This window comes from Gordionus sp. m RMFG-2023, chromosome 2 (genome assembly GCF_954871325.1).
Source record: "Gordionus sp. m RMFG-2023 chromosome 2, tfGorSpeb1-WG-v2, whole genome shotgun sequence".
In the NCBI taxonomy this organism is placed as follows: Eukaryota; Metazoa; Nematomorpha; class Gordioida; order Chordodea; family Parachordodidae; genus Gordionus; species Gordionus sp. m RMFG-2023.
Window position 1 is genome coordinate 53063986 of NC_088776.1, and position 72089 is coordinate 53136074.

The 72089-nt window shown below is 26.6% G+C and overlaps 1 protein-coding gene across 1 annotated transcript; it reads left to right on the forward strand.

The window, feature by feature from the left end:
- The first annotated feature begins 2846 nt into the window (after positions 1-2846).
- On the forward strand, positions 2847-20355 carry LOC135923991 (molybdate-anion transporter-like). The gene is made up of 13 exons (XM_065459034.1): positions 2847-2994; positions 3036-3180; positions 6033-6093; positions 11154-11261; positions 11574-11692; positions 12427-12563; positions 13193-13446; positions 13946-14016; positions 16213-16267; positions 18817-18919; positions 19030-19097; positions 19442-19521; positions 20113-20355. Exons 1-13 carry the CDS (start codon positions 2847-2849, stop codon positions 20213-20215), a joined length of 1452 nt encoding a protein of 483 aa, XP_065315106.1. The 3' UTR covers positions 20216-20355.
- Positions 20356-72089: the final 51734 nt, after the last annotated feature.

Genomic DNA, 72089 nt, shown 5'->3' on the forward strand with positions numbered 1-72089 from the left:
GCGTTATTAGTATTCGTACGAATAATAAAATCATTATTCGTTTCGATTCGTCGAATATTCGATTCGATTCGAAAATTTTGCTAAAGCTTATAAAAAAAATATATAATTTTTTGCAAAAAAAATTATAAACAGATATAATGTTTCAAGATGACACTTATAAGGAAACTAATTTTCATTAGCATATAACAATTTACAGAAAATAAACGAAATAAAACCTATTGATTTCATATAACGTTATCCAAACAAATTGGCCAAAAACGTCCGATTTTTAGAATTAGAAATGCTTATAAAAAATATTTAAATTATTTCTTCAATCTAATATTAAAATTTTATTAAAATTTTTTAAAAATGTACAATAATCTCATTTTATAAACATCAAAATATAATACACAAAAATATAATTATAGTATATACGAATTTGATAAACACTTTGGCTCGGCATGCTATTATTAATATGACCTAACCTAAACCTCGCCAATTCGCTGATAGATGTCCAAACTTTTGTGCCATCTATATAATTGACTGGATTTGCCGTTTTTAAAATATTTTTAAAAGAAATAGAAAGATTTAAAAATGCGTTGAGTTAGAGTATATAAAGTAAAAAAAATTAATTATCAAATAAGAGGTAAATTATTCATAAATTTTGAAGTATATCTCTTAGAAGAAAAAATTCTTTGGTAAACTATTTTAAAAAATAACTAATGACAAATATATCATATCATTCTGATTTTATTGGTGGTTTTTATGACATTTCCTAGACATCTTGGGAAAGTGTTAATTTTGTTTTACTTTTATTTTTAAAATCGCAACTTGCTTTTATATCGTTGTAAATAGTAAAAGCATGACTTTTACTTAATATTAAAGTGTTGTTAATTGGTTGGTTGTATAAAACCAGACCCGGGGTTTGGGACTAAAAAATCTATAAACCAGCTCTGAGCACAGACCCGTGGTTCAGACCCTCATTAAGATAAATTATCCTTAATAATAATTATTAAACTTTATTAATTAATAAAAGATAAAAAGTATAAATTGATATTATAAATTATACTATATTTTGACTTTAGAATAGGCACATCCCCCCCTCCTTAAATAATACGAATATCCAAAAGTATTCTAATTATCTCAATCAAATTTAGGAACTAATGTTATCAAATATATATGTCCAATAGATACATTTCTAAAATTATTTAAAAAATCAATATTAAAAAATAGCGATGAAATTAAAAGAAAGTTAGCACCTCAATCTGAACTAGTAGTAAGGGGAATTGGCATAGCGATACTAATTTATTAAGCCAGGGTATGCTGACACACTTTCTAAGAAAGTTTCCGAAACCCATAGACCGGTCTGTTTTTTTGATTCCTTTTTTTCAATAACGGAAATTATTTTTAAAACTCACAAAAGATTTATATTTTGATTTAAAAATATAAAAAAAATGAAATAAAAATTTATTACTGGATATATAAAATGCAAATGTGTTATCTTAAACATAGTAATTACTTATTAATTAGCGAGAGGAAAATATATTATAATAATGTATTATAGTGATCTGCATAGGGCCTAATTTTTCAAGCCCAACCCAAAATTTTTAAAAAATGTTTTCCGGCTCGAACCCGATTAAAAAAATTTTACCAGCACAGCTAGCAAAAATTAATTTTTTATAATTAATCATATATTTATATTTATTTTAAAAAATTTCCAAGGCACTACCCGACCTTGCCGGAATTTTTAAAAATTTTTTTTAGACCCGACAAAGCCCAAACCCAATTTTTTTAAAATATGGGTTTAGCACATCTTTACTATTATATAATATGCAACACTACCTAAACTCTCATTGGAAACAGTTATAATTTTATTTTTTTTAAAAAATTTCGGAAGAAAAGGAAGCTTTTCAATAAATTTTTAAATATTTTTTAAAAATTATTTCACTAACTCTTATATCAATCAAAATAAATATTCTTGTAGGCACTCTTTTTTTTAATATTTTGCAATCTAATAATAAAGCCATCAAAAATTTTAGAAACATGCTGTGTCAATATTTTTTTTTTAAAAAATTTATTTTTTTCTTTCATCAAGGCAGGAGGAGAGGTATAAAACATAAAAGAAATATTATATTAATAAAATTGAAAAACATCTGGAAAAGGGGTAAAAAAATAAATATCATGAAGATCTTTGAAGATCGTTACACAAAATTTTTAAAAAATAAAAGATCTACAAATTTTACGATCTTCAAAGATCTAGATCTTTTAAGATCGTTGCTCAAATTTTTTTATAAATAAAAGATCTTCAAATTTTACGATCTTCAAAGATCTTGCTCAAATTTTTGAGCTAGATCTCGCTCAAAAATCTTCAAAGAAGATCTTTTGTACAACTATGACAAGAAGTACAGTCTTCGCTCACTAATTAAACTGATCCTGAAAGTAAGGTAAATTACTTCCAATAAGTTGGATGAAAACTCTATCCTAGAGACGCCCTCTGATACAAGGTAGAAGCACTTAATTGTGAGTTTCCAAAGTGAACGATATGATGCGATTAATTTTAAAGGGCAGGAAAAGAAACAATAGTGCTTTATTTTCATAAACTAGCAATATGTTTTACTACAGGGATAGAAAGTTAGGAAAAAATAAAAACCGAATAAATATAGGTAAATGAATAATTAATTTATAAAATAAATTACTTGCTGAGATTATTTTTTATATTTCCCTAGAGATTCCAACTTTTTTTATAGCTTTGAATTTGATTAACCATTTCATCTTCTATCAAATTTTGGTGTCATTCGTACATCTCACACTCTGACAGGTTTTGGACTGATTTTATTTATAAGATCTTAGCTTATTTAATAAAACATATGGACATATTTATAGCATGCTTATGTATATTATGTACCTTGTGTTTTATATTATATATAACCACAAAAACTATCCTTCCTCCATCAAATGATATAACCTTTAAGAATCTTCAAAGGGCTTATTTGATTGTTTACATACTAGGAATAGGTAATCTTCAGTTAATACAATTCTAATTATATACTTTATAGCTGGAGATTGGTTGCAAGGTCCTTATGTATATGTATTATATCAAAGCTATGGAATGACCTCTCATCAAATTGAGATATTATTTGTTGCAGGTTTTGGTTCAAGTATGTTATTTGGGACTCTTGTTGGGGCTTTGGCTGACAAATAGTAAGTATTTTTTTCAAAAGAATTACTATAAAAATTAAAAAAATAAGAATATCTATTTTAATTTCTACAAGTATATCTTATATGTAATTTAGGAATGATTTATAGATTTTAAATTATAATTACAATCATGCATGATTGTTTATTGGTTCAAAGGCTGAGCTGGAGTTTAGCCCTTCAGGCAACCCACCTATTGTTCTATATTTTTTAACCATGTTTTAGATTTAAAAATAATTGTTCCTATAATGTTGTTAGAAGGGGATGGAATAGATATACAGGGACCCAAACTCCCTGAACATTTTGGATAGTGTTCTAAAAAATTTTAAATTAATTTCTTTACAAGTCTAAATCCCCCTCTTTCCTTTTTTAATGCAAATTTTTATTGAAATTTTTCTTTTTTGAATTTGGGCATGACTAAAATACATATCCCCATAAACTGTGCATCTCTACATATCACTTATTATAGAAGCACAAATTTATAAATAATATAAAATCATGTTTAATTTATCAAGTTGATTTTAAAAAAAATGTTTTTTAATATAAAAAACAACTAGTAAACTTTTTTTAGTTGACTAAAATATACATCTGAAATCATGCACTATTTTTTTAAAATGAAATAGGAATCATGTTTAGCTCTTTAAAAGGATTTAGAAAATGTTAATATAAATTTTTTTTAAATAAAATGATAACAGTAGGATTTTGAAAAATTGTTTCTTTTTTTGGATCAAACTATGCATCCCTTATCAAAGGCTCTGATTTAATAAAAAAATAAATATACAATCAAGTTTAGCTTTTTGAGTGGACAATGCGTAGTTTGATCAAAAAAATGTTTTTTTCTAGATTTAAATTTAAAAAAAAATATATTACCATTTTCTGAATCTCCTCACAAAGCTAAACATGATTATATATTTATTTTATATATTATAGCCTTTTTAATAGGGGATATATATTATGCGTAGTTTGGTCAAAAAAAAGATTTCTATAATTTAAATTTAAAAAGAATTATTATCACCATTTTTTGAATCCCCTCGAAGAGCTAAACATGATTCTGCATTCATTTTTTAAAAATAGCATAAAATTATTGAGGATGTGTAGGGAATTTTCTTGATTTTTAAAAATAAAATAACATTTTCTATATCATCTCAATAAGCTAATAATGATTTAATATTGATTTTATTATATTTGAGCTTATATTATAAAGTATGCTTAGTTATAGTCAAAAAAAATTTAGATACTTAATAATTTTTTTTAGAAAAATAATATTACCATTTCTGAATGCTCTCAGAGAGCTAAACATGATTGTATATTTATATTTTTAAATTAGAGCCTTTTAATAATGGATGCTTGGTTTGGTCAAAAAAATGAAGTATTTTAATTCAAAATCTAACTAAGCTATCAATTCTGAATCCTTTTATAGAATAAAAATTGATTTATCATTCATAAAAATAGGACAGAAATATTGAAGATATGTTGGGTTGTATATTTTAGTCATATGTAAAAAAGGAATTTTTTTAATATCCATTAATTTACCTGCTTTTTCTTAAATTAAAAAAAAACAAAACATTTTTTAAATCAACTTGATAAGCAAAATTAAACACTATTCTATGTTATTATTATTAAATTTTCGCTTTGCATAGTTTTCGTGGGTTGATATTTAAAAATTTTCAAAGTGACCTGAATTTGACAAAACTACTAGCAACACAACTGAATTCACCCACCCAAATATTTTTGTTTAGCCTGCCTGACTGCACAATAGTTTTGTCGTTTTGAGCCGATTTTTAAAAACGGCTAACTCAATATCTTAGCCAGAAAAATATTGCCTAAGCCTTGAGATTTCGTTAATATGTGTATAGACCTTTGTTCCTTCTATGAGCAAAATTTTCAGGTTTGTGTAATATTTTTCTGGGTGTAGTATTGAGTTAACCGTTTTTAAAAGTCGGCTCAAAACGAGCCGTTTAACAACACTACTACACAACCATTTTCAAAAATTATTTGGTTTGTCGGTTTGACTATCTTAAATGACTAATAAAAAAATTTTAGCTCCCAAATTTCTTCCCTTAACTAAGGCCTACTTGCTACGGGCATGCATAAACTTATAAAATACTATTTTGTCATAAAAAGTTATCTTTTTTTTATCATTCCCCATATTAAAATTATAAAATTCACTACACATCTACCTCTATCTAATGCACACACATGTGAAACGACTGAATTTAGCTGGGTCTACCAAAGCTTAGCAACTATTAGCTAGTAAAATAACTAATGGCTATAGTTAAATAATGTATTTTATTTAATATAAGCTACAGTTTAATCAAAAGCGTCATAATAAGCCATTCCCCTTTATATACTCACACACCCAATATTAATAAATTTTTAACCCGCCAGACAACAATTATTCGTAGCATGGGTGTGGTTTGTCTAAAACTAATATAATAATTAGGTAAAATTTATCATAGAGATTAATTGCAATTTTGATTGGAATACTGGCATGATTTTTTGAATATTTTTGTTAATGCCTTAAATTTTGTCCGTCCAATCAGATCCGATTTTTTTTCTTTACTGATTCGAGTTAAAAACTTTGGTACAAATATATTTTTTTTCCTTAACAAAATATGATCACCGGGCTAGACAACGAGTACAATTTTTTTTAAACGAAGCTATGCTAATCTCTGATGTGAATTGGCATTGGATCGACAGTATTCACCTGATTCTTAAAATGCTGAGAGTTGGCACTGAATCCAATTCCAAGAATATTGCATATCTATAATTTATTAATTGCTGAATAAATTATATTAGTTAAATTCTTTATAATAAGCCTACATTCTATTCTATTTTTTTTATTATATATTTTATAGTGGACGGCGCTTTAATTGCATACTTTATGGAATTCTCTATGGGATTTCTTGCCTCACAAAAGTATAATTAGTTCAACCATCAATATAATTAATATTATTTTATTGAAATATTTCTTATTCATCAGCTAATCCCCCCCCCTTTTCTTCCTACTCCCACCTATCAATAATGCAATCTGCATTATAGATCATTAACATTTGTAAAATAAAATAAAATATAAGTTTCATATAGTATATATTTTGAGATTAAAAAAGTAGGTTTTCATCTATTTTTTGATAAAAAATAATAATATTTTAAAGGATCTATATTTATTTATATATCATAGTAACTTAGGAATTGGTTAATTTGATCCGCCAAGATGACAAATAAATTTTTTAAAATATACTACTAGTTTAAAAAAAAGAGGTAAGTAGGGTAAGGAATAGTGATTTTTAATAATGTTGGCTCGTATATAGGATAGAGAAATTGGAAATTTTCATCGCGGTAACTTTCCCATGGGAATTTATGGGGATCAACGTAAATTTGTGAAAATTAATGATATTCTAATAAGAATAGACATAAAATTTTTATTAAAAATATACCAATTATAAGAACAAAAATTAATGAAGGTTAAAAAAAATGCAAATAAAAGAAGGGTATACATTATATTAGAAAAATGAATAATTAGGCTTAGGAAACGAAAACTATAAAATGCGAGCTACTAGGTTATTATGAATAAATGAATAAATGTATCCAAGTTTTTTAAGAAAAATTAGGATTTGATATTTTTTAATATCTTAGTGTAATGAAATCATACCTAGTATAATTAATCTATTTCGGGGAAAGTTGTACAGTCAGATTAAATATATTTGTTATTTATTAGGAAACAAAAACTATAAAATATGAGCTACGATAATATTTTGAATGAATTGCATCCAAGCTATTTGTGATTATTTTAAAAAAAATAGATTTAATATTTTTTAATGATTTTCAAAAATATTAAAAAATTGAGAATATTCCATTTCCCCTTTAACAAATTTGCCTAGAATATTTATAGGAATTCCCGGGAATATACCTGGGCTTAACAAACCTACTCGTATATTAATAGAACTATATAGAATATAACAATTTGAAAAAACTTTAAAAATAAAAATTATTAATATTTACAAATATTTTTATAAATAAAAAATATATAATTTAAAGGCAATTTTGTTTTATTTTCGACATTCTTTCGAAAATGACCATTTCTTTCTTCCTTCCCCCTTCCCCTTGCAAAAATAATACATTATCCCAACAATATTTTTCATTCCCCTTATCCTAAACCTTTTATAAAATTCTTCCCCTTTAACAATAAAACAAATAAAATCCTTGCATTTTTGTTATACAAGAACATTAAATTTTTATTTTTATATTACGACATTTTATAATTCCCATAAATTCATAACAAACTTTCATATTTACAATTGAATGAACCATAAATAATTATATAGCAATTCATTAAATGATTAAAAACAAATTCTACCCTCGAGGAATAATTAATTCAACATTGTTTTTTATTTTCATTTATTATTATTATTATCGTTTGTTTGATCCATTTATTTTATAGTTTTAAGTATGAATTAATGGAATTCATCATTTCCAAAACACATTATTTCAATCGTTTATGAATGACTATGTCGTTGATATAACAATTTTTTAATGATCGTTTGACGCACTTTGAATGAACTTTAGTAAAAAATTTGTTTTTATAAAAAGTTTCATATTGCTTTTTTTTGAAGAACCGTCATCATTTATTGTCCTTGAATTCATTCATTCATTGTCAATGTTATAAAATATTTCTCCAGGGCCGAACTTCTGGACCAGACACTAATACAATAAATTAAGAAGGGGAAAAACTGTTTTTCAGGAGGACAAAAAACGAACGAAAAAAACAAACGTTTTTTATATTACAGAAAATAGAATATACCAACATTTTATTGCAAAAAATCTTTAAAAAAAATTATTAGGGAACCTAATAATCCATTGGTAGAAATAACTATTGGAGTGAAATTAAAATCACATAGGTAGTGGTACTTCTTAATTTTCCACCTTTAGGCTGTTATAATCGGGTCAATGTTTGGGTTAGAAGAGAATTGGTAGATTTAGGTGAAATCTAAAATAAGATGTTCTCTAATTAAGGGTTTGGCAAGGCTGTTGTGTCTCTTGCCATCAGACAGCCATAAGTAGACCGGTTTCAGATTTAGATAGTTATCCAAACCCAATTTATTCGAGATTATAAAATTAATTGCTCTTTGACTACCGAAATTGTTTTTGGTTAATAAAAATAAGCATTTAAATACTTTCGCTGTAACCTCAATTATAATGTAATTAAAAATTGTAACTTGTCATTTAAAAACTTCTCTGTCATTTTAATAAAAATGGATATTTTATATGTTTTAGTAAATTAATAAATAGCGTTATATTAAGCATAAGCTGATAATTCTCATTTAAAAATTTATTTTTGATCTAAGAACATTTAAAAAAATTGGGCTTATCAGGTAATGACGAGTTAAATATCTAATTTAAAACGACGATAAAAAAATCAACACATAAATTAATGGCTATTTTATTAATAAATGAATATAATTTAAAATTTCTCTATATAAAGTATATAAAGATTATTTGTGTTATAAGAATAGATTATAATAATATCGCGTTATACATTAACTAAAAAATACACATATGTTTTACTCTAACAGATCTAATTCCCAATAATCAAGGGATATGCAATGATTCAAGGTGGTGGATGATATTCCATTTCTTTTTTTTGTTAGATGCATTCCCTTGCTAAAAATCCGTTCACTGGTAACACTTGTCGTTTGTTGCGCTAAAAAATCTTTCGCTATTAACGATAAGTGGGGATATACATTGTTATTTTTCGAACACCAATCCGATAAACTTGTTGGATTAGCTACATCTTTTAAATATTGTGATATTTCGCCTATCAATGGATCTTTTAATTGTTACGCAGCCCTAAATAATAGGCATATATAACTGTAATCATATATTTACTTTTGTAGACTATTATTTATGCTTACAGAATATGGTAATGTCTCAATGTCTAATATACCATTTTCAAATGCTGTTGACTTTGATAATGAGATGTCAAATTTTATATATAAAGTTTTAAATTGATCAAAACAATCCGATATATTTATGAGTTAGGTAAAAATATTTGTTTGGTTTTAGAGTCCAATAAACTAGACATAATAAGACACTATTGTCATATGTTTAATATATAATACACATTTGTTTTACATAACCTCCGCTGTATTTTACAATACGATATCGTCAGTAATAATAATATGATATGAATTACAGTGGAACCATAAAAGTTATTTTATAAAAAGGTTTTAAAAAATCTTCTACATCTTTTAAAAAATTTGCTTCTTCCTTATTTATAAATATTAGGCTATATTGATAGCTGCCTTTTTTCCCCTAATTTATTGACTGCTTCATAAAAAAATATATTTTACATAAAGATTAAGCTTAAGTTACTTTGTTAAAGGAGGATATCATTAGAAATTTTGAATTCCATCGTGTTTCAACATCTAAGAGAATGTGTGTCCCGCCTGATATATCCAACTCTTGCATGTATTTTGGCAACATATGCCGCTTTTTAACAAATTTAAATTTATCAATTAGAATAATCATTTTCTCGCCCACTATTTTATTATATTAGCCAGGCATTTGGCAATATAAAGATGTATTATATATATGATACTGCTGATATCATGTATTTTGGGATTATCGTGTTTAATAGACATAATTCTAACTTAAATCTGGAAAGAATTAAGATAGGCTAGAATATTTTCATACGTAATTTTTACCTCATGAAAATCAGCTTTTATATAAACTTCTTATAAAATATATAATGAAAAGTATAACGTTCCTTTCCATGAAATGGGTAGCATTATTTCAAGGATATTCTTTTATTTTCAAAGACGAAAAATTATGGTGCAATCAAACAGAGTATATATCATAGTTTAAAAAAAAATTTATTAAAAAACTTTCAAAAATGCTAAAAGCAAGATTTCTTTAACTACTGATATATAGTCAGTTATGAATTCTTTATCATATTGTTCAATAACCATTCATAATACAGATCAGAATTGGAAAATGATAAGCTCCCTCCGATCTAATAGAGATACCGCATCTATAAGCTGTTATTAGATTTACTTTGGGCTGATTTTTGCCACCCTCTCCTCATTATTTGATTTACATTTTTCTTAATTTCTCTACCGATTTTTACTCTTTTATTAAGGTGCATGATATTTCAAATTTAATTTTGGTCTAATAAATTCGTTATATTGTCTTAAAACATAAATTACATGGAATGTGATTTATTGCTGTTTACTCCAGACAGGGAATTCATGGAATTAATTTTGATTTTATTATTTGTTCGTTTTTTTCATTTTTCTTTATGGTTTCTTCCGCGTTATTCCATTTTTTTAAAATCTATGCCAATATTAGAAATCAACGTTTCTTGCAAAATGGCTAGCATACGAAGATTTTAAATCATCAATTTTTTTTATTAGTTTTAAAGAAATTTATATAATCATATGATTAAATTATATAAAAGTAATATATAAATTATGATTCGGCCTAAAACGATTTATTCGTATTCGAAAGATAGGAATTGAATAGATGCAGAAAAAAATATTCTTCGAATAATAGTCTCTTCATTACTCGATGGAATTATTCGTGAATATTTTAAATTGTTCTTAATTATTGAACACGTTCTTGTTAAATGTGAAGTTTGACAACGTTGTTTTAATTTTTTTTTAAAAATATTATGCTTAAATTATTAATTTTTTATTTTCCTAGCTAACTGTATTTCATTTATATTACTCCAATCATTTAACTTATCTACAAATATTTTTTTTTTTAAAAAACTCACAAAAAATATCTCACAAATTAGTTTTGTTTAAAACCTCTATTTTTAAAAATATAAAACAGTTAAAATCGAGAATTTTTAAGCGATACATTTTATTAGTTTTATTACCCTTCCCATCCCACTCGTAAAATAGCTAAATTGTAAATTATTCACAAATCCTTAAAAGGAACGATGTAATATTAATATCGTCTTTATTTTATTTTTATAGCATTTTCCCAATTTCTGGATCTTGATGATTGGAAGATTATTCGGAGGCATTGCTACGTCCATTTTATACAGCGCTTTGGAATCATGGCTCATATGTGAATCTAATAGCGTAAATTAGATATGTATGTACCTTCATCCTCCAGTGGTTGTTAAAGTTTAATTTCTCTCCCCCCCCTCCCCCATCAATTGAGATTTAAAGAAATCAATTTAGTTCCTGGTCCTTTCAAAAATTTAACGATCTAAATGAACTATAACCTTTTAGCAACCCTGTTTATTTATTTATTCATATTTCTTTTCTTCCTTAAATATTTCTATATTTATGGAAGATCTATAAACAATGGAAGAAGACTTTTATTATTCTTTCGTTTGACTTTATACTAACTAAACCTAATGCCGTATTATTCATGTTTAATCTGATAAGCGGGGCTTAGATTCGCAATCTTTGAGCGCCATTTTTTCACGGGCATACTTGGGAAATTCGATTGTCGCCATCGTTTCCGGTTTGATCGCTCAAATAGCCGTCAACTTTTTTGGATACGTGTAAGTCGTCATTAATAAAGGGGATGGGTGGAGGAGTAAAATCAAATTTTGCCATTAAAGTGATTATTGTATACAATTTTAGTTTTTTATTAGTCTTTTCTAATATTATGAACGATAGTTTAATTTAGTGTTTTAAAAAGGAAAGTATTATGTCATAGTATGCCCAAATTGAGGTTTCAAACGTTGCGTTGCAAATGCAGATAATGCATTTCAAATATTATCTTGCAAATTGGTCAAATTACCATTTGACATTAGAAATCTTTAAAAAACCTAATTTGCTTTTTCCAATACTTTTCATTCATTCATTTTGCATGTTGGTCGATGACTCGTTCCATAAGAACCTATTTTTCACAAGAGCGCCAACAAAACCTTGTTATCCTGATAAGAATAAGGGCAATAAAAATCCATCCCTTGTTGTTTAATTATATGTTAATTAAATTTAATACCATATAAAATGTAAAAAAAAAATAACCTATCTTTTAAAATGGATAATTTAGAATGATGTAATAAAAAAGCAGACGATAATATAATTTATAAAAACTAATATTTTTTTTATTACTTAAAATTTTGAATCGAGGATAATAATAAAAAGGCAACCTCCGTTACTTTTTTTATATACTAAAAGGGTACGGCAAAACGCTGGGCACTCTTATTAGTACATTTAATATACTCTACATGGATATGAATCTCGCGCATTAAATTATTTAAATTTCTTTTAAAATAAATATAATTAGCGCCCCATTCGATATATCATTTTTGGTGCTAATGGCGATGATAGTAGTTATAATCTTCTCTTGGAGCGAAAATTATGGAAATCCTAAAAGCGATATTTTTACTACCTTTAAAACAGGGTTCACATATATCAAAGAAGGTTTTAAAATCATGATACGCTTAATTTATAATTTTCTTAAAACGTATTGACGTACATTAATTAAAAAAATTTAATATTATAATTATCGATTACCAGAGGTCGATACCTAGATTAAAATGGCGATTCTGGTTCCTGTTCCTAAAAATTAAAAAAAAAGAGATTTTATTTCCAGTTCTTAGATTTGACCCCGTTCCTAGATTAGATTCTGTTCTATAATATTTATTTATTAATCTTTGGTACATGATCGAGGCTAGAGTCTTGCAAGCAAATTGGATTTTCTTCGGCCCGAGCCCTAAAATATTTTTTAGGTCTGAGCCCTAATTTTTATCTTAGGCTCGAACCGCGCCCGGCCTTAAAATTTTAATTATAAAAATATAAATTCGCATTTTTTATATATAAAATGACGTTAAAATCACTTACAAACTCCTCAATTTTGATAAATGTTTCAGAAGGTTCACACAAGATTTTCGATCAAATTTTGACAAAAAATTCATCTTACAAATAATTTATGGATCTTCAAAGATTTTTGCTCAAATTTTGGGCGAAAAATAATCATTAAATGCTCAATGTAAAATATTTTCTTGTTAGACCCTAATTTATTATACAATATATTTGTCACGATACACAAGATCACAAGATATTTTGCCTGGGTATAACCCAGTCTCTTTTCGAAGGTTGCATGTATACCTTCGTGTTGGAATGGACCCCTTCCTTATCCCTCATCCGGAAATACGATAATCGTTTGAATCTGGATGACTATTTGGCGAGCAAAAATTATTCGAATAGCGATTACGTAACCATCAGATCAAACTTCATGGGTGAGGAATACGTTTTAGTAACGGATAATGATATTCCTCACGGATACATATTTGCTGGTTTTATGGTAAGTATCTTATTCATTTGATTGCCATAGTACACTAATTATTATATATCAGTTTTTTTTTTAAATTACATTTTTTGGTTCGCTTTTTCTCTACCTTCCAATTTATTTTGTAATTCTTATCATTTCAAATATATTAAAACCTCGGCTGATTATTGGCCAACTCGAGGGATTTATTTTTGATCACACGACCTGTCAGATTTGATAAGTTATTAATAAAAAATGATTAAATTTTATTAAAAAAACCAAAATTTAATATATCTTAACACTAATCCATATCTCTCAAACCTCTAATTAACCCTAACCCATATCTCCCTCACCGTTAATCCTACATACTTGTTTAATTTTAAATATATTTCATCCAATTAAAATGTTTCCTCGAAGTTGCATATTCCTTGAAAATTTGTAGGTTCGTTTATTACTCCCCTTCTACTATTCATTATAAATATAATTGTTTTTTTGTTGTTGAAATTCTTATAAAATTTGCATTTAATAAAAACAGATCGCTATAATGATAGGCTCTCTCCTATTCAAAGTACTGTCAACACGCTCAACCCCAGAATCATTTATGAGGTTTATAAAACATTTGAGGAAATATTGACTATTCTTAGAATAAGGTCGGGATAAAAGGAATTTGACATTTATTTGAGATGATGAGTTATTATTATTTTTTTTTATAAGCAGAAAGATGTTAAAAAACATTAACACAACGAATATAGTTGGCCAAATATTTTTTAGTTTTAATTTTTACAAAATAAAAAAAAATAAATATGTTTGAACGATTTATTTTATATTATTAGGACGATATATAATTTTATAATTTATATAAAATTCTAAATATTACTAATAATTGAATAAAAATTATATGAAATATAAACATTTATAACATTTAAAAATTAATTTTTTTTTGTGATTCACAAAGTTCACTTTTTTATAAAGAATAAAAAAGGTTTTTTAAATAGTATTTAAAAACTTATTAAGGAATCATTATTATTTAATCTTTTTTAAATGAATTCTTTAGTTTTTCAAAAATTAGTTGTTATATAATTTTTGTAATTTTATTTTTAGACCAGATTGTAGTGTTGAATTCAAATATGCAACTAAATTATGAAGACCTGAACTTTCAAAAGTCTTCATTGGCAGACAGTCCATTATTAACTACTTTATTATTAATTGGTTCATATGTTCACTTTAAAATTTTTCTAATGATATTGAGGAAAGTGATTTGTGCCCGTGGAGGACATATTGAAATTAAGAGTATGGATTGTGTTTTTGATATATTTTTATCATTATAAGTATAAATTTTATGTTTTATCTGATGTCTGCTTAAAGTACCTAATTATTTTTTTTATTAAGAATAAGGTTTAATTATTTTGACAAATTATTCGTGCAGATTAAGAAAAAATAGAACTAAAAAATAATGGCCTAAAGATTTTATTAATAAAGATACTGCATATTTGATTTATTTACTGCAAAAAAATCATTAACAATTATTTTGTTACTTGTTGCTGAGGTACTGCAGTGGATACATACCTATATATTTTTTTTTATTGCGGACTATAAGTAAAATGTTTCTTTGACAAACATATGGTTTTCATATTGCAAAATAAAAATGAAATATTCACAAAAAAAACAAAATATACAAAAAAATTATATTGCATAGTAAAGCAAGCTTATATATGATCGAAATAAAAAGATCGATGCACCAATCGGTCTAAGACCGATAGAATCGTTGACCTTCATTAGCGGGATTGTATGACAAAAAAGACATAGGAAATATGTATTAGTAATTAATTATAGTCAGCAGATTTTATCATAAGAATTTTTTATATCACCACAAAATATGGTTCGCATTTGGAAAATTTATCTTTCAGTTAGACAATGGTCCATTTCTTTCATCGAAATAAAGACCAACCAAAAAAATTACTATTTAGATAATAAAGATATCGAAAATCGAATTTAGAAAATTGATTTGTCGAAGAATCAGGCATCGTTTATGGTAACCTCGAAATACCACCATATCATTCAAACGATGCATAATATACATAATTAATAATGTTAAATTATACAACTATTATATCGCTTATCGATGAACTAAGCATCTGTTGAGCGATATTGCTTTCGCGTTCAATGTAAACGAGGCATCACCCTATAAACAAAGCGATGATGATAAATAAAATAATTGGAAGTAAATTTCTAAAAAGAAAGATGTCAGACCTCAATTCAATCCATACTCTACTCGTCAGAATTCATACAGCTATAAGATATTATAAATAACTTAATTTTATATATTATGGTGAACTTTGTGAATATAGGCAAAATTGGGCCCTTAAAAATCAGTTATAACCTGTAATTTTTATGGAACATGTTTTTATGTCTTATAATTTTTATGCTCAATGATATAAATATTTTTTTTTGGAAAAACCTTCGAACCATATTTTATTTTGGAAATCTTTGTCTTGAAAAAAATAAAAAAATAAATTTTTGGCGAAGTTTATGAATTTGGGTAAATGTATAATATCAAAAATTAAGTTTTAGAACCATTTTTAGTTGTTTCGTTTAATAATATATATCAGAGACCTACAGAGATACCTATAGTGCCCGGCCCGGATTTATAGAGAAAAAATTTTTCAACCCGGCCCAGGTATTTAAAAAAAAATTTTTTATAGACCCGGTTCAGGTTTTTAAAAAAATAAATTTTTAACGGGACGGGGGCAGGTCTCTTATACATATAATATTTTAGTTAATTTTATCATTTTATATTAATAGATACGTTCTGATGATCTCCTCTTCGACATTCCTAATTCCTATACTTTTCCCTGGAGTAATAAAAATGAAACGATTTAATAAACAAAAAAAAAGTCATAATCTTTATGGTTATACATATTTTGAACGAATATCTAAACCAGTGGCGTCACTAGGGAACCACCAATGAGATCGGGCTTATGAGGGGAGAGATGGATCCTTGCACGAGCTGAAAAGTGGGCTTAGTATTATAGTGTTCTATATCCATTTTTTTAAAATTATTTAGGAGAACATTAGAAAAATGGATTTCTTGTATTTTTAAATATGAAATCACGTGATAACTATGCAAGTAAATGATTATTCTCAATTATTTATAGATTAACATTTTTATTGTGGATATATCTATATAAGAATATAGTACTGAAGAATTAATTTATCAAAAAAAAACATTTTGCAAAAAAAGTGGATATAGAACATTTTAATACTCAGCCCACGATATATTGGTTCGTATTTTTTTTTAGAGTTTGAGTCGCCATTGAGCCCTGACAAACTGAAGTCTAATGACGACGCCCCTGTTTTAAACCTAACTACTATAGGTAGTTCTTACTATTTAGAAAGTTAGTTCAGGATGATTTAAACTAAATAAATACCATATAAATTAATACGCAATTTAATTTCGTAAAATATTTTAGTAATAACGATTTTATTTGTAAATATCATGATATAATTAAAATGTATAAGATATTTAAGACCTGAAAGAGGCTGATTTCTTTTACCGCCCTGACCTGATAATCAAAATATAATAAAAAATTATTTTAAAATGTATTTATTTTTCAGTATGTTCTAAGATATAATCAAAAATAATCGAGATTGTAAAATAACATACATACAAGCCATGATTTGTTGATATTCACAGATTAAATTTAAAATTGTAAAAAAATTCCCCCCCCCCCCTTCCCGTAGCAATTTTTTATTTTCTACCACCTTTTAAACCTTAAATACTGATGGATATGAGAAAATTTTATTAACCAAAAAAATTTCTTTCTAAATTATCTCTACTTATAACTATAATTAGAAATTTCTAATGTGTACGAAGTGTTTAGACTATAATATAATTTTTCGGAGACTTCTTGTACTACAGGAATAGCCTCCACAACAAGATGGACATAAAGCTGTTAGAGCATTTTTTGGATCTAGAAAAGCCTATTTTGTTAGGCCCTTGGAGAATGGCCAGAATCACCTAAAACTGATACATTATTATTAATTATGACTGCCGATTTTTTTCATCGGAATATATTAATAAATTTTTCAAAAAAAATGGAATTGGCTGAAGTTATGAGAATCGCGAATATTTATATTACAACTTAGAAAACCAAAAGATCGACCTGGAATTTTTCGAGATTTATGAGATTTGTTTTAACTTTTATTTGATATTTAATATAGTTAGAAATGTTTTAAAAAAATGGAAAAAAAACATTTAAAAAGAAAACTGTTTTTTTAAATATAAAAAGCGGAGAAATATCATTTTAACGAAATTTTTGAAACACTCAGAAATTAAAAGTAAATTTTAATAAACTCAATTTAACATAATGAGCGAGTTATAAAATAAAAGAAACTTCTTGAAATTGAGAATGGGCTTTTTTTGCTAATTTTGATATTGTAGGAGAGAGTGAAACTTAGAAAGGGAGGAGTAAGGGGGTAAAACTTTAGAGGGTAGGGGAATAAAAACTTGGTTTTAGAAAGAATAAAAATTTTAGTTAGTATATTACAAACAAAACTTTGGGAGTATTTAATTAACCAGTTTTCTTTATTACACGAAAAAATAAAGCTATTTCTTCAAAATAAATTTTTACGCTTAAAAATTTTAACTTTTTCTCCTCATGGCCTAAGGAAATTTGACAATTTTATTTCAAACTACTCTTAAAATAATGACAGGTATATCTAACCACCCTAAACATTTCATCTTGCCAAATACCTAATTGTTATTCTTTTTATTTTTAATAGAGTAAAGAAAATCAACCATCAATTTCACTCCCAAAGGTTTTGTGATAATTGTCTTTCACTAGCCAGAATTTTTATTCAGTTTAAAACTAAGTTGTTAATTTTAAAAAATATTTTTCTTGTGAAGTAAAGAAAGTTGACATATCAATTTTGAACAATACACCCAAAAAGTTTTAAAATACTGATAAAACATTTTATCCCTTTTAAAACTGAATTGAAATAATAAAATTTTTTAAGTACATTTGGGAAAAAATATTTACCAATATTACCCTTTATAATAAAATATTTGTTCATTAAAACAATAAAATTAAATTATCCATGTTAAATTCATAGGGAACTAATGAAACATCAGTTAAGACACTTATGGTCGCATATTATCTCATAAAATAAAGTCTTTATATATTACACTGTATTATTTATGATAAATTTAAATATCCTTTTTTTTTCTTCAAACTTTGTACAATTTTCAAAAACTTAAAACACTAATTTGGTTAAAATTTCATAAGTATTTGTTTAAATTTTATAGTTTTTCCCAAAAATAATTATTTTAACCAAATTTTATATTCAACTAAAAAATGTGAAAATTCATACATTTGAATTATTTGTTTGAAAAAAATATTGATTCAGAAACGCACCCTTATATTCGTTTCCTATTTAATTTTCGAAGTATGCGTCGGGATATTTTGGCCCTCTATAGCAATGTTACGTGGCAAATACATTCCCGAGGAAAGTAAAAAAAAAATTATCTAGATAAAATGATGCTAATGAGTCAAATATAATTTTTTGTTGTTTGTAATTTATAAAATTAAATACAAATTTTTTTAAATTTTATCCATTCAGCTCGCTCAACTATAATGAATATTTTCAGGGTTCCTTTGAATTTAATTGTGATAATCATCTTGCTTCAGGTAAACACAATATTTATGCATAGATTTTTCTCCAAAAAGGAATATTATTTATAAATAAAATACAATCTAAGTTAATTATATCGCTTAAAAAGTTATACTTAATTTAATGTTTAATCGTTACCTTTTTAAAAGTTAATACTTTTAACTTAAACTCTTGCATATTTATTGATGACCTTCACTATGAAAGAACGCTGATTTAGTTATAATAGGTATATATCTTTTCTTATGAGATAATATTAAGTCATAGGGATTGGCTGATTTATTTTAAGGAATATCAATTTTTTGAATATATTTTAAAAAAAGTGATATTTTACGAGACAATTATTTATAAAATATAAATACAGAACTTGGAAATGAAGACGATATTTCAAATTTGCGTGATATTTTTATTACTATCCAGTTACTTTCAACATTCTCTTCTCAAGTTAATAATTTATATGCAATGTAACATTGTAAGAAGATTAATCTGGGAAATATGTTAAAAATACTCAGATCTTTAATTTCAAAAGAGTTTTTTAAAAATATAAATTAAAAAATTTAAAAAAAATATAGATAAAACTGAAAAAGCTTTTCGTTTTGATATTTTAAATATTTTTTGAAACCAAAAATAATACGTATAGTCCTTTTTTGTTATTGAATTGAAATTTCTAATTATATTGACTTAGTTTATGTTAAGGCTAGGACATTTAGTCATTAAATTAAAAAGTAAGCTCAGTAGGATTACATACATAACCCTCTTGAGACTAATAATTACTTGTTTAATATTTCGATTTTAGAATATGGATTTAAGAAATTTAATCAGAATTTATATTGTAATAAATTTAAAGAACACATATTTCTTGGGGGTGAGCTATACATTTTTTGGCCTGAGGTAACCCAGCATTAAGTTCGCTTTTTATTAACTTAAAACACTTTTAATGAGAATTGAATCACCTTTAGCTATAATAATAGACTAATTCGTCTCACTTATTTTTTTATAATTAATAATATTTATCTTTTTGAAAAATAAAATAAGATTAATCTTAACCAGCTCCGATAACAATAAAAACTTTGCTTCAGGCACACCAAATCCTGTTTTAGACTCTGACAATACAAACTCTAAGCTAATTAATGCGTAGAAACCCAAATAAATTCGATATCCATATATAAACAAAAAATATGATTTAGAGTTACTGATTTGAATTTATCCTTTATTTTAACTAAAAATTCTATAAAACTTCTAAATAATTATTCAAATACTATAATTTAGAAGATTAACTATTTCGTTAAATATACCGAGTATTAATTATTCCAAATAACCCCGGTTTATACTCATAGTAAGTAAGTACTTTAGGGAATATTAGATATCCTTTTATAATATAAATACTATATTTTTATTATACGAAATAATTTGTATTAATATTATAAATAATTATTCTATTAATATTTTTAAAATAAATCTAGTTATTTTTAAGATCTTGAATTTTTATAATAGCATTTTAATCCAATTTTAGGTTCTAAATTATTATCAAATTTAATAAGAACTTTTTTTAAAGAACTTAAATTTTTTATTGTATATAACTTGAAGGACCATAATTTTGATTCCAATGTTGTATAAGAATTAGGAATGAGATATTTGTTTTTTTCTTTTACATAATACAAATCATACACCTTATATTTTGCGTCACAACGAATTTATATATATGTTTTAATCTGTATTTTAACTCTTTATATAGGTAAATTTATTTACAATGGGTAATAGAATTATATTTAATTATTTTAATATAATGAGAAGGTTAATATATTTTTGCACAAAAGTTGTACACACAAATTTATCATATTTATATTTATTAGCTAATGTAAGATGACATTATATGTATATCTAATTCATTCTTTATGAAAATAAATTTAAATTAAAAAGTTCTGTTGATTTGGAGATATGCAAATATATTTAATTTAATTAGGAATATAAAACTCACTAATTTTTTGTTATTAAATTTATATTGGTTGATTGATATTTATCATATTAGATAAAATATTATCTATTTTTTTTAGAATCTCTTGGTCTAACATAATTCTCGAACATTAAATGTCTTACAAAACAAATGACAGTTTTCCAAAAATTAATCTTTCTTATGGAGGGGAGGGGGATTTATATCTGAGAATTATAATTAAACATATAAACATTTTGATTGTATAATACTATATTGTTTAAGAGATATAGAGTAAATTTTTTTTTAATTATTATATTGTATTAGTGTTTTTAAGCGGATCGATTTAGTTGATTTTAAAAGTGCTAACTTAGGATTTTACGCAAAAGTAAATTATCCAAGCTATGAAATTTTGCCTAGATGGCAGTAAGTTAGACATCTACAGCCAAATTTTGAGGTTTAGGTAATAATGTTTTGGTGAAAATCTTTATTTAGTCGTTTTTGAAAATCGGTTATAATCTTGATTAGCCGTTCTTTATAATCGGCTAAGCCGCACCGTTTAACAAAACTACTTGGAATCAATAAAATTGAACTAATACAGAGATGTACTATTTTATATTAATTAGTAATATAAAAGGTTTAGTAGTTATATAGATTAAGAAGACCACATCTTATACTCCATATTTTGATATAGAAATAGGCTTTATTTCTTTCCTTTCTAATAAAATGGAAAAATTTATATACAGAAAATGTGGCTGCGTATGCAAATTAATTATGGCTTCCATTTCCTGCCCTTTATTAATTTTTAAAATATTTTAACAAAGATTATTGAATTATTTAATATTAATAAAGTCACGTTATTTATCCACTACAAGTGAGCAATAAATGATTTACCCTAAACACGTTCAATTTATAATAAAATATCACGTGCCTAGGCATGTTCCGGTATGTTAACTTGCTGCACTTGTTCCTTAACCAAAACTTTTAAAATTAATTTATAATATCATTAAAGACCTAAATTTGGCATTGAAATAATTTTAATCTATTAGAGTTTTTTGCCATCTTTTTGTCCATTCCTCTGAAGGTTTGTCAGTCAGATTTTCATCTATCAGGTCAAAAATATACTTTATCTTATTGCGGCGAAGTATGCAATTCCTATCTTATGCATAACCTTGGTTATTATTCTCTAGTGATGATAATCTCATCCCTCATTTTCCCTTCACGGAATAGGCGGTGGTCGAGTCTGTGTAAATCCTAAGCATGACTAAGTCATGTGCTTTTCATATTATTACTTATCATCATTATGGTAATACATTTTTTTACATATATGTAAGATATAATCTGATAGTATTTATAGGAATACTAAAGCTTTCTCTATTGTAAAAGATACCGTCTCTCCTTGTATCATATCTTCTAAGTGGGTTTCTAAAACAACGGCATATACATCTCTTACAATCTTAATGTATATATTGCCATTTTAAGTTTAAAAATTTATTTCCCTTTTACAAATGCTTGTTATATTTCAAGAAAATATTACATAGTATAGCTATTCTAGTGCTGTTCATCGTAGCAAATTAAGGGAGTAGAGGTTTATGGGTAGTGACATTTTCTTATTGTGTAGACGTAATAATTAATAGACTTTAAATTTGGACTGTATATAATTTGCCGATGTCGGTTCTTATAACGGTATGCATTTCTATAATTTAAATTTTAATCTGTTCCGACTCTGCGAATGAAACTTACTGCATGTATTTATAATTAGCAATGAATGGAATCGTTATCTTATCACTTATAATTTAAGACATCTAAAAAAATTTTTTATATAAGGCGGGATAAAAAAAGAAGTTTTACTTAAACTATCAAATTATTCTAAATATTTGTAATGATTAAATTATACATAGAACATCAGTATATTTAACATGTTTCTTGTTAAACTTTTATTATTTTTTTAAACTTTATTTAATTTTTATAATTTTCAATTTAAAAAATATTTTTAAAAAAATTTGATTTTCAAATCTATTATTTGACGAATCGAATAATAGTCGGTTCATTTCAGTTATGTTGTATTATATCATTAACCTCCATCCCCTCATTCACAGAATAAAATAACTTTTGGGTATTAAAGAAGTAGAGGTCATAATAAAGTAAATTTTTTACTGCTCTAGCTAACTGATTTTCTGAAGTGAGAGATAGATTTTAGTCCGATATAGTTATGTATTTGAACAACTACTCAGGTAATGATTAAATATAAAATTTGGGTTAATTGAGTTAAAAAAATTATTGAAATTGGGGTTTAGAAGGAATAAGCATTACATTTAAGTAATAAGGAACCCCTGTGTAACACTTGTTTGGAAGGTGTTGCGATAGACAAATATCTTATTCCCGCTGTAGAAATTAACTTAGGCTGAAATATTCTGAAGGTTATACAAATCGTTCAGTTTTCCATTCGTAGCATCTTTGCGAGATAAAAATTTGGAGTAAAATTTCAAAATTTACCTTCTACCCGTAAATATATGTAGGCGATTATACCCCTTCCTTTTCATAAGTCGATACCTTATATTGCTTTTATTGCGAAAAGTTTTCTCAAGTTTGGGAAAAGGGTGGATAATTACCATGGCGTAATCGGAATATATAAAATTATCATTAATTGAGTCATCTGTCTTAGGTTCGAATGGGGGAAAGGGGGTTGATATAATGACTTTATCAGAATACCAGGCAATTAGGACTGAATTTTTTTTATATGTTTAAAACTTAATTAAACTTTAATTGTAAAAAAAAGCTTGTAATTTTAATTTTTATATAGAAAATCTTATTTTTTTTAGTTCCCATAAAGTTTTTTATTATATAGATGACTAAATAATATTTAATATATTTTTATTTTGTGAATGATAGTATATAAATCTATATTTTTTTAAGGTAAAATGTGTTTCTTCTTATTTCATAATATTTATAGAAATATTCATTATCACAGTTAAATCAAGTTTTTTTCACCCCCGTGGAACGTAAAGAAGATTTAAGACGTGTAAGTCCTGAAAACTATCGCGTTTTGCAGTATTTAATAAATTTTTTCTTTCAACATTCAACAATATACTTAAATATCTTAAAGTTAGTGAGTTGTTATCTGATTTATAATAAATAATCGAAACTATTTATTGCTATTACATCATAATTAAATAATCATTACATCAAAATCATAAAATAATATTATTAGTAAAATTTATGGATTTCAATGCAATCCCTGGGTGGGTGGCTAACTAAGCCATTCAATAAAAAAAACATTTTATTTTATATATTATATCTTATTGGTTTTAAATAATTGATTTATAGCTTAAAAAAACACTTATTTTGATAAAAACCATATAAATTATGCTACTAACCTAACTTATATTTAAAAAATATATATTAAAGTTTGAAAAAAAAAAAATTGTTCTTGCGATCTTTTAACTCTCTATTTTATAAAATTTGTAAATTAAAAAGGAGGAGATAGTAATGATCTGGTTCAGTAAGATTTATAGAGTGAGCTAATGGCGAGTGCGCTTCTCCTATAATTACTTTGAGAACTCTCAAAATATCCTCTAAGAAAAAGGATGAAGACTTTTAATATTGTCTTGAATTCTTACATTTCATTCGTTAATCAATTTTGAAAATATATTTTAAAATAATATTTAAATTAACAAGAGAAATTTTTTTTTTTAGTTCAAATTTATTTCGCATTTGTTTTAAATAGATTATGGTAATTCTACAAACTTTGTAGGAAACTGACAGAATCAAATATTTTTCTAAGAATGAGAACCGAAGCTCTCACTCTATTTTAGTCACTGCATTGGATGCATGATAGTTAATTATCTTATAATTGATACAAAATTGTTGTTTTATTAAAACACTGAACTTAATTAAATATAGAATTATATTGTTATATAACTATTTTTTTAAAATATTTTAACAGTCATTTCACTAAAATTTTCTTTTCTTTTTGTAAAAATAGATTATATTTAATATTTTTTATTCGATTTTTCTCAAAATTTGATTATTTTTACATATTATAATTGACAAGCGCAAGTGCTTAATATTAATATATAGATATAGATCATACAAATAAGGATTTATATTTATTACAGTATTATTATATTATTATAGTATAATAGATTTTATCAAAATAATTAGCAGCTTCCCAAACACTTGTGTAAATTCACCTATTTCCAAATTTAATATATTTAAAAAAAAAAAATCGAAAACACAGATTATGGATATAGTATAATTATATTTATTAATATTTTTTTGTTATTTGGATAGATATTAATTTTTTTTACATCCAATAAAATATCAAACATATTTATGTGGTTGAAATACTCGAATTTTAATAGTTTTTAAACTTTTAAATTAGATTAACGATCAAATCAAAGTGATAACTTACTTTACTTCCAAATAATCATTTATAATTTAAAAATTAATCGATAAGCCAAGGGTATAGAGCGAATTGATTTTCACCCTCTAATGTAAATATATATACCAAATCTCAGGGTTAATTTTTTTTTCTTTACCAAAGTATAACTATATTAATAAATTTCATAATATAGATTTATAAAGATATAATGATTGAAATTTAAATTAGTAAAAGGTAACTTTTTAGATTTTTTCATGAATAAAAAGTGTGATTAAATATTAGACTGAACCCTATATCCAGCACGAAATATGAATTTATATAAAAAATATATAAGTAAAACTATCCTTAAACTAATATTATAAGGGTCTTTTTTGAGGTTAAAATCAACCTTTATTTTTTCGCCTATTTAATTTTTTTTATAATTTTAATTTTAAATGATATAATTTGTAAATGCAAACATTATCAAATTTTTAGTTATCACAACAGTCTCCATGCTATTTGTATGGCGCTTGTTTCATCCAAAATATTTTTTCAGAAAAAATTGTATTGTGGAAATAAGTCCTCTTATAGAACTAAGTATATTAGGAACAGAATTAAAAAATAATTTACTTTCGATTTTATTAACTATCGACTTAGCCATACAAATTCCTCTAGATCTGTAATTCTTAATGAAATAGACTCATTTTATGAATTAAATGAAGTAAAAATAAAATAACTTATTTGGTCCCTTTTTTTAATAATAAATACAAATAAAATTTTTTTTTAGATAAACATTCCCATAATTCTGGATACGTTTGTCAGATAATAGTTGGTCCAACAAAGATATGAGTGTCTAAATATAAAATTAATTTTTTAAAAATATTATTATAATACTTTCTGAAAAATTGTCAGATTAAAAAAATATGATTTAAACTTTCCTAAAATTTATTATATTGGGATTTTTATTTGCTTTATAAATTTAAACAATAAAATTTGCAATTATATTTTTTTTCTCTTGTAAACATTAAAATGTTAACTATTTAAAAATTTCTCTACTTAATTATCTATGAAACTTAAACGTCCACTTTTATACAATAATAGTTTAATAAATGTATTAGGCTGACGTTCTGCTGTACCAAACAAGCCCCGACCTTTCCTAATCGCATTAAAATTAATCTTAAGCATATTTGACATACCTCCCAAATATATTTAATTAAAGGACTGTCAATGGTAAAATACTTAACAAATAATAAGCATGCCCTAACTCTAATTAAAGATTGGTAAGCCTATATAGAATTTCCCGGTTTTTGATTGCCATAGATTTTTTTTTTAAATTCAGTGAAATTTCTGCCAATCTCTTTCCTTTTTAGATGTGCTAAAAATTTATTTTTTAGATGTAAGTTCAAAATAACGTTTTGTTTTGATGTTTCGCACTGAGCACGAGCCATTCCGGAACATGCTACTGAAAAAAAAATGATTTTTCACAATCACTAGCCTTTACACTATTTACAATAAGTATTGAATTTCAAACTTTCGATTTATCATTTAAAAAATATATGAAAATATATAAATTTCACACGCCCTTATTTTCATATTTTATGTAATATTATCCAATTCCCTTTCTTAATTTTCAAGTATAATCCTAATAATATTATATTAATTAATTTTAATTATATAATCACAATAATATTTTTAGGAAAAAAAAAATTATTTTTGGATATTATTTTCTACCCCCAATATAGGTATATTTGGAAGCATCTACTACTTCGATTAACTTTAAGGTGAGAAAACTAACTTTATTCAGGTAATATAATATAACCAATCTTTTTGTTTTATTTCAATTTTTGTTTGCATTATTTTAAATTATTATTATATATAATAATAATAATTATTTTTTTTTTTAAACAATTTGATTTTAGAAATGTAAATATTTAAATTAAATTTATAATATTAATTTAATATTATATAAGAAATAATTTTTTAGGGTTTTTCAATCAATATAAAATACAATTTTTAAGGATAAAAAAAAAGAAGGAAAAGAGAGATAAGGAGAATAAAAAAAATAAGATAATTATTGTAATGCATAATGAAAAAGGACTTAAAAGTTTATTTTATTATATCTTTGTTTTGTCTTTTGTAAACGAAGAATAACTTAAAACAAAAAGAACAGTTATGTAAATATTGTATAACATTCATAAAAAATATTATATCAAGCATATATGACATAATAAAAACAATTTTTTTTTGTATATTTTCATCCATTCTTTTAAATTGACACGTGCATACCTTTTTTTTTTGTGATCAATATGCGACATTTAAAATTATATAATTAATTAGTTATTAATATAAGTCCGTCTTATTTTCAAGTTTTTATTAGAATATGAAGTTATACAAACTTACAATTTATGGGGCTTTGAATAATGTTGTTAAACGGCTCGATTCAGAAAGTTTCTAAAAATGGCTAACTCAAGATTTTATCCAAATGTATATTAAGCGTGGAGATTTTGCGCATAGAACATTTATTGGCAAAATTTTGATTCTTAGGTTATAATATTTTGGCTATACTCTTGATCTAGCTGATTTTAAAAATCTGCCAAATCCCATTTAACAACACTAGCTTTTGGACTGTGTTCTTTTTCTATTAGGAGAAAATGCAAACTCAGTTCGCCTTATATGCAGTGTATTTCAATTCAGACAGTTTGTATTGGTATATTCTTTTTCTTGCATTTGTATTTTTTTTGCAACACAATATAATACATTATATATAATATAGTATATATTTTTTTTATAAACATAGGTGTGTTAAAAATAAATATCTTGATTTTAATAAAATAAAAACCTCATTAAAAATTATATACGGTTTTGCATTTTAATATACTTTTTTTTTTTCGGGAAAAAACATAAAAAGAAATATTAAATTATCATAAATTGATGAAAAAAAAAATTAAATTGATTTATAAAAAAAAATAAATATATTTGTAATATTGCAGAAATTTAAAAATAATTGATATTATATAATAAAATAATGATATTGTATGATAAATTTAGTAAATGATTAATTTTTTCAATATTAAATGTATAAAACAGCCTATTTATAGAAGAGAAAAAAGGAGGTCATTACATCTAAATTTAATTTTAGTAATTCGAGTCTTAATTTACAGCCTATCGCTGACAAAATAAGCTTAACGCTATAGCAACTTGTGTTTAAAAAGCCCGATTTGGGTCGATTTTTCAAAACGGCCCGATTAAGATTTTAGCCAAAATAACATTGTGTAAGCCTCAAGATTTGGTAAGTAGAAGTCCAACCCTCTCTGCCATCCATGATGAAAATCACCAGGCTTACACAATATTATTTTGGTCATAATTTTAATAGGGCAGTTTTTAAAAATCGACTCGAATTGGGCTTTTTAACAACACTAGCAAACACCATATAAGAGTAAGAAACTGAACTTTTAATTATATATTCCCTGCCATGCTGATAATATACCTCTTCACAAATTATTATATTCATACAATGTTTACGGATATCAAACACAAATTATATTAGCTGATATAATATTATGTTTGAAGAACGTTTACCCATTTAGGAATATTTAAATTTAAGGACTTTCTGACTTTGGGACCTCTATATTGAACTAACATTTTTCTGTTAACATTATAATAAATTTTCAATAATTCTTGAAATATTAACAGTATTATTGAGAACCAATTTAAGAGAGTGCTAGGTTTTTTAAAAAAAATTGGTTAATGATTAGCACAATAAACTTATTATCAGCATAGACTGCTCACTCGTTATTAGATTTGGAATATATTTTGAAAAAAATGCCCTCCATATTTTGATTGACATTTTTCAAATTATTCATCATCATTTTGAATTTTGATACATTTGAGGATGAACTTTCAGTGAATATCCTTTTTTAAATCGAAACTTAAAGCTATTTTACCGGTTATTGTGAATTTTATAAATGTTTTTTATCAATTATTTATAAGAATTTATTAATAAAAGTAAAGCCCCTCACTAGCAGTGAGTAAATTAGTTTTTATTAAATATTATTTTAAAAAAAACGAGTTGTATAATATTAATTAATTTGTTGAAATAGTAATTATTGCACACTAAATAAAATATTTTTTTTTGGGATGATATATTATTATTATCTCTATTCAAACATAGACACTACACTATCTTATCTCTTTTGGGCAAGGGCAATATCGCGAAGGTATTATCGTGGAAAACTTTGGACTAAATATCTTTTAGCAAAACTTTTATTGCGAATCCATTGTAGCGAAGCGTTTATCGGTAAGGAATATAATTTAAAAAAATATGAATTAATTTATGAAGAATTAAATACAAATTTTTATCTTTTGCCCTATACACTAAATATATTTTACCATGGTAGCCTTTAAAAAACCCTCAATTTACCTAAACTTAGAAAAAAATATTATAAAACAATCAACTAGTTTCATCATCGTTATATTAAGATTCCAGAATAAGCAGCTTAGAATATAAATCAGATAATATTCGTGTAATTGAATACATTTTAGTAAAATATAAATAATTTTTTAAGAAACGAGTTAGGAAATATCAAGCAATTTTTTTTTGTAAATATTATACACATTTTTATTTAAAAAAAGAAGTTACAGATCACCTTTAAATGAATAATATGCAACTTTTTTAGCCGGACCTAAAATAATTCGAATTTTGGTGACAATTAATGGCAGAAAGGAATTTATGCTATTTATATTAAGGTCCCCTCCTCCAAGTAATCTCAAGTTAAAGCTGTGTTATTTCAAAATTTTGCCCTCAAGATTAGAGACATTATAAAATTATGTATAAATAATCATGTTAGATGTACGAGATGGCAAACCTTTTTACATTATTTTTTATTAATAAAAAGGATTATAATCGATTGCACAAACAAAATATTATTAATATAATTTTTAAACATAATTGAAAAAAGGTGAATCAAAATGACAATAAAAGACCTGACGCCACAAAAGTTTATTTATATAATATATATTATACTTTATCCTTTTTACATTCATGATAGATAGATTTTCTTCATATCTATTATGTATTATTATAATATGTGGTCATTTGGCAAAATGTTAAGAATATGTGTTTGTTATAATAAGTTTTTGTTTGCATTTAAGATTTATCGGATCAAATTTGCTTTATTAAAATGTCCCAGTAGTTAACTCATTTAAAATATTCAAACAGGCTTTTTTTTTATAGTATATGTTAAAACACAAAAAGTATAATTTCTAATTATTAAAATTAATTAAATATGATATTTATTCGATCTAATAATTAATATAATAATATTTTAAAATACAAGAAGGTTATTTAAATAAAAGTCAATAATTATTAATATTATTATAATCCTTCAATGGTCAAAGTCAAATTTATTAAAATAAACCCCTCTTTTTAAATATTTATTTATGTCTATTACATTAAGATCTTCATTTGAAATGTGCTTTAAACCAATTTTAATTTATTTAGGCATGAGAATTATCAAAATTTTTAGTAGACAATATTCTAGGAATTCTAAAAGTAAATTTCAATAAAATAAATAACTAGTTGTACTTATAAAAATAAAATTCGTTCAGAGGCCAACAGTAAAGATTTCAGGGCTTCACCTAAGTCATATATTTAGGCCAGAGCTAGACCGGATTTTTTTTTAATTGCGTCGGATAGACTTACACCTATCCCAAGTCTCCCACCTAAAGAAAAATTCGCATAGGCTCCTCATTATATTTTAGGCTCCATCCCTCTTCTGCGCGGGAGTTTAGGAGGTGTCCGGTATGCCACTGGTTTTATTATATATATTTTTATTATGATACCAGAAAACGCGTCATATAATTGAAAAATATTTAAAATTTTATTGTATTTAATATTATTGATTGATATGTATATTTTATTGATATATGGCTATGATTGACATTAGATATATAACAACTTTTTTAGATATTATAATTGCTATTTAAATTATATTATATTATATATTATTTATTTTTTTTATATTAAATTTTAATTATATAAAAAAAATATATTAAAATTCGATTTTTAAATATAATGATAACATCGTCTCAATTGATATACCAACCGATTTATGATAATGGAGCAAGGTAAAAACAAAATATTTTTTTTAAAGAAATTTAAGTTAAAAATATAAGGATAGTAAACTAGATAAGATATGAGTAAACCTATAATTTCATTTCAAATAAAAAAAAAATATATTATAAAAAATTTTATTGGGGGGAGTTGGGTTTCTTTATAATATTATATAGTGTGGTAAAACGGCTCGGCTAACTTAATATTTTATTAGGAAAATTATTATGCAAGCCTTATGATTTTGCTCAGAGGTGGCACAAAGGTTTGAACATCTATTAACGATCTCGAGGCTTAGACAATTTTTTTTGGCGAAAATAAAAATGACTCAAATTGAGCCTTTAAACAATACTAATATTATAATTAAAAGATATTTCAAATTTAACGATAAGATATCTTCACTATATATACTAATGTAATTAGTAATAATAAATAACAAGGAATAAAAATTTAATTTGAAGAAAAGTCTTTTTTAATATTATTATATCGGAAGTGGTAAAATTTAAAAAAAAAATTATGGCCCCATAAACCGCAACCCTATATAAAAAAATATTATATGATTTATAATGAATGAAGTTATAATATAATGAAGTTATAATTAATGATGTTAAAAATACCAGAATTTAATGAATCTCAAAATCTTTATCTATTGGACGGTCGTCATCTTCAAAATTTATACTATATAAAAGTCAAAACGAGGAAATAAGTGTTGATTAAGCTAAAGTTTATTATATTTTTAAGTAAAAGATACGAAATATATATCGCTACCATGTCCAGGTTCACTATCAGAGGGTCTGTATATGACACTAACTATATTATAATCTAAGGGGGGTGTTTTTTTTAAGTGATTCAATAACGTCATCATATGGTATTCTATTCTCCCAACTTAAAAAAATATAAAATAATTAGGGGAAATGGAGGTTAAAGCAAGCCCCATAAGTCAACCTCAATAATATTGAAAAGGGACTAGAGAACGTTATTATTTGTTCCTCTTTATTAGTTCTGTAGGAGAATTAAATTAAAAAAATATTATATCTTATTGCTTTTTTTTCTTTCACAATTTTAATTCATCTGAATTTTTTTTTCGGAAACGGTTGAACCGTAAATTTATCCGGACGGCCCGATCCTTGATATATTTTTTTTAATTGTCCCGAAAAACCTTTACATTTTTATACTGAAAAAGTTCGAATTTTTAAATAATTCTATAAACAAATCCAAAAATATGTGAAAATTTTAAAATATATTAAAATTTTTTCCTGGGCTCGGCCCCAATGTAAAAAATATTAGGCCCCACCAGGGCTGAATAGAATATTTTTTAAAAAATAGGCCTGCCGAAAAATTTGATAGAAAAACATTGATGACTTAAAATTTTATCGCGATAATCTTCATACATAAAAAGATTATTTTTATATAAATAAAATTCATAATTTTAAAAAATCACACACATTGCAGAATTTATTTAATTAACTTCGAAATATGAATTAAAATTTTTGCCATGGTCGTATTTCTCAGGGTTGAAGGGCAAAATTTATATTATGAATCGATTTTGAAAGACGTGTTTTTTAAAATACGATATGTCGTTTCCTAAAATATCTTCAATAAGATATTTTTTCACAGAACGTCTTTTAAGATTCGTTATATTTATTTTTATTGAATATGTAACATTGATTTTTCAAATAAATCTCTGCAAAAATTTATTATATGCCCTTTAAAAAAAATCTATCATTATATCTTCTATATATTTAAAAATTCGTAAATTTCAAAAGAGAAACAATATGCCAGTTTACAAACCGGTTCCAATATTCATATAAGCGTCAAAGATTTTATTATTAAGGATCAGCCCATAGATCCATCTCGAGAAAAATTTTAGATAATTTTCCAGCCTCAAGCTTTAATTTCCCCACAGCCCTTTATTATTATTTTTTGGAGGAAAAATATAAAATTTACATTCAAAGTTTTAATAAATTTAAGAAATTATTGACAGACCCAGTTCAAAAAATATTTTTATGTATATAAATGGCCCTGCCTAGTCCAATATTTTTTGTTAGCTTTGGGTCGTACCGGGCATATCTTTGATAGAAATTAAACAACTATTTGCTAAATATTTTAACAAGCATTAAAATATCTGATCAAAATAAATTATATTTGATTTTTTTTAATATTTAACCCCTTATAAACACAGCTGTAGAGTCATGTCAATAAAAGCAATGAAACGTATTTTTTTTAAACGTGCCCTATTCTAGTTATATACTTCTAATCCACTTTTAACTTTAAGATTATCTATTCATTTGCTCAATAAAATTTTATATAGCCACTTTCTTTGTTATATATCTATAGTGTTTTTTTATTTTAAGGAAGCCCAAATGTGCTAGATGTAGGAACCACGAGATCATAAGCTGGTTAAAGGGTCACAAAAAGGTTTGCGCTTACAAAGATTGCAATTGTTCTAAATGCGTTCTGATAGTTGAGAGGCAACGCATAATGGCGGCCCAGGTGGCTCTCAAAAGAGAACAGGCGGCGGAAGATGCAGCCTTAGTAGCTAAACAGCACTTGAAATATATCGAAGAAGGCCCACTTTATAATGATAATAAAGTTGAAATACTGTCAGACGATGAAGAAATAATTGGAAGAAAAAAATTTCAGGATAATGAGGAAAATTGGGGTATAAACATTTATATTATATAAAACATCGTCGTTGGTTTTGCTGGAATGTGGGCTCTATTTTTTCTAATTTTTACAGTTTTTGAAAAGTAGTTTATTTTTATATGACAAAAATAAGTAAATAAGTTAGTTGCCAGTATTAAAGCCAAATAAGTAAAATATAAAGCTTTGTTTATATTTTCATGTAACCATGTCAACTATACTCATTTATACGATATAAATTACTTGTGATAAGAAGTTATTAATTTTTTATATATACTTACTTACATTTCAAATGTATCTGATAACGTGTTTTATATGAATTTTTTTTAGCGAATCTTCTTGGTAAAAATAAAGTAATCAAAGAATGCAGAAGTACGACACAAGAAATATTTACCAGATTATCTTATTCCAGCTTGTCAGACGCTAACATTGTCAAAAAACGATTGTACAGTTCGGTTTCAGATATTTTAGATAATAATATACTATGTGACGATTATAAAAGAACTATTGAGACTTACCCTTATCTTGAATATTTGGATAATAACCACTCTTCCAGAAGTAAAACAATCATTAAATTATGTAACTTGATTTATTTTGTTTTATATGATTGTTCCATATATAGTTAAGCTCGATAGATGGTCGAATCATACTAATCTTTCGCCAGCATCCTTAATATCACCGAGGAAAGCAGTAATTAAGCCCCTTCCTAAACCTATATTGAATCATCTGCTGAAAGATAATAGAAGGAACAAGAAGATTCGAAAATTAATTACTCCCAAGGTTTTCTCTCTATTCCAAAATTTTAATTTTTCACTTTTAATCTTTGTTCTTGTAATTTTTTAATTAGTTCAGTTCATGTTAAGTTATCACACTTTATTATACGAAATACTATAACTTTCTTGAAACAATAATTATTTAAAATTTCGTTTCCCTACTATTTCCCATTTTATTTTGAAAAATATAAATATTTGAATAAAGAAATTGCTTAGAGATCATCTTTCGAATTCCACTCGGAATACCGATCCTTGCTTCATCATCCCTTATGACACCACCAAAATTTACCCAGATAATAACAACGGGGTAATGATGCTATTCAATCAATCCTACGAAAACTATTTTTCAAGCATGAGAGATCATTTCCAAAATTTTAACTATTTTCCTCCTTCTCCGTTTTCCAACAACTACTCTTCAGCAATATTACCTTTTCCCAATTTGCCGATAGAAGGGCATCACTCCTTGACGCAAAACATACCCTTTTTTAACACATATTACCTCAATCCTAGCAATCTTATATTTAATCCTACCAGCAGTTCCATTGATGACTTCGAAACAAATTCGTGCGATCGAAGCCAACATAAATCCATGGAGAAAAAGTTGTTGATTAAAGAAAGGCGTTTTAACAATCAGGATTTATACGAGCAAAAAATGAAGCATTCATCTTGTATCCATCCGATCATCAATGGTGAGAATTCATCGAAACGAGGCAGAGATTCTTTATGGAGACCTATAAGGATGACTGATTTATAATTGACATCAAATAAGGAATTTCAAATCAATTTTTATAATAAATATCATAAAAAGCTTATAAAAATAAGTATGTTTTATTTATATTATAGTAATATTTAATATATATAATATATATATATATATTGCATGGATTCTAATGTATGTGTGTTGTGTGGTTAATAAATTAACGCATAAACATTATTATTATTTCTTTTTTAATATTCTGCATCACCAGTGGCGTATCCAGGATTTTCTTATAGGGGGGGGGATTTTTTTTGTGGGCTTCGCCCCCAAACCTCTTTTACCTGGCCTTCGGCCAGCTTTCTTACGGGCCGGGTCTTATGTTTTAGCTATTTTATTCTATTAAATTATTCATAATTTAATAATAATTATATTTCTATTTTTAACTATTATTTACTAAATCGTGATTATGGATATTACAAGCCTATTTTTTATTATTTCAAGTTAGGTATATTATATTTAATAAGGTTTTTTTAAATGTAAAGTTGAAATAAAGTTTAATGTCATTTTTTTTATAAAATTTGCTTTAAAAACTAGCCTCAGCTTAAATTCTCGTACAATATAAGTAGAATATAATTTTTTTATTGAAAATACTAATAGTAGTGTGTATAAAATATTTACTAGAAAATAATTAAATTAACAAGTTTTTTTTAACTACTTATCAAATACAATATTATACAAATTTTTTTATTAAATACTATGATTATAATGTGATTTTTAATTTTCGTGGGAATGTTGCCAATTCATAAAGAATCTCGTTTGTCGTTGGAACCAAATCTCTGTGGATATTTAACAGAGCTAACCTATTTAGCCGAGATTCATTAAAATATGTTTTCAACCTTCTCAGGTTGGAACAAGTCCTTTCATTCGTTCATGTTTTAATAAGCAAACATGCAAGAATATAAAATAACTTCAAAATATTAGGAAATTGAGCCAAGGTTTCTTTATACCTATTGAGCGCATCAATATGCTGAGGTAAAATAGCTAAACGTAGTAAATATTTATACCACAATTCGAATTCACTGATTAAATTTATTTCAGTATCAATGGAATAAAATTTTGCTAAATATTTAATTTTACCAATAGTGGCATTAGAAAACGAAGAAGGATCTTTGCATTTATCTAAAAACCGTACTTTTATTTGCGATAAAAAAGTATCTAAGAATGGGATGAAAAGGGATATTTTATAATATTCTTCAGTTGAGCCAATATTTATTTTACATCTCAATAATCGCCTAGGTGCTAGACAAGTTTAATTAGTGTTATATCATAAAATTTAGCCTTCGATTCAACGTCTAGATAAATATTATGAAAATATTTATCTACAATCATTCTTATTGTATCTACCTGTTCATATATATTTTCATCCAAATCAATAACCTGAACCAAATCTAAATTTGGTTTTTGTAAATTTCTACAAAGTAGTGAGCTAAAAATAATTTATTGATGCAACTAGCAGCAATGATAAACTCTGATTAATCAATTGAATTCAATAATGATATCGCTTCTGACGACACATTACTTTTTTTCATGCTCAGCCTTATTTAACTTTTATATTTCTATTTCTACTGTTCTACAAAATGGAAGTAAAAATGAAAAATATTTAAAAAATTATAGATATATATTAATAATTAAAATATTATTAAAAATACTTATTAATTCTAACTCACTAATAATTTTGAATTTAATAAAACAATTATATATAAATTTTATTTTATTTATAAAATTAACAAAAAAGTTTTTAATATAAAACAAATGACTATATTTGAGAAACTAGGAGGGAAATGGGAGTGTTTCGAAAAAACATTTGTAGTTCCCCTTTAGGATTTCAAATTGGACTTTTTGTTTAAGAGATAGGGACTCGTTTTTGACCCCTGTCCTTAACGAAATTCTTCTACCCCCCTCAACAATAAGGATTTTATTTCTCCCTTAGATTTTACAATCATTCCGCACGAGGAACTATGTCTTTTAGGTTCCCCTATCGGTTTTTCAACCTCCCTTTGTCAAAAAACTTTTGACGATTTGATCCAGTCCCTTTCCAATTCACTCAAAATTTTCCTCATCTCCCCAAGCATCAGTTCTTCTTTCTCACCAAAAAATGTCTTTTTCTACCTAAATTCTTACATTTATTTAAATCTTCCCCCGTTTTCCAGTACAATACTCTCCTTACGGTCTTCGAATTAAAATTTAAACATTTTATCGAATCCCTTTTAGGCTTAAATTTTTCCGATTTCAATTGGTCCCTCGCCTCTATGCCCGCTTACCGGGGTGGACTGGGATTGTCACCCCCTTCCTTATGGCAATTGCGTGTTTTCTTTCATCTCGAATATCCTTCGCCGATTCTATTTCCTCGCTTATCGAGTTGGACGATCCCCTTCTATCTTCAGCTAAACAAGAGTGGCTTACTCTAATCACCCAAGGCTCCGAACAGCCAATTTCCTGTCATCTAAAGAGCTTCCTGGTCCCTATGCTTCAATGCTCGTTTGAAAAACTTTGTATGTATCCTGAGCTAACTAACCTTCAACTGCTCAGAAACGCAAAAAAAAACTCTAACGGCCATAAATGGCTAGACGCGATTCCGAGTGGTAAAAAGGAAACGTTACTCACAGACGATGAGTTTCAAACTGCCATTGGCCATAGGCTTGGTTGCCTTATCCCTTCTGTGGACACCTGTGCTGCCTGTCACAAACAGGATGATCCTTTCTCTAGACATTGTTTCTCGTGCCTCAAAGTCAGTGGCCGTTTCCTGAGGCACGACTTCCTTAATAGGTTAATCGGCAAAGCCTTGATTTCGGCCGGTTTCCCCAATAGTTTGGAACCATTGGGTCTCCTAAATGCTGACGGTAAGCGCCCTGACGGCATGTCTTTAACGTCTTGGCACGGCGGCAAAAGACTTGTCTGGGACGTCTCTTGTGTTACCTCCTTTCCGGCTAACGGAAATACCGACCCCTTGGAACTACAAGAACCAATAAGTTTAATAAATATAGATTCCTCCCTAACTCTTTTATATTTATTCCCCTAATTTTTAGCGTCCTTGGAAACCCCGCTCCCCAATCCCTAAAGTTCTTAAATCACACACTTTTTCCTATTTAGGGAAAGACTAATTTTCGAGGCTTCCATTTCAACGTACTCTATGGCTGACATAACATTGGATAAAGAACCGCCAAAAGAGCCATCGTCGAGATACCATAAATTAAGGTCTAATTGGAAATTAGACTTTAAATTTTTGATCGAATCATGAATCCCTATAGTAAAGAGCAGGGGGCCTAGAGGATCACCTTGCTGTATCCCCTCTTCGGAGGATATGGAAAATTCCCCGAATTTGAGTAATGAAGGGAATCCATAACAGGAATTAAGGAAATTCCCATATTTTGGGAAATGGTGTAAAAAAGATGGTAAGAATGCCCTCCTATGGATGGTGTTGAAGGCATTTCTGAAGTCTAACTTGCAGAAAACCTTATCGGCCTCAGTATTTATAAAAATACGCGCAACATGTGAGGCCACTTCACACCCACCTCTCACTCCAAATCCTAACTGTGAAGGAAATAAGAAGGAACTGGCCTTAGGCCGAATCCTATTTACAATAGCCTTGGCGACTAAACGACGAAAGAATGACCCTATGGCTATGGGTCTAACGCCGCCATCCGGTTTGGTCAAGGAGACAAGACGGGCGCCAAAAATAATAGGACGAATGCAAAGGGGAACTTCGCGTACGAGGATATTATTGCACAGTTCGGTTAATGCTTTCAACAAAGGGTCAATGAAGCCACTATCAGAGCATTGAATTAGCTCCACAAAGAAACCAGGTCTAAAGCCGTCCAACCCACCTGTCGTCCCTTTTTTAAAGGACTTTAAGCACTTAAGTACTTCGTCACAGGTAAAGGGAATAGGGGAGGAGGCATGCGGGTGGATGTTAAAAGGGGACGCTCGTGGATGTTTTTCAAGAAGTTGTTTAAATATGGTAACGTTGATAGGTGAAATAGAGTCATCGGAAGACAATATTCGGGCCACACCGCTAATATCTCCAAGATCTAATTTTTCGGAGATCAATTTGTGACGGAAGGAGTTGGGGTTTAAAGCGTAAGAAGGAGAAAATTCATCGATAATTGTATTTCCAAAATTGGAAACTTTTTCCTTAATTAAGGCAGATAAGTTATTTATTTTATTTTTGGGTTTAACTAGGACTCGAAAACAAAAACTAATCAGGTCTAACCATAAGGGTAGTGAGGAGAAATCCGAATTCAAATTATTTATAAGTGACGTGAGGAACCTTGAGATAGACTCTCGGGCGGCTATAGGGATCCTAGAAAGAACTGGGGGCTTATGCGAATTAAGGAATAAATCAACAGAGCTTGAGGAACAAGGTGGACTGGGGTCATACGAGTGAGGAGCGTTAATTAAAGGATCTGGGCCAAATTATCGTTTGATTTCAATCTCTTTGACTAAATATTTTTCCATTTTATTAATATTTTTGAATATGTCGGAAAATTGATATTCAAATATTTGTAAAATTTTGATTGGGGGGGGGAGGATGGGGTAAAATTTTTATTAGCTTGAAATGATATTTATGAAAACAATCAAATTTCCTTTGGGGGGGGGGGGGTGTAAATTTCCCCCTTATTGGTTACGCGCCTGTGCATCACTTATTTCATAATTAAATCTTAAAAAGTCCTTAATTAATAAAGATTTAAAATTTAAAAGTTTGGTAAAATATTTCTTAGGGTCATCCATAAATTTTTTTCCAAACGAGATGCATTTCATAACGCTATATATAGAGCCCGGGTAGAACATCTGACCCTTGTAAAAAATGAAAGGAAAAAAATTATTTTAATATTTAAACAACATCATATCACTTCGGATTATATATTTGAAAATCATATTTCAATGAAATGTAATGTAAATTTTTTTTTAACGGCAACAATAACACAATACCGTTAGATGAATTTACATTTATTAAATAATGGTTCTTATATATTTTTTTATTTTTGAATGTAGCACATTTTATCCTGCATTTAGGATCGTAGAACTGGTTGTTAAGTATAAGGATTCAGCTCCATCCGGGTTCTTAGTTTAAAATTGCGAAACAATTCAAGTTAATTCCTGTTATTTTAAACAATATCTGTTCATTTGGTTAGGAATTCGGTTCTATCCGTTTCGTTCCCATATTTTGTTATCCAAAAAAATTAAAACCAAATAAATATAAAATATGACTTTTTTTAAAAAAATATTTGTTTATTTTTTTTTAATTTATAATAATTGTATATAATGTATATATACCAGGGTTGTAAACTTGAAGCTTGAAACAAAACCCTTCAAAACCCCGACATTTAATTGAACCCAAACCCGAACACTTTTTTAAATTTGTGCAGGATTCAATAATTTTATTTTCAATTTTTTAATTTGTGAATAATTTTATTTAAAAAAACGGTTTGAATTTAAGAAAATAAAATGCAACAAACGATTATCAAAATGAAATTATATATTTTTTTAAAAAAAACAAATAAGATTATATTTAAAAAAAATGTATATATAAATTTATAATAAAAAACATTAAAAAGAATTTAAAAAATGCATCATCCTAGAGAGGAGTGAATCCTAGAAAATTGAACCGACATATCTACTAACCAAATTAGAATCCTATATTAAAAATGACATTTAAAATTAAATATAAAAATACATGTAAATTATTTAAAACTTAATATGATTTTTTTTAAATTTTTTTAATATAAAAACATTTTTATGAAAATTCATTTTTCGTGGGATTCTTTTTTTTATTTAAGAGTACTCCATTTTTTGTAAAAATTTTGAAATTTTACGAGCATATTTGGTAAATTTTTTATATAAACTGAAGGAACAAGAGCGAAGATTCAAAAAATTTAATAAGATAGGAAAGTTGTTGAGAAATGGTAGTCGCATAGACTTTAGTTATTCTCACCTTCTAAATTCTAGAGATTCAAGAGATGGAAGTAGTAAATATTTTATAAATATTTAGATTGGATATTTAAATTTATAAATTTTTTTTTACGAATTTATCTATATAAAATGAATAGCTAAGGGATGATTGAAAAGACTTTTTTAAGTCAAATTATTGAATAAGATAAATAATTCTCAAACTAGATTCGATGAGGATTTCTAAATATCTCCTATCTGGATAAAATACTTGATGTGAACGCTGTTCAATCTGCGATACAGAACTGATTCACACGTCAGCTTAAATCTCAGATTTGCATATAAATATATTTCCCTTAAACCTTATAGTATCAAGAAAAATTTTCAAACCATAAGTTAACTCTCTATTATTTGGGTAAAAACACATAGTCCATTGTGGGCTAAATAATAATTTTTAAAAAGTCCATTAATTTCCATAATTTGAAAAAAATCGGTTGTAAAATAATAACAGCTATAAAAGAAACATGATCTTCAACACGAGTTCGGGGGTGGGGAGAGGGTGTACGGAATATTGGGTTAACTCAATAAACGTATTTAGTCAGTGCCCAAGAGGTTTTTCAGCGGCATTGATATAGGGGTAAGGTATAGATAGATTCATTTTTTAAGGCTAATAATTCTTTTAATAATTTTTTAAAATATTCATTTTATGTTTTTGTTTATAATTTTTTACTAATTTTTGACGATCATAAATTTTTTTTAGTATTATATTTATATATATGACATCATTAAATGTCAATCATATTCATTGAATAGTATTCTTTATAGGAATATTCATAATGCTACTCTTTATACCCAATGATATTCACACCAATATTCATTCAATAGTATTTATTTTTCATTCAATCATATAACTATATTAATCCACTAATTAAATTGTTTTTTCGTGGCTTTATAAGAGTAGATATGTCCAATATAGGTATCAATCGATAGCTAATAAAAGGGATCTATAGGCCTTGGGAGGGAGGGGGGGGGTCAGGAATATTTTAAATAAAATATCGAATGGGTATCTCTATAAAAGCTAATTAAAATATTTTTTGACTGAAATAATAGTATTAACTCTTAGTATTTATATGTTGGAATAGGTCTAAGAATGGGGAGGAAGGGGGGGGGGAGGTGTAAAAAAGTAAAATTTGATATGGGAATGAAATATATATTGTAAACTTAAGTGGGCGGATCTAAAGGAGGCAGAAATATTTTTATCAAAAAATATATATGGATATCAAATAGAGTCTAATTGAAATATTATTTGATTGTAATATCTTGGTCTTAATAGGTTGGATGATCTTGGGAGGGGGGATTCTAAAATTTGATAATGTTATCAATAAGAGTAATAAAGATATTCTTTGATTGTAATGATAGTTCTCAATCTAAATAGGTGGGTTCGAGTTTTTTGGTTGGGGGGGAGGGGGGGGGGCAGGAATATTTTTATCAACACAAAATTTTTATGGGTATCAAATTAAAAGTAGATATATGTTTCGACTATAAAGTTAAATATCACTGTAAGTGGTCGGGTCTAGGCATTGGGGAGTCTGGAATATTTTTATCAATATGAAATATTGATATTGGTATCAAATTGAGGCTAATTAAGATATTGATATGGGTATCAAATAGAAGCTAATTAAGATATTGATATGCGTATCTGAAGCTAATTAAAATAAAGGAGAACTCTTATTCCCCGTACACTATCAGCTATATATTAGAATTATAAAAAAGGCCAAATTATTAAGTATACTCTTAGAACTCAACCAAAATAATTTAGATTCACGTTATTTTAACTTTATCTTTCTGAGGTTAATTAAATCTTCTTATTAAAATGTGAGTCGCTAATCTAGTAAAGACTTGACATTACATTTATATGAAAATACTAAAATAATTTGTTAAAAATTATAATAAATAAATGATGGGCCCATCATCTTAATACGTTTCAAACATCATATATTATATAATTCCGATTTTCTCTTTACAAGGAAAATTTAGAAATTCAATCACTTTAAAATATCTCGCTTTGTAATAATAATCTCACTAATATCATTCACATGAATGGCTCTATTTTCTTTAACAGCCTTAATTCCAGCCTTCTTTCAGTTTCTTTCATTCAATGTCCTCTGGGATATTTACAAGTCATCAACAATCACATCCTTATAATTTTTAGTCGGGCCTCTTTTTCTATGCTAATCTCTAATTTATAGCAACACTATTATTTTTCCAATAATCCAGATCTCTTTTCTAAATGAACAAACTAGCCTGACCTAATTTCCTTCATCTTTATCCGGAATTTGAGTGATCATCAACATTATTTAATTATTTTATGTTTTCAAATGCTCCTTAGATTTATCCAGATAAACATTTTGGTTTTTCTTGCACTCATAATCCGAGCAGCCCAACCTTCAACTCTATGAAATAAAGCTGACCTAATCGACTAGTATATTTTACTCATATAGTATTTATCTAATAGAATTCCACTCAAATCTCCAATTTTCCCAAGCAATTTATTTCCTTAATAGAAATCCCCATTTTCTTTGTCATCTCTGAAAATTCTGACCCTAAATATTTGAACTCCTGCCCACTTTCAATCACTTACGACATGTTCTTCTCCTCTTTACACAATATCTTATTTAGGCACCATATGAATTGTTTTCTTTCTACGTCCCAAATTTATCTTATCAAGTCTCCAATTTATTTTTCTCATTGCAATTACCAAACATCATAGTGATACTAATTAAGGTCTAGAATGATTTTATTAATTAATACAAGAAATATAAAAGGCGTAAGGCTGACCTTAATATTTCCCAACAGGCCCGTATGTAGGAAATCACCGGCGGATTAAATTAAAAAATTTTCTTAGAATTATTCAAGGAGTTATTTAAAAATATTTAAGGTTTTAGACAATTTAATAGGACTAGTGACTATTAAATATTGACTATCATTCGAATGCACAAATTTGAATATAAATGAATGAGATGATAAATATTAAATGTGTTTATAATCGACATATGTATCACTATTTAAATATCTCCAAAACAAACTTAGTAAAAAAATATAATTTTTAAGCATTTAAAATTCGTATAAGGTTCATTCACAAAACGCTTTTTAACGAAATTTTTATCGCAAATATTGTTAATCGCGAATTTTAGAGCGAAGGTAATACAATGAAATCAATTCCGTGAAACATATAAACTTACAAAGTATTCATGAAAAAAAATATGATCTAATAAAAAATGACAGAAAATATGATTAAGAATTATATTATAAATTTATAATGTAAAATTCAATCTAATTGGTTGAGCCATCAATGATTTCAACAAGGTGTCAACTTCCTATGTTTAAGAAAAAGAGCTAACCCTTTTCAGAACCTTTATTATTTATTTCATCAAAATGTCTTGGATGCAATTATACGAAATAGTTCAAACCTATAAAGGTCAATCGATTCATGAGGACGTTCATCTTGGCATTTGTCACTATATATTCTCTTCGCTCTTCCTATTTATCTTTTTATAGAGCATTTTGTACTCAGATACTCTCCGGGAGCTATAAATATGAAAATGTTTCATTTAAATTAGCAGCCATTTTATTGCTTTATTTTGATTCGATCTAATAATCGATGATACAGAAGATTTAGCATCCTTTTTTATTTTCCATGCTGACAAAGTACTAATTTTTTAGTTTGAAGATATGGTGGCCCCATTATTTTAAAATTTTTATAGATATACTTAGAATCTTAAATTTATATAAATTATCAAGTTTTTGTCTCAAATAATTTATTATCATTATAAATTGAAGTGCCTTTATCGTTATTGGGAGCAAGCTTTCTTTGCCATATATTCATCTAAGGTCTTTTTCACGTGCCCACCATCTTATCTCACCTATTTTTTGCAGCCTTCTCAACTTATTTTGGCCAGATAAATTATTTTGTTTCACCCAAGCATCTATCCTTTTATCTGATTCACCGACCTGGATTTTATTTGATTTTAATGAATTAAGAACAATAAATGTTGGCTATTTTATTTCTACAATAAATCAATGTATAAAAATATAATATAATAAATTAATCAAAACTTAGACTCTACTCAAACGGAAGCTTTTTCACTTCATTTGAAAAAAAAACAAAGAAAAGAACGTGATGTAGCGTCAACGACGTTATTGATATATTATGCATTAAAATATAGTAAACGACATGACAATTCTCAAGGAATGTGATATTCAAATCATAGAGATACATTAAAAATAAATAAATGATAAGAAAAAATAATGTGATCATAATAATAATTTCCTCTGATCGGCCTCAAAAATCGACATTTTCTTGCGGCCTCGTGGGCAAAATGCCGACCGGGTCTTATGGCCATCCGCCCCTGATCTTTAGTATTACTTCTTAGGGTAAGTTTTTATTCTTTTTAAAGAAGAAAATTTTCTTTAATTGGCACAAGTACTAATGGGCAGAGTTACCTAAATATAAAATAAATTTTATATATTAGGAAAATAGTTTTAAATATGTTTGAAATTAAGCATTTATACCATAGTTTGCCTTTTGCTAGTAAAGCATCATGAGATACTTGAATATTCTCACAATAGAAATCTGTCACAAATACTTAATTTTTCCTCTTTCAAGATTTGAAATAGATTCAGAGGATTCTGCGGTGATAATATTTGCAAATTTGCAAGTGCTGCCTAATTAACCATGGACGTTTCATTCATTTGAGTTGTGAAAGTATCCAAAAATATTAATATTGGAACGATGGGCTTGCCTTGCTACGAGTGGTAGACAAATATTGAATTTAAAGACCTTTGCTTTTGACCAGGGATTCGAACCTTTTTTTATAACTGTTCAGTTTAGTTTCGGTTCTGTATGTAAAAAATTATAATGGTTACGTTTTAATTATGGTTCTTAAGGAGAAATTATAAGGGTTCGGTTCAGCTAATTTTAAAGATTTATAATGGTTCATCACGATAATAAATTTTTTTTATTGAAACAACACCATCGTATAATGATTTTAATTATGAATATTTATTAAAATTTTTGTCATCATTAATTTATTTTTATTATTAAGCATCTATGAATTATATATATAAAAAAATATATAGGATTCAAACTTTATTAAGAATATCAGATTACACAAATATTTTGATCATTTAATAATACGGTAAAATATATAATTACACCACAAGGAAAATATTATAAAAAAATGAGAATTATTTATTTTATTTCGCTGCAAATTATTCTTTTTACTCCTTCAAAAAATAATTATATCAGTTCGGTTACGGTTCACATTTGCATTCCAATATAATGCTAAAGCTATTCTCATAGTCTCAGTCAAATCATATAACATTTGATATAAATATTCAATTTCGTTTAGGAGTGAAAATTTTTTAATTGATTTAATGAGAAATTTTAAAATGTAGATTAACACTAAGAAATTATTTAAAATAGATATTAATTCATAAAATGTGCATACAATTAAACATTAACTTACAAAACATTGCCGACTCTATCGTTGCTTTTAACTAGCGTTTCATTATAACATTCAAATACCTTTATTATCTTTATATAAACTTATAGGATCTTTCTATTTTTTATATGTTTGCTTATTCATTATCTAGGAACATGATCAAAGCCTTCTCTAATTTTCGTAGAAGGTATATTCATACACTTAGCCTGAATGTTTATTTTTAATCTAACCTTAAAATATTTGACTTACATAGAGTAAAAAAATTAAGGTAGATAGGATTTGCTTGAAAAAATTTGTCGTTTGACGATTCTTATTCTTTACCAATCTTTGGTGCTCCCTATAGAAGTCAAGCAGCTTAATGCAAGAAAAACTGTATAGGATTTTTTTTAAATCGAGATTTAAAAGGTCAACATCATGGATATGATTCCATCTCGATCCATTTGAAACACTGTATAGTTCTTAATTGTGATTAAAAGCGCATATACAACTCCTAGCTAAACAAGTCTATTATAATAATGGTATCATTGACTCGAACCATTCCAACTCGTTACAATTTTTCAGTAGTTGAATAGCAAGTGTACATCACCACAGCCTTATTAAACACTATGAAGAGACAATTGAAGGATCTAACAACCATCGATAGGTAGGAGATACCCTTCGCAGATTATCAATCCCCTTCAAAATTGTTAAAGAACTATCGAATAGACTCGTTAAATAATTTTTTTTTAATATAACCGGGATAGTAAAAAAAATTATAATACATATAATTATATAGCTATCAACTTCAGATTAAATTCGTACTCAGGAAAACAACCACATTGATATTATAGACAAGACTTAATTGTCGATTGAAACTATCAATTACAATCAGATGCTATGTTTTCATATTATATAAATTTAAAATAGTAAAATAACCTAGATCCAGACGCTATAGTACAATCTTCTGCGTATAAATATAATATAGTTTTTGGGCCTTAAAAATGCGATCTTTCTCATTCTTATATTATTCATGATTTAGACGGTGCAGATGAGATTAATTCAACAAAAAGTTTAAACAAAGAAACATCTCTAATTATATTAAATGAGTTTTAAAATATAATATATTTGAATGTAATATGAGGGATTGTTATATGATCAAATTGTTTTCCTTCCAATACCAGCATAAGATGGTGGAAACGTAGATTATACTAAGACTTGACTTGAGAAGGTATTAAGACTTGATATTAGTTAAAATATATTTTAAGAAACTTTAAATGTTATTCGTTATTTTTTCACAAAAATATGACTAGTTTATTACTATTTCCACGAAGTAATTCGTTACTCATTGCTTACCGTTTAACTAAATAAATTTAATTTTTTTAAATTTATTTATATTTTTAAATATAAAGTTAGATTAAATATAATTTCTCTTTCCTCAGAATTATACAATATTTATTTAATTATTTAGAATAATCCGGAAAAAAATGTTTAAAAAAAAGGTTTATAAAAATTTAAAAAATTAAGTAAATTTTAATTAATAATATTTATTGTATATGTTTTACTAGATGAAAAAGTGACATGCTCTGAAACCTTTAATACGATTAACAGACAATTTTTAATAATCATATTCTCATCTCATTGCTTCTAAAAAAATGACACTTTTTTGGTAACATTCTGAGAAGTAAAAAACTGGCAAATAAAAATTTTCTGTTGCCACTGTCAAAAAATGAGTATGAGTATGAAAATGTAACAAGAGAATTTTTTTTATCGATAAAAGTAGTCACAGAAAATTTTAAATTTTTTAAAAATGCTCTTTGCTCTTTTAGGAATATAATTCCCTATTTAAATTTTAAATTAGCTTTTGAAAACTAAACACATTTTATAAATAAAACAACGTTGAAATTTTCTCCAAGAAACTCCTTTAGACTTTATACAAAGTTTGATCTTTCTTCACCTTTTTTTAACAAAATTTTAAAACTTTCATAAATTTATTTTTCATAAAATTAGCATGTAAAATTGTGTTAGAACATATCCAATTTTTTCCAGTTAATAATAATTATTTTTTAGAGTCAATAAGGGTTTAATAAATCTGAACGCAACTTAAATAAAGAGATATAGTCATTTTTCCTTTTTAAAATAAAAATCTTGATTTATAAATGTGGCGTGAGTAGTGAATTCTTAATTACAAATATGCAAGAAGATTATATTATTTCATTTTTTTTTGCAATTTCTCTAAAATAATAAATGGCTGAGATTTATAATATCTGACGAATGAAAAAGATTAAAGTTAAATGAGTTAAATTTGAAAAAATGGGAAAATATTACCATATTTTAAAAAGTTTAAAAAATAAAATTGCTCAAAATTTCTATATATTTCGTAAAATTTAAACGTGTAACGGCCGTGATAAATTTCTTTGTCTTATTGGAGTGGGCGGGTCGGGCTAAAAAAAAAATTAACTCAGGGGGTGAAATGGGTGTAAATTTTTTTATAGTGCCAGAATAAGAGGAAAATATTAAAAATAACATTAAAATGTCGTAATTGTATAATATATACGTTAACATATAATTTTGATTTTAAATTTTAAATACCCAATTAGTTTAGTTTGTATGTCACTAATATCTTTTAGCCTTTCACATTTATCTCTTTATTAATTGTTATAATTTTATATTCTTTTAGATTCATACTGGGCTGATGTTTAGGAGTTAAAGAATAATTTTGAGACGAAATTGATTTAGGAGTATTAATAAAATTAATCAACAAGAAGTTTATCTACGCCAACCCAATTGGTATCTGATAGTCTTGCATCTTAGTGATCCATTGTTAGCTAATATCAACAAAGGGTTTATCCATCTCAATGAAGTAAACAAATGGCAACCCCATGGATAATAACTTGCATCTTTTCGCTATCTAAATCCATTTTTTTTGCCACAGCCAGAAAATAAAAGCCAAATATTGGAATATAAATATAAAGAAGGCACCTATTAATTGCCATATCAATCGTATAGCTTTATTCTTTCTTCCGTTTGATAATGAGTTGTGTAGTAGACTTTTTGCTATGTTTTTCGACAGTTTGAGGGTGTGGATGATAGATATATACAAGCTTATGGAAATGGTGTAAGGAAATATCATGCCTGTTTTTATATTTTTTGGTTAAAATTTAATAAATATTAAAAGTTTGATATATTTAAAAAAAGTTACATTTTCATAATAATAATATTTTAAGGGTCTAAAAAATTTGTTTTTTATTTTAATAAATGAATTGTATCGATTAAAGTTTAAAACAATTTTACTTTCCTTTTAAAATTATTTTTTACCTATAGTAATGATCCATATCAAATAATTTCTAAATAGTTTAGCGTTCAACCTACAATACGAATTATAAGAAGTTGGGTTGAATATCTTGATAATTAGAAATACGGAAGGCAAGGTTATAACAGCTAAAATGATAGTTAACAGGCTCCATATAATGTGTTTTTTGCTAGCCTTAAATGGGTACACTATGGCCCTGAACTGATTGATAGCTATAGCTAAAATAGTGAAAGAACTCAGATAGATAAACATTTCTTCGAAATACCAAATAGTAATCTCTTTTCTGCACAAAAAACTATCTGATACATTACTATATTGCCTACTGGAATTGTAAAAGAACGATATATGAAAATGAGGCATGCAAATAAGGGCAGACATAATATCGCCGCAAGCTCTAAATGCGAAATAGCATTGGACCGGGTATGTGAAATCTTGTTTATTTTTAAAAATAATAATTTTGTTGATCCTACTTGTTCTCTGTGTTGATTTTTCTAATGAAGTTGATCCTTTGATTTGATTCAAGGAATTTCTCAAAGGAACTATAATGAACTGAAACCAGTCAGGTATTGATTTTCCATATAGGGTCCATAAAAAGATGGAATTGATTAGCAATATTATTATTATTTGAATAACGTATAAAGGAACAAATATATTTTTATAATGACCAAGATTTAGGCCAAATATTTTTTCCATAGAAAGCTTAGAATTATTTCCCTGTACTACCATGTTAATGATGTTGTTATCATATATTATTTTTTTTATAAGTTAATCTATGGTAAATGAATACGTAGGTAATTTATAAATATATAATATATATGTAAATTAGGAAAATGTATGATATAGGTAATGAATAAATAATTAAGCGTTAACTAAAGAAATAAGAAACGGGGAAAAGGGGAAGGGGAAAGGGATAAATCATGAATAATTAATATTTAGAATTTTATTAAAATGTTTATTTTGTTCAATATAATATTAATGCATTCACCGAACATGAATCACCTTTAAACCGATATTAGCCAATATTATCAACCGAACTTAAACTGAACTCATAAAAATTTGTCATCTGAATCTGATCCGAACCTTAAAAAATTACTAAGAACGGATCTTTTGATATTTAAACTCTTTTAAAAATGTTCAAAATGACATTTTTTTAAGGTAAAAAAAGATATTTTTAGAGGGGCTCTTCAAATTTTTCACGGGGCTTTCCCTACTGACGATATTGAATCACTGATTATATTAGATTCTTATAAAGTTTTCATTTTTATAAAAAAAAATTTTTTAAAAAAATTTTAAATTATAAAAGTTTATAACTTTTTACTAATTTCAAATTCTTCTTTAGAGTGACATATTGAATACATTTTAGGAGAAAAGGAGTGGGGATGTCTAGGGGTGATCTTATTAACGTACATATGATATTTAGGAGAATAGGCGAATTTCCGAATTGGGGAGGGGTTGGTTACACCTATGAATCTAGTAAATCCTATCTATAAGGAGATAAAAATTAAAATTTGTTATAATCTTGGTTAAAAAAAAATTAAATAAAATTCATTCGTTAAATTTATTTCAGAAATAATTTTAATAATCCAATTAGAATGATCTATTAGAAAAAAGTTCACGTAATTGATTGAGAATGATGAAAGCAAATTTTATCACTATTTTTTATCGTTATCCTCGAAATCAAAGATGCTCATAGTGGTATATACAAATGGTAATTTTTTAACATATGGTTAGTGTTATGACTTATGGGTTTTGTTGCAGAAAACCTCGATTTTATTCTTTTTGAACATTTAAAATCATAATTTTAGCTAAAAAATATTACCTAAGCCTCGAGATTTCGTATTAGTTAACAGAGGTTTGGCCTCATTTGATCAAATCTTAAGGCTTAGGAAAAAAAAAGATATTGGTGAAAATCTTGATTTATTTATTTTTAAAAATAGGTAACATTGAGTGTTTTACACTATATTTATGAATTATAATTTAGAAAGATGAGGCCATTCAGAAACTATTATAGTGTTAGCGTCATGTCTTATTTTTTTCAACTAAAAATTTTTTTAAGTGTTTTTTTAACATTTTAAAAATTTGATTTTAACGGAAATGTATTTCAGCATGTTTAAAGTATCTGTTATTGGGAAAGCCTGGCCAACTAATTTTTTCGAAAATAAATTAAAACCGGCTGAGCCAGGCATGTCGTATATATAAAATTTGTGGCCGGGCTGGTCAATTAAAAATTCGGGCCGGGCTTTCACAAAACTTATTTATATATTTTCTATATAGGATTTCTTTATGAAATTTTTTTTAGTAAAATATAAAAATAATATTCAATTCAAAACAGATTTTTGTAAAATTCCGTTTCGACCCCCGTCCGCCTACCATTTTTAAAAAAAATGTATCCAAAAAGTTAAATTTATTTTATATTTCTTGTTAAATTAAAAAAATAAAAACGATGAGGATAAATAGACCCATATTATTAAGATATGATGAATGGAGGATGGAAAGAAGGAAAGAAATGGCACACAACTTTTGGAATTAATGATAAACGGATAATATTAAAAACCAACTTTTTATTTTTATTTTTTAAAATATGACATCTTCATTTAAAATATAGCATAATTTATAAAATAAAACTATATTAAAATAACACGTAAAAAAATTGAAAAAAACAATTTTAAAAATACAAAAATATGAATGATATCTATAAAAAACATATAGGAGGAGGGAGCAAAAAAAACTCCCATTGAGATCCGAGGAAACTAAGATAGTTGCCTCGGAATATGACGGTTTGAGTTAATAACATTTTAAAAGAGGATTCATGATCAACATTAATTTAAAATATTTTTTTTACTTAAAATTATAATTATAGCCTAGGGTCCTATTGGTAGTAACAATTAATTGGGATAAAGTGAAAATCAGAAAAGTCGTATATGGTCTTTTCCCATCAGACAGGGATAAATATGACGGAATTCTGAAGGTTTGGATAGTTGGCTAACCCATTTGTTTGAGATTATAGATTTAATAGCTTCATGAAGGCTTAAACTGTTCTTTAGAATATAAATAATTAGACTATGTCGACTCTTAAGATTATGGTCTTTCCCACACCCTTTACATTTGTGGAGTTGACATAGGTCACAGCCAAGTCTATACCCTATAGGCATCCTCAGCATTATATTTCATTTTATTTTACAAAATATTTTATTCACGATTAATATCAAGAAATGTTAACCTACAGAAATATAATGATATTTTCTAACCAATTTCTGACCGGGATTGTTAAGGTGGATAAATCGAATTAAATTTATTTTTCAAGTGTTTTTTGAAATCACACCTATTTATTGTTATTCGATAATATAAAATCAAGTTTAATCTATAAAATAAGATATTTGAGATATAAATTACATAAGGAAATTTGGTCGTCGGATCTAACTGGAAAATGATTTTATTTTATTTTTTTATTGATAACTTTTTTGGACAAAATGATAACTAAAAAAATGTATCATATTAAAATTCGTCGTATGCCATTGAATTCAACATCATAGTCTAAATCGAAACCAAACTATTTTTAATGACATCTGAGCTTGATGACTTAATTGGTTCTGTTAAATGTATATATTCTCATTTATTTTGGACTATCGTTATTTTACAAGATCTCGGATTGAAATTTTACTTTCTAAAATTTGAATCAACCAATGCAGTGGAAGGTGGTATCAAAGAAAATCTTATAGACACTGCACACAGGGGTTGGTTTGTAAATCATCCCTTCCACAATATAATAAATTGTGCATGGAAGTTTAAATTCTGACCACCTTTAAAATTTTTTATGCTATTTATCTAAATAACTCATAATATTTTCAATATTTTCAACAATCTCTCCTAATATCTTGCCGATTATATAATATATAAATTCTCAAAAATTTATCAATGCCTTGTCTTAGAAATATCCTCCCCTCTCCTAAATCATTGCCCAATATATTCTTGGCTTTTCTACAATAAATTCTGAAGCAATATACTGCAAAACATCTGTACTTTTAATATCCAGAATAATTATAACATCCTCCCCCCCCCCCTCTCTCCATCGTACCTGGTATTTTTGAAAGTATTTATTTTCTTTTAAATTTTCGCCAATAAAATAAAATATCAAGTTTTATTTTAATTTTTTTTCTTTTTAGCTTTTCACCTTTTCTGATGGTAAGCTCCTTCATTATCTATCTCCTTATTTATTACTCATGCTATCTATTTTTATCTAATTTATATTTCTATTTCTGATCGATTCCATTTGTATCTCACACCGGAGTATCGCTATCGAGGCCAAAGTACCTTGCTCTCCCACCGGTGTATCAAATCAATATTGATAGATATTCCATCGGAGTATTCCTCACATAAAAGTATCAAATCGACAGATATCCCAATTTTGATCTCCCACCGGAGAATCAATCCCGATGGATCTCCCCCCTGAGTATTGTTATCAAGTCCATTGTAACTTGGTATACATTGAGCTTGAACGGCCCCCGAGGTCACCATCATCCTAGCGTTGGCCAGGTCTTATTTGGTTTATTGAACAAGAATCCTAGCACCGGGCTGTCCAAGCCTGTCGGTGACCGGGGTGGCATTTCTCAGCTCAGAAATTTATCATAATCCGTCATAGAAGAAAAACCCGAATTTTTTAGTTCGTTATCAGGATTGAACCTGGGACTTTCGGTTTCCATGCATACATCATCCACCGGTGGACCATCCCCTGCGAAAGTTTTATATTATTTAATAATCTGTTTAGTTTTTATGTATAATATTATCTTTTCAATAAAATATATTTCATTTTGAAGAAAATAATATAAAGATTTAGTGATAAACATGTAATTTTTATATTTATGCTGCCTTAACGAGACAACATGCCTTATCTTATTTTTTTTACCTTGTCTGTTATTATAATAGAAAAGCTCATAGGGTAGACATGTGCGCCGACAGCATTTTTGGCGGCGGCGTTTCTTTTTTGGCGATGAATCGATTTAGACGCTGCCACAAAAATCGGCGGCGGCATCAAATATTTTTCTAATTTACATTTTTTTAATTAAATTTATAAATTCATTGGAAACACTTTTAAAATAAAATTTATACTTTATTATGTTTATAACTATAATTTAATGATTTCATTAAGTTATAATTATTATGAATAAATATTATTTTATTAAGATTTAAAGGACATAATAATGATCTTTTAGAGTTCAGAGTGAGCCCAATAGAAAATGCACACTCGCTAGGTGTGCTCGTAGCTGGAACGCACAGGACCTTTCTAGCTAATACTGAAAGTTTAGGAAGATCCAATGCTCTTATCTTTTAAAAATCTAAGGCATCTTTTATCTCCAAATTATAAGGCGAAAATAATGAATAACACTCTTTTTCTAAACTAGTTAAATATTCTTATTGTTCCAGGTTATTGTTTTAAATAGATGAATGTTTCGTAGCCAATGACTTAAGATAATCGAGTTTTGAAGCAACTTCCGTCGTTTCAGATTCGTTTAATTCGTCCGTGTAAGGCCGTAGAGAGGTATCGTGTTGACATAAAAATTTAACCGGAGTAATATTTTTTTTCCTTTAAATATTCATTTACTATGTTTATAGATTGAAAACGAGGATCCAAAAGTGCTCCTAACACCTAAGTAAAAAAATATAAGAAAGAGAAATAATATATAAAAAATAATTTTTGTATTTTAAAATACTACCTGAAGATCGGTTATTAAAAATCTATGATCAAATTTAGTAAGCATATTTTGTTTAAGGGATGCTATGGGAGGACTATCATATTCTTTTACAATTAAATGATTATTAATTTCACTACGAAATAATAAGGCTAAATTTATAGTAGTAAAAATTCAATAGTTTTTTTGAAGGTTTTAAGAAAATTTAAAAGTTCATGCACCAAGTCCCAATCGGAGTTAAATAATTTGAGATCCGGTTTCTCCATTCTATAAAGAATATTTATAGGATTTTTGTTATTGCCAGTCACACTTTCCAGCATTATTAAAATACTATGCCAACGTGTAGGCACATTTAATTTTAAAGTTTTATGTTTTTTCTCATATGATTTTTGATTTTCACTATCATCATCAAACCACAAATGATCTTCATAAAAAGTATCATTATCATCCAAATCTAAAATATCTGATGTATATGATATCGATTCAAAACATTTTCTATTTTCTTATTTTCAAAATCCGCTGTTTTGAATCTTAAGGCAACTCTAACTTCTGTTACTTTTTTAATGAGATTTTCTATTTTATTAACCTTTTTTATTACATCGACTGTCACTAGATTATGTAATCCCTGCTCCAAACATAAATGATGGTCATATTCTCCTAGACGAACACTTTTCTTTACATTGGGTCCTGCTTCCGTAACCATTTGAATTTTCTTGGACCCTAAATCAAACTCATTTTCAACTTTTTCTATCTCGGAAAAAATAGTTTCAGCGGTATGTTTTTGAGTGACATGATGTGTCGCCAATGTATAAAATACAATATTAAAATTATTATCTATTTAGTGAAATGTAAAGGTGATATAATTTCGCTGTCTATATTTGTCGGTCCATATATCTAAAGTTATAGCACAAAATGGAGTTTTATTAATTTGTTGGCATATGTATGCTTTCATTGATAAATAAACATCATCTAATCCACTCCGGCTAAGTGTAGTTCTATCTGGTTAATTCTTTGGTATCTGAAATAATGCTATACTTCTACATAATAAAAAGTTAATAATAAAAATATTATGCCATGAAAAATTCTAAATGAGGGATGTTATAAAATAATTTAAATATCTTAACAGTTAAAAATTAAGATTGCCCTATAAAAAATTATAATGATTTTAAAAATAACCTTTAGAAAATCTTGCAATCCAGTATTATTTATAGAAGAGAATGGCATTAAATCCTTGCAACACATGAGAACATAATTCCTTAACAGAATCCATTTTTTTATCTTTTATAGGGTCAGTTGTATCTTTTACAATGGGTTTGAAAAATAACTTTAAATTTTTTTTAAATATTTCTTCTTTACATGATATACCATGTTTGTCAAGTAAATGTTTTATTATATTTGATGTGCTGATATTTTTTTGAAAAAGATTTGATTGGATAACTAATTAAAAATTTGCAAATATTTTTAAAATAATCAAAAATTTTACTCTGAAAACGAATAATTATTTTCTTCCTCACCATCTTTATCAAGTGTTATTTGCAAGCATATATTACAAAAGATTTTATCTGCAACACTGATTCTCTTATTATTTGTGTCAGTTTTTAATATTAAGGATCCAAAATGTTTCCATGCAAAAGAAGGCTTTGCTAGGAAGGATATACTATATTTTGTTACAGGATATTGCAATGCTGCATCCATCATAATTGTTTTAGTCCTGCTTTTTATATATGTTATAATGGCAACAAAATATAAATCATTAATTCAAATTTCCTATTATGATAAACAATAAATTTTATATAACGAGTTGCAAATTATTTGAAGCATCAAAAATTAAAAGAATAAAATATAGATTTACCTTTTCAAATTTAATGTCCTAATCTTATTTTATCTAGCACGTTTGTCACAAACCTGCCCAAAGTGAACGAATATGGATTGTTACAAATCAAATTTACAGCAAATAATATTTATTAATTAAAAAAAATATCATCGCATTTTTTAATAATTCAAAAAATATTTAATATTTTTTCTTCTAATTAAAATTCATAAATAATATAATAAATTAATAATTAAAAATTTGTATCACGCCGCCACGCCGCCGAATTTTTACATCGGCGGCGGCGTGTTGAGCACCGACACTTATTTAGCGTACGGCGTCGGCGTGGCATTTGACCGGCGGTGCACATGTCTACTATAGGGTAATTTGGCGAAAAGAAAGAAGGAAAAATAGAAAGCAGTCGTGTGCCATAAAACATCAATACGGCATTAAAAAACTCAGAGACTGAAATGATAGATTTCTGTTAAGAAAATATATGTAGCCGACTAGAAAAAAAGATAAAAGGCTTAAAAATATAGCAATTAACTATAAATAGTTATTACTAAAAATATTTTGTTAAAACACATCACCACATGTAGGAACATTAGAGCGTGTGAATGAAGTTTCTTGGTAAAATTGTATTGTTGCAAAAATGATTTTTCTCTACAAAGAAGGTTAGCCAACTAAAAATCTTTTAAAGTAATCAATTTATACTTATAATAATGGACAACTTATCATATGTTAACTCCAATAAAGTTGTCCGGATCGTGTATCTCTATAGAAATTTATGAGTAATAAATTAAAACCAACTTATAGCAATTATAAACAATGCCCAAATCTTATTAAAATAAAATAAGCTTAAAATAAATTTTAATGGATAAAAAGCTAATCCAAATCATGCTCCATCTATATACTTACTATTAGCACAAAAATATTTAGGTTAACGTAAAAAAAAACTGGCCCCGCCTGGGATCGAAATTTTTTTAGTAAGATTCTACGCATAAATTATTATCCAAATTTTAAAGCCTGGACATATTGACCGATGAAAATAATAATTTAAATTAAAATAAATCTTTATTCAAATTTAATCATTTATATTTAACATGGATAATGAAAAAAACATAATTTGATAGAAGTCTAAATAAATTTTAAACACTGGACTTGCGGGATAAAAAATACAAGAAGTGGGTATATCAAATTATCAGTTTGATTTGACGAGATCTTCTTGGATCCAGATCGGGGAGCTTAAAATATGTTAGCCTAAGATCCAGATTCGAATGGCTGAAATGGTAATATTTTATTCTGATAATATTGAACTCCGATATCGATTAGATTTCATATTTTACAATTAAAAAATTATCCAAAAAATGTTCTAACATAATCTTTTCAATTTCTATTTTGTTTTATAGTTGTGAATTATTAGTAGAATCGGCCGAAGTTTTCGTAGTAGTTATTAATATCTATTGGAAGAATAATGTGTAAAATATAGTTTATATTTTTTTTTCAATTCATTCTATTAACATCTATTAGTTCAACTTTTTAGGTATTAGCTAATACTAGCAAAGGGTTTATCCATCTTAAGCAACAAAACCAAATAGAAAAACTGTGAATGCTAGCATGAACCTTCTCACTACTTACATCCAATTTATTTGTCATTATCATAATATATAATCCGAATAAAGGAATGGAACATATTAAGTAAGCGCCTATCAATTGACATATCAAACGCATAGCCTTGTCTGTTCCTCTATTAGAAATTGAATTGTGAAATAGATTATTTGTTATATTTTTAGACGATTTGAGGAAGTACGCCAGGTAGCTGTACAGGATTATGGAAATGGTGAAAGGAAATATTATACCTGTTTTTAAATTTTTAAAGGTGTAAATAATTATATGACATATCTAGAAAAGGTTAAATTTTGTTATTAAAGTTTAAAACGGTTTAAAAATATTATCGTTATTTTTAGTTTTAATGCTTAGATATTCTATTGCAAGGTTAATCAATAAAACTTTATTGTAAATAGAATCAAAATAATGCTCCTTGCTATATATATATATGTAAATTATAAACCTGTCATCAAGAACCATATAAAATTATTTCTCAGCAACCTAACGCTAAGTCTACAATCCTGTCTATAAGAAGTCGCGTCAAATATCTTGACTGTTAAAAAAAATGTAGGTAAGATCATAACAGCCAGAATAATAATTAAAATTCCCCATTTAATATTTTTGTTATCAGCTTTGTATTTCAAAGGTAACACTATGGCCTGAAACCTATTAACAGCTATAGCCAGGATACTGAAAGAGCTTAGATAGGTAAATGCTTCCTTGAAGTACCATAGAATAGCTACTTCCTTGCACAAAATATTCTTTGTGGAATTGCTAGATTGCACGCTAAGTTGGGCATAGAACGATACATGAATTTGAATTGGCAAGCAAATAAGGGCTGACAATATATCGCCACAAGCTCTGAAAGAGAAATAGCACTGGACCGGAAATTCAAAATACTGTTTAATAGTAGTATAAATATTTGTATTGATCTTACTTGCTCTTTTAAATGAACTACCTTTGACTTGATTTAAAGAATTTCCAATAACGCGTCTTCTGATTAAATGGAATCTGCCAAGAATAGATTTATCATAGAGAGTCCAGAAAAAAAGGGAATTGGTTAACAGCGTTATTACCACCTGGAATATGTATAGAGGAACAAATATTGTTTTGTAATTATTAAAATTCTCTTGGGTTAAGATTTCTTCGATAACATTTATAGAATTATTTTTATGAGACATTTTATAAAATGAAAATATTCACATTTAATCTGTTATTAAATAAATGTGTAATTTTATAAAACAAAAATATTATTTTTAGATGATAAACTTCTACACTATTCGAAAAAATTATAAATTAATTTAGAGTAAAATAAAAAAGTGTTGTTAGGGAGGGGTAGGGATAATATTAATTAATTTTTGATATAAATTATTAATTAAGAATCAATAAATTAAAATAAACATTATATTTTAAATATAATATTAGAATTGAAAGAAAGATTTGATATTATACACCTTAAAATATATTATTTTATAATTAGACGATAGTTCATGTGGAGAATTTATATTGATTATCTTAAAAGCAAATAAATGTTATCCAACAATATATATAATAACCCTTTAAAATCAATCGCAACCTTTATATTCAAAAATAAGCCGTTTTGAATAGTTCTAAATCGAAGAGACGAATTTGGATAATTCAAATATATGACAAATAATCGTTTTATTAAAATCCAATTTTGAATAATTATTAATATGTTTTTATATAAAAATTTAAAATCATTTATCATGTTGAAAAAATATCTGCCAATATGATAGATTATATGATAAGCGAGGATATCAAACTTTTTTTTAGTTGGAACATTTGAAAACCAACAAATTCACACAGCTTTAAAAAGAAATAATTAAAAAAAATATATCTTTTTCAAAATGAGATTAGTAAATAAAACAGCTTTTTGAATTTAAAATTGATAATGATTTAGTAATGCAAACCCTTTTTTCGTCGTTCATTAAACAAAAGGTGATTGTTTGGAGATCAACATTTAGTTATTTTTTTTTTTAAAAAGGGGCGTTTTCAAATTAGTAAACCCTTTCATTCAAATCCACGGTTTTAATGGAAATTTAGATATGAGCGACTTAATCGAAAGCAATTTTATGAAAGAGGTCTAAACCCGCCTCGCGATACATATTTATCCGGGTTTGATGGGCTGCTGATATATCGTCCCCTATTCGGTCAGTGGTCTTGTTTTAGCTAAAACAATTTTAAATTTCTAAAGCTTTTGGGTTCACAACCAGGGTTGCCATGTCTCCCCCCATCAGTGGGAGTCTCCCACAATTTTTTAGTTTACCCACATACATCTCACTCCCACAAAACTCCCACAATTAGAAATCTCCCACAAAAAGCTCCCACAATTTTTTAATTTCTCCCTTTAATTTTTTTTTTAGCATTTTAATGTTTTTAATATATAAATAATAATTTTGAAGTATTTGATTATTTTTATATTTTTAAAATAAATTTTAAATATTTATTCGAAAAATATGTCTAGTTCTTTTATTTTATTTTTCCGCTCTAAAATATATTTATTTTTTTATAAAATTCTCCAATTCTCCACTCGACATTTTCAAAATTTTTGTGTTAGAAAGAATAGAAGTTAGAACAGTATGTATAATTATTATAAATATATTTTAAATTACTCAATATATTTTATATCGTTATCTAGAATTGCAGTGCTCCACTCGACATTTTCCATATGTGTTAGAAGAATAGAACTTTTAGAAGTGGATATTATTCTAATCTCTAATTCTTTTAAATAAAGTTAGTGGATGAATAATATTGATTAAATAATATTATTCACTACTTACTTTTATACTATTCCATAAAGTATATGTCAAGCAAAAGATTATAAATATAATTAATATATTATTCAACAATAGCTAAAAATCAAAGTGTATTTACCGAATTGAGGCAGCACAATAATGAATTAATACCAATTGGCTGTATATGCCATATACTGCATAATTCTTGCAAGAAGGCAATGAATGTACTATCTGTAGATGTCGAAGTAATTGTGATGAAATGTTTTAACGAATTTAGTTCATCAACTAAAAGAGCCACTGAATTAAAAGAATTGGTGGAGTGGTCTGATTTGGAATGGTGTGAGTTGTTGCGATATGTACCTATCAGGTGGTTATTATTAATACCTGCCATCGAGAGAATTTTAAAATTTTACGAACCCTTAAAGAAATACTTCTTAAATAAAGATTTTAAAAGCTGTCCTAAAATTTTGAAAATTTTTTCGAGGATGAAATGTCCGAAGCATATTTGGGATTAATTTCACATTTAGGAAATCTACTTCATGTAGTTAATATTCAGTTGCAATCAGAAGATTCTTTATTGATAAAGATTCACAAAATCATGCTACAACTCTGTTCATCTCTACAGTTAAAAATAGATAATAAATTTTATGGCGCTATTGCTAAAAATATCATATTAAAATGTTAAAATATTACTATAATTAACGTATTTTTAAATGAAGCAAATATTTTTATTAAGACAATTTTGGAATATTTACAATCATGATTTGATTTTAATAACTCTATTTACAAGTGTATAAATATTATGACCTTGGAACAGAAACCATCATTTGATAGTTTTTGTAATTTAATAAATATATTAAAATTACCGATAGACATTGAAGCCTTGTTTGAAGAGATTGTAATTTTTTCCATTTTTTATGATTCGCCAGAATACTTAAAGTTAGATGGTCTAAAAGCAGAGGAGAAATGGGTGAAATTTTTTCGTAATAACAATAAACCCCCATGCTTGGAAAAAATTTGCGAGTATGTTTTCTCCTTATCTCATTCTAATGCTCATCGGAGCGCATTTTTAGCCTGATGAGGACTGCCTGGAGAAAGGAGAGAAATCGAATTGCTTTAACAACATTAGAGGCCGAGTTAATGGTTAAACAAAATTATAAAATGTCATGCCAGGAATTTTATAAATATCTTAATAACGACGGTAAACGTTTGTTCCATTATTTAAATCTCAAATAAAATATAATTAACTATAACTATTTGACATTCTATATTTTATAAAATCTTATTTATACATTTGCATAAAATCAAATGAGAATATTTTGGCAAATCATAAAAATAAAGAAGCATTACAATCACCTCAAACATGACATCATATTAAATCTTATTAATAATTATCCGATAATAGTAATAATATTCTTACTTTGGTATTTCTGCAGCATAATTTAGTGAACCTTTATTAAATTATATTCTTCTGATTGCAACTGCATATTAACAGCATATAGTAGATTTCCTATATGTAAAATTCCTAAATATACTTCTGCCATTTATTTTTGAAATTTTTTTTCAAAATATTAGGACAGCTTTTATAATCTATTTATTTTTTAAAGGTTTGTAAAATTTTAAAATTCTACGATGGCGCGTATTAGGAGGAACCTGTCAACCAACATTATGCTGACTCAATTCTGTAAATACACTCTGGTTTTTGCCAAATTCACTGAGGAATTATCAGATCAGAAAGCGGCTATGCAATTCATTGGTAATGCCAAATCTGCCATATTTACCATTATATATGGTTAGCTATGTCTTTGGATATTTCATATCTGGAGAAGAATTTTTTAATAGTTTTATTGAAATGACATTATTTTGCTGAAATAGGGGAGGGAAATGTTTTGATATCTCCTTATTAGATGTATCTGTTAGAATTGCATATGTTTGCACATCTTTCAAATCGTCAAGAATTGACCTTCTGGATTTATATCCTAAAACATTGATGATAGCCTTGCTCATTTGTGTTCTACAAAGTATACTTTTCATTTATATTAGTCGTTAAATATTATGGGGAAAGATTCTACCAACATTGTGATGTTAAGTAGCTCTCTGAATGTTGTACTGCATGATAGGTATTTACCATTTCCGCAACTGTAGTTGCATCTGTATTATTTCTTATTTTTGAAGAATATTTTTGTTTTGCAATAGATTTTGATAGACTGCCCTGTACTGATTTATGCTTTGAAGATTTTTGATGCCTCAAAATATCATATTCCCTTCCCCCATTGTATTAACTAAATACTGTAGAACAACTTCCCCGCACTGATTATAATTATTTTTTATATTGTAAATTTAAAATTGTTTGTTTTTTTTATAAAATCTTATTTATACATTAGCATAAAATATATTTTTTTACATTGTAAAATTACAATTTTTTTTATAAAATTTTATCTTTGTTTACATTCTTTTGTATTTAAAAAAGATCGTTGGTTATTATTTTTAAACAAAATTAATATATTATAATAAATCAAAATGTTATTTTAATAATAAAGATAGTATTTAAGAAATTTTGTGTCGTACAATTACCTATTTTGAAAAATAGTTGTGTATTTTATTTTGGAAAATAGTTACCTATTTTATTTTGAAAATGAGTTGGATATTTTATTTTGAAAAATAGATGGCTATTTTATTTTGAAAATAGTTGGCTATTTTATTTTGAAAAATAGTTAGCTATTTTATTTAAAAATAGTTGGCTATTTTATTTTGAAAAATAGTTGGCTTTGAAAAATAGTTTGCTATGCCCGCAAAAATTTTTTTTTTTAGCAATTTTCATATTTCTCCCACAATTTTTATATTACTCCCACAAAATACCGAATTTCTCCCACAATTTGAAAATTTTGACCTGGTAACTCTGTTCACAACCCCTGCTCAAATCGATAAAATTTTAACGATAAATAAATGGCATCTAATATAAATGCCTAATAAAATAACACCATGCTAGTAGACGTAATTCAATATTTTAATATGTATATGACAAGAGACTCGCTAAGTTATTGCACGACCCAACTTCTGTTTGTAAAATTTTGATCTAGCCCGAATCATTTAAATTATTTTATTTTTCCTTAACCGGTCCGGGACTTGAGTTTATTATCAAATTTTTTTTAACTGCCCTGATGTTTACAAGGAAAAAAATATACACCAATTCCGCCATTTCACCGTTGGTTTTTCAACTAATATATAAAATCATTTAATAACTTTTTTATAAATATATCTGTTGTGCAAAGTAGCAAAAATATTGAGCTAGCTTCGGGTCGTTGACCAGGCCGATCTTGAGGTGTTCAGATTGGTTCTAGTTGACAGGGTAATTATTTTGATTAAAAGTAACAAAAAAATTAAGCTCATCCGATCCAACCAAACAATTTCAACACTATGAGTTACATATAAAATTATTGTGATAATAAAGAAATTTCTAAAATATTGGCATTATATTTAAGGTGAATTTTTTTTAATCGATAATATCTTTATTTCAATATATTAAATATATACTTCACATAATTTAAAAATTTAAAATATTTAAAAAATATCAGAATATATAAAACTATATTATCAAAACATGTAAAAAAATATAACTCATTCTATAAAAACGGATAACTACAAGTTCCCAAAAAACATGAATAATTGTATTTTAAAATTGTAATTTGTATATTTTGTTTTAAAAAATAGTATTCTTTAGGTTCTGATGTAAGGGCTCTTATTTTGCTGACTATAGTTTTTAAAAATTTTAAAGTTCCGTTTGACATATGTTCAAGGGATGAAGATTGGTAAAAAACCCAATTTGTTAATTTGGAATATTTAATTGATTTTTATTTCTATTATAGCAATTGGGTAAGAATTTAAATTTTTTGGAAATGAAAGCGCATGTAAAGTCCCAAATTAATAATTTACCTTATGATCAAGACACAGAAGTTAAGCCATCTGGTTTATGCCATCATCTAATGATAAATTAGTATGCTTCAGGATGTTTAGTATTCGGGCCCTGGTAAGAGAACGGTTAATAACTGAATTAATTGCAGCGTTTATTGCATGTCTGCCTTGACTATATAACAATCGACATATTGAAAAATTTTGGACAAAATTAATAGATTATTATTTTTTTTATAATGATCATAGTAGATTAAAGTCGTCCTAGATCGAATAACCAAAATATTCAAAAAAGCTGAAAATTTTTTTAAAAAAGAAAAAAAAACATAACGAAAATACAAAAAACAAAAAAAACACGAAAATTGAAAAAATAATGCCACTAAGGTTAAAATGCCGGATTTGATCGATTTTTCAAAACAGCCCGATTAAGATTTTAGCTAAAATAATATTATGTACGCATCAAAATTTGACAAATAGATGTTCAAGCATTTCTGCCAGCTGTGCGCAAAATCTTTAGGCTTGCATAATGTTATTTTGGTTATAATCTTAATCAGGTCATTTTTTAAAATCGACCCGAATCGGGATTACCACACTAAATGCCACTAATACTTAAAACAACCCAAAATAGTTTCCTAGCTCATAGGCTTTTTAACCTATATTGAAAAGCAATTAAGTATCCAAATTAAGTCAAACAAGGACACAGCCCATTTTTATAAAAAACAACATTTGTTTTTTTTCCTAAAAAAAGTTCATTCCTTATTACGAATATATTAGGTCAAATCTTAAGTAAAGTCATTAATTTAATATCTAATTTAAGACTTTTCTTTATTGGAAATATAAAAATGTGAACATGCAAGCTTATATCACAATACCATAAGACGAGTTTTTAAAATTTGTAATAATATCATCGAATTTTAGACTTTGACCATTTTTTTCTATGATTATAAATTATTAATGTAAATTTATTTTGACTTTAATGAATTTTAATTATTAATTTACAGAAAACAACTTAATAGTTTAACTTTCAGCACATTCGATGCTAACTTTTAGATTTCATTTAATAACTACCAGTTTAATACCAAAATGTTTATTTGTTATTTTGTACCTGTAATAATTTTTATCATGTTATGAGGAGGTTATAAATATTATCTAAATTAATTTTGGAAATGAGTTTTATAGAGGTTAAGGGGGGTGCCCTCCTCTATTGTCTATCATGTAGGCTCAGTTTTTTGCCAATTTAATTGTTTTTTGACAATATTTCTATTTTCTCCTCCTTCTATCCAAATAAATATTGTTGCTTCGATTAGCCATAATGTTAGATATGTGCATCAATTATTGTTTTTTAGCAATTTATTTCGTGATAAAAGTTACAATTTATTTCTCTGATCGGAAAATATAGACTCATATTGTTCACTTTTAATTAGGGAATCTTTTCTAAAAATAAATATTTATAGAATCTTTTTAATTTAATTAATTGACTTCGATTGTAAAATTGATCATTAAAGATATTTCCAGCCCCGATTCTAGCTTGACCCATTTGGGGGAGGGGCGTAGACACAAATTTTACTCCATATGAATATAGTTATTTGAACACAAAATTGAAATATACGACTTTATTTGGAAAATACCATAAATAAAAATATACAATGATCAAATATTTTAAATTTTTATAAAATTAGATGGAAAAAGATAAGGATTGACTTAAAGCTGAAAAGAAATAAGTTGATTTAATGCTTTTACAAATATCATATAATAACGTTGGTATAGTTTAATTGGGGTTTTATATATTACTTCTTAGGGATTCAATTATAAAATATATATGTAATTTAGAAAATATTTAATGAAATGCATTTTTGTATGGTTACAGAAATGTAAAAAATTTGATGTAACACATTATAATTTTCTAAACTTTAATTAAATAATTTTTTAACAATCTCAATTTCTAATCCCTCTTTCGTAATATTGGTAGCCAATAAAGATTTTAATTTTTTTATGTCTAAAATAAAATGGTTATCTTGATTTAAATTTTTTTAATTAGTTTATACAAAAAAATTGGAAAAATCTTTTAGTCTTATATCCTCTTCTTCTATCAATTATAATGTTTCTCAAGGTCCTTGTATTCAAGAACATCATTAGACAAATATATGTTCAAACCTTTCTGCCTATGAGTAAAATCTCCAGATTTGTATTATATAATTTTGATAATTTTAATCGGGCCGTTTTTTAAAATAAATCCGAATCGACTTTTTTAACAACGATGTTGGCCTATTTGGTGATCCTGGTTTAAATCAGTTGTAAAATAATGAGAATAACTTAAAAACGAATCTAATTTTGTTTTTGTAATCTCAGGCATATTTTTCTTATTCTGAATTTTAGCATGATATTTTCATTCTTCCACCAATTTAACTATATTTACATTTTATCCTTCCTCACTACAATATGAGGTGCTTAAGCGCTGTTAGAGGAGCATGAATAGTTTTTTTTAAACCGATAGGGTTTTGAATAACAGTTATTTTTCTCCCATTACATACTTATTTATAAAAAAATTAAAAATGTTTTTTTTTCATGGGAGGAGGGGGGAAAGTGTTCCTTCTTCAAAATAGGCCTAGAATCGAATTTCTTAAAGAGACTTATTTTTGAGTTATTGTTTCACGAAGATATGTTACCGAAAGTGCTTTTGTTTTGAATGGCATTTCTTTATCTTTCAATTAGAATTTCTGATTTAAAAGATATTAAATTTTATGTTGGAGGGGGGAGGGTGGGTATTCAATTTATATTTTAAAAATTATATTTTTGAATGTTTGGGCTAACTTGTGTAATTAACAATCGAGTTTCAAGATGTAGTCATAATTTAAAGATAGGTCTGGACTCTCCATCCTATTACATTAAAAATTCGGACCCTAAATATTTGAACTCCTGTCAGTTTTCAATCACTCATGATATGTTCCTCTCATCCGTATACAATATCATATTTAGACTCTATATAAATGGTTTTCCTTCTACTTCCTAAATTTATTTACTTCAAGTCCCCAATTTATTTTTTTCGATGTAATTACCAAACACATAGTGATACCAAATTAAGGTCTAAAATAATTGTATCAAATAATAGAAGAAATAGAAACAGACTTAAAATACCTTAATACTCCCCAACAGACCGGTAAGAAGGAATTCGTTATGGGCGGAAAAAATTAAAAATTTATTAGAATTATTCAAGGAGTTATTTAAGAATATTCCAGGTTTTAGACAATTTGATAGGACTAATGAAATGACTATTAAATTAAATATTGACTATTGACCATAAATTTGAATATAAATGAATGAAATAAATATTAAATGAATATAATCAACGCATGGATCACTAAAAGGTAAATCTCCAAAACAAACCTTGTAAAAAGTATAAATTTTTAAAAAATTTAAAATTAGTATAAGGTTTATTCCGCCAAACGTTTATCGCGAAACACCTTCTAAAGAAACTTTTATTGCAAATATTGTTAATTGGGAAGGAATTTTAGAGCGAAGGTAATATAACGAAATTCCGCCATACATATAAATTTACAAAGTATCATGAAAAAAAATATGATCTATTAAAAAGTGGGAGAAAATATAATTAAGAAGTAAATTTATAATGTAAAATTCAATCTTATTTGGTTGAGCTTACAATGATTCCAACTGGGTGTCAACTTCCTATGCTTATGAAGAAGGGCTAAAACCTATATAATCTATTTTTAGAGGTAGTCATTCTTAGGTAAGTTTTTATTCTTGTTAAAAAAAAAAATTTCTTTCATTGGTAGAAGTACTCAGGGATGCGAACCCGACAAAATTTTAGACCGGGTTCGGTTCGGGTTCGGTTCGGGGTATAAAAAAAAGAGTTGGGTTCGGTTCGGGTTCGGTTCAGGGAAATATTTTTGAACCCGGGTTTGGTTCGGGTTCAAGAATTTTTGAGTTGATAAAAAAAATTCTATATTTAAATCATAATAAAAAACTAGACATAAATTTGATATAAAAAATAAATTTTTTATTTTATTTATAGGCAAATATAGTTAAAAATACAAAGCATATAGTCATGTATCAATTTTAAAAATTTTATTTAGACGTATTAGCATAATATCTTCCAAAAGTTGTTCACTCATCCTCGATCTATGTGGTGAAAGAATGAATTTCAAATGTGAAAAAGATCTTTCAACGCTAACCTATGTTAAATGTATTTATATGTGAAAATATGAAAAATTAACTTGGGTTGCAGGAACAGCAAATAAGATTATAGATAAAATATATAATTCAGGGTGTTCCAGCTTAGCAGACTCCCAAAAATGCAAAATATTTTCCTTCTTATCTAATCTTATATAATCGCTAAATCCAGTAATTATTGTTCCAATACTTTTCTCAGCAATCGTTGGCCCTCTTTTAACTATTTTCTCCTTCCTTTCTTTAAGTTGTATCAATTTCTCTAAATCATCTTCTTGTTCAATAACTTCATCGGAACTAATATCATCAGATAAAATTGGCGTTGTTAAGCTTTTAATTCGTCTCCATAAATTGACAAGATGTTTTTTCGCACAAATCTTATCATCATCACTAAGTAATACCTGTAATATTTAAGGATTTATATTGTTTATATTTAAATATTTCATAAAATAACAATTTTAATATAAATCTAAAATAATTAATTTACTAAGCTTTTAATTAACCTTGTATCTTGGGCCCTATATGGCAGCTAAGAGAATTTCGTTCTTTATAAACCTTTCTTCTCTGTTCTTAAGACAAGAATATAGTAATTGAGCAAAATGGTTTGGATTTTTTTCCAGTTCGATGCAGCATCTTAACCATGCTGCATAAAAATCTGTCAGTGTTAACTGTTCAGATTGGAATTGTTTGGTTGCGATTTTTAGCGGTTTTAAAATTTCAACAATCGTTATTATCTCTTTCCAATCTTCAGTCAATAAATAATCAGATTGCTCTGTAAAAAAATCTTCGATATTGGGTTTTAGTAAAATCAGCCTTTCTAACATATCATGGGTTGAATGCCATCTGTGGCAATCTAACACAGGCTTAGGGAGTTTCATATTTTTTAATAACTTTTGGTAAGTGGGATGTCTTAATTTTAAATTTAGGCTCCTAGCTTTTGCAATGGTTTCCACAATAGGTGATAATTTTATAGCATCTTGAAGTGCCAGCTGAAGTGTGTGCACACCGTACACTATAAATCGGATAGGATATAATAGTTGATAAAAAAGTATTTTGTATATCATCAATATCATATTTATATACATTTACATCCATATTTTCCTCATCTGCTGATTCACTCCTTATATCATAATCAGTTTCAGGTTGCAGGAGCTTTATAGCTCTTAAAAAATTACAACCATTATCAGAAGTAATTGTATATATTTGTTGAATATTAATTTTAAATTTTAGTAAAGTTTTTAATATATTCTCTTTAATATATTCTCCTGTACATCTCTCTTTCAGCTCTACAATTCCAAGAGTCCTCAAATTTATAAAGGACTTTGATATAAATTGAATATTTACACCAAGAATTGACCTATCTAGTCGTTGAACTGCATCAACTTTTAAACTTATTAATTTTCCTTCTACCTCTCTCGATATTTTGTCTCTAATTGATTGGGCTGTTTTATTAATAGTTCTGGATAAATTTTCTTTGTTTATAACTAAATTGAGCCCAGATAGGAGTGGATTTATAATTCTTTGAAATCCCGAATCTTCAATAATTGATAAAGGCCGGCCATTTACAGTAACAAGTTCTAGTATAGAACTCATCAAATCATTAGATGATATATTTATACTTATATGCTTTTTTGGAAAAAAGGTTTCTATATTAATTTTAGGTTTTTTTGCCAATAACAATTCCTGATATTTGGTTTTTTCATTTAAATAATTTAAATATTCATTGTTGTGATTTCTTTCCAGGTGTCTTTCTAAATTTGACAAGTGATTACCAGACATTTTTACTTTGCAATATAAACATAT

Bases quoted from the DNA above. Each gene is read 5' to 3' on its own strand.
- LOC135923991 (XM_065459034.1), top strand. From the start codon at position 2,847: ATGGACATATTTATAGCATGCTTATGTATATTATGTACCTTGTGTTTT. The intron at 6,094-11,153 runs GTATAATTAGTT...TTATTTTTATAG, and splicing joins GGATTTCTTGCCTCACAAAA to CATTTTCCCAATTTCTGGAT. The intron at 19,522-20,112 runs GTTAATAATTTA...AAATAAAATAAG, and splicing joins TTTCAACATTCTCTTCTCAA to ATTAATCTTAACCAGCTCCG.